Consider the following 72,089-nt stretch of genomic DNA (forward strand, 5'->3'; position numbering starts at 1 on the left):
GGGTTGTTGGTAGAGCTATTTTGGTCTAGACCCACTAAGATAAACAGACTCATTTTTAAGAATCAATTTTCTTTAGGGGCCTTCTTTCCACAGGGTTTGATATTTGGTTAATATTTGGTGTTAGGTACATTGTGCTTCTAGCAGTGAGAAATACTGATTTACTTACACTGCTGTACTTTGGAAAAGGAGAATGAAAATGCAGTGGTTTACTAGAAACAGCAAGCAGAATTTTACAGCACAAATTTAGTTGGGAGGCCTTAGTGTAAAGGAGTGGAGGCTCCAGAACAAAGGCTGGGCAAACCCCTGTTTGCTGCCAAGGAAGATGCCTCTTGCAATGCAAAGCACACACTTGAATTCTGTGCACTCAGAGCAATATAATCGGAGAAGACATACCTGCTCTTCTTGGGGATTAGGTAAGGCTTTAGGCTTTGCTGATAAACTTCACAAGCTCCTAAATGTGCTGTCTTTGCTACGTTATATGGTTTTAGAACTGAGACACTTGAACTTGCCACATTCTAAATAAAAGGAGCAGGGTGGAAGAAGAAGGGTAATTGACCATTTCATGACTCTCTACATAGGTACATAATTATTTCTGTTTGTGTCTGGTCATTTCAGATAAAACTACAAAATCTCTTGCTTTAGCAGGGATTTCCATTATTGAGCCATGCTTACAGAACACTTTAAATTGTATTGTTCTGCATAGATAAAGATTAAGAATGCTTGATCTTGTGCTCAACTCACGTGATTTCCATACAGGCATTACTACTCCTGCTCATCTGCCTCTAAAACATAGGGTCATTTCTTTGTGGAATTTCTGCCTGCAAAGCCAAAAAAAATGATGCTGTTTGGGGAAAAAAAGGGATAGAAAGGAACAGAGAAAAGTCTCAAATTTGCATTTCTGCATCTCTAGACAATTCTGTGGAGGTGCATGTTTAAGAAAGAAGGCTTGGGACAAGCAGCCAACAGTGGGTTCCTTACTTTAGCTTTTTGCATTCATGATGTAATGTAATACATTGGATGTGGAATCAAGAGAATTTCTGAACATTCAGTCAGGTCTTTACCCTGATGAATGTATGGAAAAGCAAATCTCCAGCACTGCTTAAAAGATTATTCCAGAAGGTGATATTTGAATTTTCAGATAAGTGACCAAGATACTCTTAAATTTATCATGGCATATCTCAGGCACCTTCAGTTGTTCTACCTGATTTGCCTTCCTTATTCACCAGTGGCATACTTTTTCATGCCTTGATTCATCCCCTTCCTTCACACCTTTTTAAAGTGCTAGTGGCTTATCTGTCCCAAACGATGATCCCAGGGAGTTAGGCTAAATGGTCCCAGTGATACCTTTCAATCCGCCAACTGGAAGGATACAGACAAGTTGAGATTTGGCCTAACTTCATAGTTCTCTTGTGTTGAAATTAAAATACATTGAAAAAAAGAAGATGCAGAAAAGGAAATGGAAAATCACTCATTCACTGAGTTCTCAATCATCTCTGGTGTATAAAAGTACCCATGAAGGAACTGGTTTTTATCAGTCTTGGTTAAATGAAGCACATAGTCTAATTACAATATTAAGCAAAGTTATAATGATGAAAGGTCAAAGTAATCAAGAACTATCATTACGCACAGTGTAAGCTACCCATCCTTGTGCAAAGAGGTGGCTCTGCCAGCCCTCCTCCCTCCCTGCCCATGATAAGGAAATTAAGCAATTGTTTTGAACGGAAGTAAAAGCAAGTGACATATTACAGCTAATGAAGACACTGATTTAACACTTGCCCACAGGGAGAAATGAATGGAATGCAAAGATTCATTTATTTTTAATTTTAGCTTTATTTCCCTCTAAAACTTCACGCTTATTCGTAGTGAGTAGACCTTGGCTTTGCCAACTGCAGCTGGCTGAGTTGGGCTGGCAGAGTCCAATCCTTGAAGAAAAAGGGATTTCACCACAGGATAAGAGTAAGGCACTGATGCAAAATTCTGCCTTAGGAATCCCAGTGCTGTCATCCCACCTGTGGCCTGTAGACTGCATAGTGGCAAGCACTGAAATATACTGGAGTCTCCATCCTTGGAGATATTTAAAGCCTGACTTGCTCTCCTGAGCAACCTGAGGTCCTTTCCCATGTCTGCCATGCTGTGATTCTTTGATATGTTTGGTGCCAAGTGGAGATGTTGATATAGCTGAGACCTTTCCTAGAGGCAGTGGGGAAAAGGAAGGTGTGTGAATTCTTACTCCTTGATTTGCTTTTGTCTTGAATGTGGTCTTTATTTATATCAAACCAATGTCACCATCTTTCAGGTCATAGAAGATTCCCGCTGACAAAAGGGGGTGCAACCAGCTCTCAGATGGTAGCCTACAGCTTCAGTAACCCATGTTCACTTTGTAGGTTTGCAACATCTCTGCGCCTCCTTGAGCAAAATGCATGCTTTTTCCTGAACTTTAGTTCCCTTCTATGACAGGAGGATTATAACCTTATTCTTCTTCCACCTGCTGTCAGCCTTTAGATGCTAGTTTTGCAGGTCAGATGGTGCTGTGTCTGAGCACAGCAGGGTTCCAGTTACTGGCCCCTGAGTAACACAAGTCGTGAGCTCATTAAAAATGGAAGGCTGTGCAGTTCTGCAAGTGTACAACACTTGCAGTAAGGCCTTGGCTAATCTGGAAGCAATGGGGATGCTTTCTCCTGTACGAAGGAACCAGGACTCCTCTGTTCCAATCTTTGTTTCTATCTGACTTTCATAAACTGCTTACTTCCCAGTGCCTTAGCTTTTGAAAGTGGATACAGTATTTCGTAGCTTTGCCTTTTCAGCACAATGCCATTACTGAGGAATAAATATGCAAGGTAGAGCAGAACAACTCTTGCTCCATAGCTATTAGGCAAAGAGCTACGACAGAGTGAAGCTTATACAGAGTGAGCTTATACGAGAAAAGATCTTTAATATACGTACCTAAGGGAATGAAGGTTATTTCTTCATAGTTTGCTACCTGATTTGACCACTGCAGGAAATGCCTGCTGTGCATTTGCAGTCAGATTTTCAAAGTTCAAGGCTGGAATTTCCAGAAACACCTCCTCAACTTGCTTCAGCTGCAGGAAGGGGAGTTTTCCACTGGCTGTAGGCCCCCTTCAGGTACTGGAAGGCTGCTATGAGGTCTCCACGCAGCCTTCTCTTCTCCAGGCTCAACAGCCCCAACTTTCTCAGCCTATCTTCATACGGGATGTGCTCCAGTCCCCTGATCATCCTCATGGCCTCCTCTGGACTTGTTCCAACAGTTCCATGTCCTTTTTATGTTGAGGACACCAGAGCTGCACACAGTGCTCCAAGTGGGATCTCACAAGAGCAGAGTAGAATCTCTTATGTTCACCTGCTTCTGCAGTCTATTACCCTCAGGCAGTGGTGCCTGGTTGGAGGACATGTTGCCACCAAGCCCAAGCGTTCCAGTCTGCCTGGAAGGCACCTGGAAGGATATTGATTCTTTCTGCTGCAATCCCAAACTCCAGTTCTCCTTCTTCAAGTTCTTACTCCTGAAGAAAAAGGCTAAAATCTTGTGTGATTTAAAACCGCATTAGTTGCCTATATACAAAGAATCTCCCATGTTGTCTGCCATCAGAGGTCACATGTGTGAGACCTTTGTAGAGCCTCATTCTTCATTGAGCTACTGATTCTGACTCTGAATCTTTGATCTGCCAGCATAAATGCTCGTGGAACTGCTGTCTAATCCAATTAGACATGATCTACCTTCTCATTAACAGTTGAAAGTAGATCTTTTGTAGTCCTAATTTTATTGAATGAATTCTGCTAGGAAGGAATTACCTGGACAGTTATGCCAATGGATGTAAAGAGAAATGATCAGCCATTGGGTATAGAAGAGAAGGACTCTCCCTGCAGAGAAGGACTCTATGAGAAAATGAACATGAGCCGGCTTCAATGTGTGCTTGCAGCCCAGAAAGCCAACCCTATCCTGGGCTGCATCAAAAGGAACGTGACCAGCAGGTCGAAGGAGGTGATCCTGCCCCTCTACTCTGCTCTTGTGAGACCTCACCTGGAGTATTGCGTGCAGTTCTGGTGTCCTCAACATAAAAAGTACATGGAACTGTTGGAACAAGTCCAGAGGAAGCCACAAGGACAATCAGGGGACTGGAGCACCTCCTGTATGAAGACAGGCTGAGGAAGTTGGGGCTGTTGAGCCTGGAGAAGAGAAGGCTGCGTGGAGACCTCATAGCAGCCTTCCAGTATCTGAAGGGGGCCTATAGGGATGCTGGGGAGGGACTCTTCATCAGGGACTGCAGTGACAGGACAAGGGGTAACAGGTTCAAACTTAACCAGGGGAAGTTTAGGTTGGATATAAGAAGGAAATTCTTTCCTGTTAGGGTGGTGAGGCACTGGAATGGGTTGCCCAGGGAGGCTGTGAATGTTCCATCCCTGGCAGTGCTCAAGACCAGGTTGGATGAGGCCTTGGGTGACATGGTTTAGTGTGAGGTGTCCCTGCCCATGGCAGGGGTGTTGGAACTTGATGATCTTAAGGTCCTTTCCAACCCTAACTATCCTATGATTCTATGATTCTATAGGCCACAGACAGAAACATTTTCATCAGTCAGCCACAGACAGAATGTGTGACACTAATCTTATGGTATTTTTTATGCACATAATATATATACCTTTTGGGGAAAGAATCTACTATTGAATGTACAGCAAGGTTTCAAATTAACTTTGATCTATAAATAACTGAAAAGTCAGAACTGAGTCACTGATGGGATTTAATCTAACCCAACAGGTAATTTAAATGGAGAACATGAGCGATATAAACCTCACGTCTACCTTTAAGATAATTCCCTTTTTGATAAGAGTGGAGGTATTTCCCTTGTTTATTTTGGGAACCGTTCTGTCTTCTTCCTTGGAGAGCTGACATTTTATTGAATTATGTGTCAAGTCCTCCCCAGTTCAGCTTTATCCACCACTGACACCTGAGTTGAATTTATTGAGTTTTTAGACTGTGTTATGTTTCTCAGTCTTGGGAATTGTATCTCTTTCGGATGTGATTTTTCAGCCTGAGGTCTCTGTGTCACTGGAGACTACAGACTTCTACATGGTCTGCAAAAGCAAGTCAGGTCCCCATTAGCTTAGTTGGTTTTCTAGGGGTCCATGATTTTGTTGGAAAACATTTTAGAGATTTGAGGGGGTTTTGTAAGAAAAGACCCGCTTTAAATGACATTCGATATTATTATTGTCAATTTTTTTCCATTTTTTTAAATTTGAATAAATTTGAATTAATTTTTTTAATCACTTCAAGTCATTCACTCATTAAAGGTAGTTGCTGTACTGATAGGTGTTTGTACTAAAGATGCTTGTGTGAAATGAAGCCGACAAAGTACTCATTATTTTAACTGCTTTATCCAAGGAAAATGGTGATGTAGGAATATGAAGAAATCTTTAAACACCAGTTCAAACAGACCCTTAGCTTTGAGGGATGAGAAACCACATTCAAAACTAGTTATTACATGGCCTATAGAGTTACCCATCACTTTCCAAATCTCCACAGCCCATTACAATACAGCAATGTAAATGTGAGGTTTTCTTTGGTGTCAGTTATTTATTATTGATGTTGCAAAGCTACATTAATGTTTCTAATTATTGAAAAGCATTATTCATATTGCAAAGCTTTAAAATCCTGAACATTTCCATTGATTTTTGCATGTCATCTGCCTACATGATTTAGCTTGCTTTCTTGCTAGGTTCCCTGCAGAAAATCCTCCCCATTCTGCGGTCAAGGAGAGGCAACAAGGAGAGCTGTCCAACTCTTCGCACGCAGTGTGATTCAGGTCTGTGTAGGAGTGTCTCTAAATGCTGTGTAGAAGGCTCTAGCCCCCATCCTGATGACATAATACAGGGTTTTAACTTACCTACTGTGGTTGTGCTGTATTTGTTTCCAAACGAATGATGAACAGACTTCAGATGCTATAAATAGCCTATGTAGTTAGTTAAGCCCAAATGGCTGTAAATAAAAAGGACCTTTCTGAATTAGTGAATAAATAATAACTGCTCAAAGACTTTTTACCCCAGCAGACCTCAATTACAACTGTGCGGTGTGTCAGAAAACATTTAATTACCTTCCACAGGGTTCTGTAATCCTGCTTATAATGACTACACCTCCTTCTTACTCCTGTGGGAAAACCACCCCTTTGATGAGTCTTTGTTTTGGTTTTGTTGCTGGTTTTGATTAAAGGAAACAAACAACTCTTGCTGCCTGTCCATCAGTCCTTCTTGCTCATCAGGAAATATGCTGTTAACGCCTTGTTTTCCAATTCACCAACCTATGCAAAGGCATTTTAAATGATCTGAAATGCCCTAGGGTTTGTTCAGAGGTCTACACATTTCCCACAGGTTATTTGTCATATGTGTCTTAGAATACATCCTCATTGTCTCCCGTATATAGTACCTCAATCTGAAAGGAAACCTGGTCACCTTCGTGAAATTGATATATTATTTAGCCTGTGAAGCACCCTCAATATAGGATTAAAAATTAGTATATGTGTCCATGACCTGAAAACCTGAAAATAAGGATGAAAAAAGGAGCAGGTATGATCTTGTTACTGTTTGCTTATTGTGGATTTATCTTAACATGATTCTAGAATTATTTCCCTGGAATTTTACTCATCTGTGGAGGAAAACTGTAGCAAATATCACATATGGAGTACTCTAAGAACCTGCTAAAAGGAAGGAGCATTGGTGAAATCAAGCTAAAACCAGTGAAACTACTCTCTGTATCTTGAGAACTTGAGTCTAGAAAATTATTGTGCAACTTACAAATGTGTTGCCCTTTGGCAACTAAGCGGTGCCATTAGCAAATCTGTAGGACCCCATATACTCAGATGTTGTTGGTGGTTTAATATACCTAATACATGGCTTAATCCACTAACAAAAAGACATTAACATGACTGCCTTATGCACAGGAAACAGGCAAATCTAAAACTATATTGTTTCAACTCATGGATGCCCCAGAATCTTGGATGAAGTACATGTAGTAAGCATAACCACTGTGTCCTTCTAGCTGATCCCTGAATACAGGGAGAAATGCAGCTTATAGGTGGATATTCTACACATCTCCTGTTGCTTCTTTCTGCTTCAGGAAAAAAAAAGAATTGAACCTTTGTGGATGCACTGAATGAAGGAAATAAAGAGTAAATAATGGACAGAATTGGCAGCTGATCCTTTTTTTGTATTGTCTTTCAGCTCCTGAAGACTTTTACTTGATTCCAGTCTGGTCAAGAGACTTCCTGTTTTACCGTGACATGAACTCGGGATGGTTTTTGTTGCCTTTTATGTACTTAGAACATATACTTGTGGCAGAAGGGATACCCTTTTGTAACCATGTATGTTTATTGCTACAGTACTGAAAAATGAAATCTGTCTTGTGGAGGCTTCTACATCAAAAGGCAGCAATCGCTATTACCATTGGTAGTTTGGTCGTGAGTCTACAAACTGTACATGTATGTCTTCTGTAAATACATCAATTGTAGCTATAGGTCGCTGCTATCTATGCAGCATGGGATGAGGCTTCGAGTTTGTTTTGTGGCTACATGGGGCATTTAAATGCTCTTTTCCAAGTGCCTTTCTTTACTTCATTGTAGCTAATCAGTGAACAACTCAGCTGTGACCACAGGTGTATTTTCATCTGCTGAAACCCTTGACTTTCTCTTTTCTCTATGTAACTACAGAGAATCCTTTCTGTATAATCTAGAGGAAATGTCATTTTAACGTTAAAACCTTCACTGTGAAGTCTGGAAACCACGCAGCAGTTTAGAAGTCTGAAATATAGAAAATAACACATTAACATTTAAATGAAGTTTTAAAATCACAGACTGCTGCTAAAGTTCAAAGCTGAGGATGTGATTTGTTTACAAAGTTCAGTTGCAGCTTCAAAGAGAGAATCCTGGGCTTTTGAAACTCATAAAGTAAATCTTACCACCTATGCCAATCCAGTAAATAAAAATGAAAAGGGCTGTGATGGAGAATCACAGGGGCTTCATAACAAGCTGTGCAATGATTACCTGGAATGAGGGCATCTGAAAAATGTCTCTTAGGTTTAGTTTACTCCTTCTTTCAAAATAACCTAATGTAACGCTCAGGTGACCAGAGTAACCTCAGTCAAATCTGAAACACTTGTCTTTGCATGAAGAAATAGCCATTATCCTTCCAACAGCTAATGTCTCTGAAGAACCGTAGGAAATGATTCAGCCCTCATTGATGTCATATAGCAGGGAAGAAAGATGAACATTACAAACAGTATTTTATCATGCTTTCCTAAAGATCACTTGGGTGCCTGCTTCTTTTCCTGGCCCTTCACACTGCAGGTGAGATCTATCAGCATGCCTAAAAGCGAAACAAGACATGCAATAAGTATGAGATGATAAAATCCCTGCTTTTCATAGAATCATAGAATAGTTAGGGTTGGAAAGGACCTTAAGATCATTTGGTTCCAACCCCCTTGCCATGGGCAGGGACACCTCACACTAAACCATGTCATCCAAGGCTCCTTCCAGCCTGGCACTGAGCACAGCCAAGGATGGAGCATTCACAGCTTCCTTGGGCAACCCATTCCAGTGCCTCACCATCCTTACAATAAAGAACTTCTCCCTTATATCCAATCTGAACTTCCCCTGTTTAAGTTTTAACCCATTACCCCTTGTCATATCACTACAGTCCCTGATGAAGAGTCCCTCCCCAGCATCCCTATAGGCCCCCTTCAGATACTGGAAGGCTGCTATGAGGTCTCCACGCAGCCTTCTCTTCTCCAGGCTGAACAGCCCCAACTTTCTCAGCCTGTCTTCATACAGGAGGTGCTCCAGTCCCCTGATTGTCCTCGTGGCCTCCTCTGGACTTGTTCCAACAGTTCCATGTCCTTTTTATGTTGAGGACACCAGAACTGCTCACAATACTCCAGGTGAGGTCTCAAGAGCAGAGTAAAGGGGCAGGATCACCTCCTTCGACCTGTTGGTCATGCTCCTTTTGATGCAGCCCAGGATACGGTTGGCTTTCTTGACTGCGAGGGCACACTGAAGCCAGCTCATGTTCATTTTCTCATCAACCATCACCCCCAGGTCCTTCTCTGCAGGGCTGCTCTGAATCTCTTCTCTGCCCAACCTGTAGCTGTGTTTTCTTTTAAGAGAATTTAAAAAGTAGGTTTTCTTCCTTTAAAAACTGTGTTACAATTTGTCCAATTAATGCTATGAAGACACTGCTTAAATGCAACAAAGTGAGCTGTCAGCCACTTAAAAAGAAAGAATGCAGTAACTACTTACGGCCAAATGAGAGAAGATTGTGCTTACCCTCCAAAAATACATACACCTTTTATGATACAGAACTCCTAAAGGAATGATACATTTCTTAATACAAAAAGCCCTATAGAGTTTAAGACACATATTATTAATACCTATCATTTTATCCTAAATTTTGGAAAATAGGTTTAAAGGGTGGACTAGGAAATTTCAAGTAAGACTTTCCCTTTATGGGACAAATTGAAGACCTAAGATCAGACTTTCCAATGCCGCTGCTATGTCTCAATTTCTTGAATGCATCCCTCCTAAAGGCTCACAGTGGTTTTGCAAATGGATAAATAACAGTTTAATCCCACCCTCCTGAGTCTTTATGACATAACTCTAAGGAGCTTGTATGCTCATGTATGGTATTATTTGTCCACATATACGTGTAGCTGATATTTATTAGCTATCCTTATGTGTATGCTGCCACCATATCAAACTCCACAGCAGCTCTGCAAGCTGGGTCTTCCTTCACTCACACATATGGGCCATACAGGACCAGTGGGAATCACAGATCTCAAGAAGATTCAGGTTCTTTTGAATCATGAGGAACAAGGAACCATACATTATGGAGCTGCCATTCTCTCTTCAGCTGCTTCAGCATGACCCATGCTGAGGGTATGGAATGCTCTTGGGGTTTTAGTGCGAGCACAGCCCAGGACCTCAGTGGGGCAAATCTAGGAAGCCAGAATTGAAAGCCATCAGAAGTGCTGGCTTCTTGTCCTTCCCTTGGTCATGAGGAGGCCTTGTCTAAGCTAGGAATACTAATACTTGTAAGACACCACACTCTCTACTTTGAGTTTTCCATGGAGTCAAGAACAGTACTTCATGTTTTAGCTTTGTGTTATTAAACTATAAGGCATCCCATTCAAACTACTTATGAAAAATATCATCTAGGGAAAAAAAAGGAAACAAAATACTCCCATTTTATTCCAATTGTTTCTAACACGTGTCACATTAAAATTTACTGTAAAATCCTTTTCTGATTCCATGAAAATGAGCGCATGAGGGAGAATCCTCAGGCTGCAAAGAATATGGGATGAGCGCCCTCTTGTAACAAAGCCTTGGGCCTCTGGGGTGGAGTAGGGATGACACAGAACTAAATACATCAGTAGCACAACAAATTCTTTCAAAGAGCACCGGGTTTGATTGAAAGGTTTCAGTTCAATCCATGCAATTTCTTTTTTTTTTTTCCATAGGAAAAGTTAAGAATGATGGCATGGGCTGTTCAGCAGGCAAGGGTATCTTCTGGAACAATAGATGGAGAATGAAATGGAGCAGAAAATTCCAGGATCTGTATACTTTTCCCCAAAGAAATGGTACTTGAGGCCTTCTAATCCCTTGCATGTAATGAATTTGAAAGATGGTCTCGATATACGGGACACTGTCACGTTGGGTTTTGGTTTTGTTTTCCTTTTTAATTGCTCTTCACACAAACAAAACTGGAAAAAAAAAATCTCCATATGCAGAATGTGCTTTAATACACATGAGTTGAGTGCCATAAAAATATATGATATACAGCAGAAAGGCCTGTTAGAGCCATTGCATTCACTTTTTACATTTCCGGCTGAAAACTGAGCATTGTAACCAGTGGCCCAAGTGTATCCAGAACAATTACCGCAGTAACTTTCTTATAGCTCATGTATGCCAATTATAAAATATACACTTAAATACTAAATATCTGCTTGAAATTTAGCAGCAGAACAGGCTTTTGTGGTGTTGCAATGACACCCAATTTAAGACTAGTGCCACTTCAAGGCAAAGGGAAATAAAGCCCATAAAATCTTTTGATGCACTATGTTTAATGATGTAATGTTGCTTGATATTCCTATTTCCTGCTGTGCTATTGGCTAAAACACTAGACTAAGACTAATTAACCCTTGCAAGAATCTAGCGCAAAACCACTGTATTTGCATTGATTCCAATGACAGCAATTAAAGCATGACAAAAAGGCTGCAGTTTGTTAAAGCCTGAATTAGGGTTTGCTATTTGAAAAGCATTGGGAAAACCAGTGCTTACACTCTTAAACTGTTATATTTACAATAAATACATGCAAACAAGTGGTTTGCCATGAGGTTTTTCTCCTAAGGACAAAACCTCACTGTTTGCAATTAAAAAACACAGCTGGCATCAACAGACCTCACTTATCACTGCTTATAATATCAGTTGTTATGATTTAGCTGGTTTTAATGCATGACTGTAGGTAAAAGGAAACCTCAGTAAACTGACAGATGAGTAAAATTATTTGGCTTGTATTTCAGACATGAAATATGATTTTAAAAAATGCTATTACTGTCAACAACTCTTCTTTGTTCTCCTAAAGAATGATTCTTTATATAGCACTTTCAAGGCTTTATTCTGAAGCCATTGAACTATTTGGAGTTTTGCCTGCTTAATGACATGAGATTAACTTGTTCTGTGAGAAGACACCAACAGTATTCCATAGGTTGTTCCCAACTATCCTCAAGGACTAAAGCAGTCAGGGTGAGCACAGAAATCTCTACAGCTAATGAATGTGACAATTCTACCTCTGTGACCGGGTCTGGTGGACCACACAGCAGGTCATATTCCTTGTGGTTTCCACCTCTAACTCCAGATGTTAAATTCAGAGTAGACACTTGTTGACAATGCATTTAGTGCAGTTCTTACCCCAGAGTAAAATTATGCCACAAAAATATTTATAAAAACAGAGTTTTAAAAAGTGCTTTTAGTCATTTTGTTTCTCACTACAGCTGGAGGTGTTACTAACAAGATGATGAACAGGAATCAGTTAAGTGTTCTGCAACCGACATCCACAGCAGTCTCATTGTATGCTTATTATATCTTGAGTCAAAATATTGATTATTATCATTATACATCAGTTAAAATAGCAGCGTATCAATAGATGACTGAAAGTAGTCGTCCACATTTTCCATTAAAATTTGCAAATACCTTTAAATGCAAGAAATTCTTCAGATAACCAAAATCTTTTTACATATGCATTAAGAATTATATACAATTTTCCGCAGCTGTTTATTCATTGGAAAATTCCCAGGCTTGTGAGGTTCTTTAAAAATACAATTGGGAAATAATAGTAATAATTTTTATCTAAATGTGTTCTTAAGTTTTGGGTTTTTTTCAATCAGGGCTCTACTGTAAGAACAATTCTAGAATAGATTTATTTCTTATAATAAACACAAAATACAACACTTTTTAATCAAGATAACTTTACATGCTTGAAAATGCTCCATATTTTCTGGAAACAGATTTTGTCCCAAGGCCCTAGATTTTTCTTTCTTCCTCATATTCTTAAAGTGTCTGTATTTGATATGCTGGTATAATTACTTTTCTATAATAGAAATAATAGTTATCTCCTCAAAGATGCATAAATCTACACAGAGCTGATATGTTGTTCCTGAATATACTTTAAACTCATGTTATAACCATATTACCTATTAATATGTAGGTTACATATTAATGTTGCTACTTTTAGCTACAATGCTTTTACTACCTACCATGAGCTTAAATTTGTCTCATGTCTTTCTTATCCCCATTCACAAAGTTTTCAGTTTTCCTCAGGCTAATACTCTATAAGTCCTAGGGTACTGAACTTCAGAGTTTATCAGAAATTATCTGAAGAGCAAGAAAGAAGCTTAGAAGAATTATCACGTTTGTTACTTTGCTGTGCTTTACACAGACTTTTGTCAAGCAAATAAAGCATTAAAAATACTGCGGTTCTTCATTTTTCTGTACGTGTAGCAACATAAGGGTGATGTTTCATGCATCTTTATGACTTCAGGAGCAGTATATTGGCTAACAAATAAACACTACTACAGAAATACTTTCCACAATAACCAGGTCAGGAAACCTAAACTGGAATGTAATATCGACCTGAATTTCTCCATTTCCTATTTTAGTACCTGACATGGATTTACCAGAAGCCCATCTCCTTTCCCATGAACAGCACTAGTAGGAATAATGTGCATTTCAGGTATAATTCTAAAATAACTTCACTGACTGTGTGTTTACACACAGATCCCTAATCTGATTTAGAGATAACACAAACTACACTGTGTAGACTACTATGATGCTGTGGAGTATAGCCCAGATTGGAATCTGCTCTATATGCTTACTATTACAATGTGTTACCAGAAAAAGAAGAAATTTGCTTTGAATTTGAACTGAGTTTGAAAAGAAAATGGGAAGTCATTGCTGTGGTTTAAGCCCATCCAGCAACCAAGTGCTGACTTCCCCTCAACCCTGCCCCATTGGGACGGGAAGGAGAATTTGCCTGTGTCAGATTCAAATTAACCATTTCCTAGAACGCCATGGATTAGAGTGGGAATTTAGAAAATACTTTGTGTGCAAACACCTACGCTGCAGACATTCCTAATCAGGCAAGGTAAATCCCTGTCCAGCTACCCAAAGTGAGATATTTGAACTCGAAATCAAAGCTCCTTCTAAAGCCAATGAAAGGAGACCAGCACCTCCACAAAGCAATTCATTTAATCCCTGGATGTGTGTTTATCATCACAGATGGAAGGAAACATATGTCCATTCTAAGGAACCTTGAAGGTTATCTTAGATTAGACACCAACTGTGGATTTTATTCAAGATTAGATGTAGACATGTAAAGTGAGTATCTCATCTACCATTATAGTCAAAAGGCCTTCTTTTTTTGGTTTAGCATAATGTCAGATGATCTAGGATATCCTGCCTGGTGACTAGTCGCTACTCCAGATAATTACAGGTCGTGCCATAATTTCTAGCCAGTTGCAAATGTGTAAAGTGTGCATCAGATGACATTGGATGTATACATTAAGGTAAATAAACGGAGCACAATGAAAATTCAATCCTCTCTAAAGGAAGAACACTGTGTAAAGTAAATATGTAAGAAATCAACCATTTGTACTATATTATCTACCATAAAATTGACCACAAAAGGTGAACAATGTAAATACACTGTATTCCCAATCTCAGGGTATGCAAATATGAAAAATCTGTGAGAAAAGGATCTAATGCTAATTGCTTTTACACAAATATTCTCTCCAATTTACAAGTTTGATTCAGAGATACTGCTACTGCCACCAGTACATGCACAGAAATGTGATGTTTGGTTTATGTGTGGAGAACAGACTGTATTTATCTGCTTCATCCTCTTTGTTCAGATACAGGAGGGTGGAAAATATCACTCCACAGCCTTGATGAGCTGCTGTGCCATAGACAAGTATCTGATGTTGTATAAAGAATGTAAAAGTCCCACTGAAGTAAAAAAATGACTCATTCATATGTCTGGGAGTAGGATACAGCTCCCAGAAGTCAAACAGCTTGTGTTCACCTGCTCCTTTAATTCTGAAGTGCATTTTAAGTTGATATCTTATATAAATCATGAGTTCAGAGCAATGTGCTTTATCAAGAAGGCAGTATTCCAGCCACAAAATGCCATCCAAATGGAAAGCCCCCAAAAGTTACCAAGAATGAACAGAACATAACAACTATATTCTTGGGTTTCTCCATAATCAACTCTTGCATTGACTATTACACGTTTACAAGGTTTCAGTTTTCACATGGTCATTGTTGTTTAAAGCAGGAGAAGGTTTGCTCTTCTGACCATCAGTTCCTCCTTTGGACGTGTCCTGGAAGAAAAGCCTTGGCATCCACAGTGACATTAAAATTCTTTTGTATTCATTCCGAAAATTCTGGTTAAGAAGTCCGTATATTATTGCATTAAGGCAACTGTTAAAATAGGCCATGAAGTAGCTTATAATGAATAACCATTCGGGAACTTTTGGTGCCATTTTCATAGGGTCAATGGCTACAGCCAGTCCAATGAAGTTTAGAGGTGCCCAGCAAAAGGCAAAAATCACAAAAACCACAAACATGGTAAGAAAGTTTCTGAAGTCACTTGGCTTCAGTCCTGGCTTTGTTTCTGACTTGACTCGTCTTCTAACTTGAAGCACTAAAACCCAGATTCGAAGGTAGCAGAAGCTCACAATGGTGATAGGGACGATGAAGTGTATTACCACAACAGCTATGGTGTAGTAGGAGCTTGCAGTCTGAACAAATGTGCATGAATAGATGCGTGGGTCATACTTTAAAGAGCCAAGAAAAAAATTTGGCACAGTTGCAATTACTGTTAATACCCAGATTAAGGAGACGTACAGCATCGTGTTCCAACAGCTGTACACTTTGTCATAGGCAAAACTATGACATATATAGCAATATCTGTTTATTGCAATTGCAGTGATGTTGAAAATAGAGCCTATTACACTCAGTCCCATCACAAAGCCACTCACTTTACAGTGAATTTCACCCAATGTCCATCCATTGTGGAAAATAGCAAAGAGCACCAGGGGGTATGGATACAAGGCCACCACCAGATCAGCCAGAGCTAGGCTCACCACAAATGCATTACCTGGGGGAGAGAAAAATGCAGAGATGTAAGTCTGAAAGCAAGCATAGCTTTGAATGAGAAGAAAATGTGATATTTTATTTCAGGTAGCTGTAATGCTAAATTATTGATAATGTCGGCAAGCAACAGGTATATAGAACTAATAGGTCTCTATGGAAAGTAATTTTACAGTTCAGCTTAGAACACCCCTCAGATGTCTGCAGCAACATGATGTTTCAAATCTGTTGGTGACCTAATTACAGCCTTCCTTCCTATTTTAATCTTTAATAAACATAACCATCAGCAAGCCATTGTATAGGCACGTGTTGATATGCTTCAGTGTAGCTAACTCCACAGCTGGATTGAATAAGGGGGAAAAGAAAACAAGTCTAAATTGTACCAGGTAGGCAAGCCATTATGCCTTTATAACCTGTAATGCTATCAGGCTTGACACGGGAAGGCTATACAAAGATTAGGTCTATAGGGATTGCAAGGATGTGTTGTTTCATGTATGTTCCAAATTGCTACACAATAGTCTATATTACAGATATTTTCTGGGTGAATGGCCTACCCATATTGCAGTTATTTTCCCACTGGATTGACTAAAGAAGGGTGAATTGTCTTCACCACCCTCTGTAGAAAGGCATATTTAATTATACAAAGGAAAAATGCATTCATGCAAGAAGAAGTATTTGAATTCATGGAAGGAGCCTTTAGATCCTTTGCAGTTGACGACATTTAAAGAAACTTTAGTGGTATGGTGGAGACTTATTGTCTCTCTTTAAACAGCATCCTTTTCATCAGTCTGCAATTTCTGGGTATTGTTCCTATGGATAATTTACTAAAATAGTAGGATTGTCAACTATATTCCTGAAACATTAAATGTGAAATCACGCTTTAGGAACTTCCCAAGAGACAGAAAATAGAGGTACAAACTCTAGATTCTTAGAATTTAGTTAGCGTAAAACACACTTCTGGTTTGCTTATGAATTTTTTTTTTGCTTGAAATCCTTCACAGCATCAATAGATGTGCAAAATACCCAAGTAGCATTTAAAATCATGTGTGGAACATTGTTATTTTCTTAAAAGAGCAGTTAGAACCTCAATTCTACAAATTTTGAGCTTTCACATAGTATCACAGTATGCTAGAGATTGGAAGGGAACTCGAAAGATCATCTAGTCCAATCCCCCTGCCGGAGCAGGAACACCTAGATAATGTTACACAGGAATGTGTCCAGGCGGGTTTTGAATGTCTCCAGGGAAGGAGACTCCACAACCTCCCTGGGCAGCCTGTTCCAGTGTTCCGTCACCCTCACTGAGAAGAAGTTTCTTCTCAAGTTTAAGTGGAACCTCTTGTGTTCCAGTTTGTACCCATTACCCCTTGTCCTATCATTGTTTGCCACTGAGTAGAGCCTGGCTCCATCCTCGTGACACTCCCCCTTTATATATTTATATACACTAATAAGGTCACCCCTCAGTCTTCTCTTCTCCAAACTATAGAGACCCAGCTCCCTCAGTCTTTCCTCATAAGGGAGATGCTCCACTCCCTTAATCATCTTAGCTCATGCCCTGCGCTGGACTCTCTCCAGCAGCTCCCTGTCCTTCTTGAACTGAGGGGCCCAGAACTGGACACAATATTCCAGATGGGGTCTCACCAGGGCAGAGTAGAGGGGAAGGAGGACCTCTCTCGACCTACTAACCACCCCCCTTCTAATACGCCCCAGGATGCCATTGGCCTTCTTGGCCACAGTCCTCATCTAGGAAAGCAGTTCCCATTTAAGTACAGATATAGTGCTGTGGATAAAGACATCATTAGCTGGGAGCCATAAAACAAATGACCATGTATGATTTAACTCCTCAAAAAAATGACCTAAGTTCACCAGTGTACTGATGGCCCCTTCTGCTCTGCACCTGTAACTTGGTTAACCTGAATTAAGGAATGGGGAGCTCATCATCTCCCATTCACTTTAGGGGAAGACCTAAGTGTTTGCACAGCAGCTAGTGAACCTCAGGAACCTCACCAGGAAGTGTGATTGTCCATCTGTAGGTACAGAAACGTGGCTTATCTCAAGAGCTGTGTACAACTTATTTTAGACAGTTCCTTGTAATATACTTGTCAGCCTGTTTCACTTTTGTGCTACTTTAAAGGTCATACAAGTATTTTCATAGCTACAGTTTACTGACATGGTACTGAATGTAAGTCAATTCCATGTTATTTGTCTTAGAAGCAGGATGTAAGCCAATAGTACTATGCTGGGTTTTGTGCCCTCGCAGGCCACAGTCACTCCCTGTTTTAGGGTTGAAGGGGTCTATTTGAGTATGTTGTTAGAGCTACACAAAGAGATATTTCCTTCTGGCCTTATATGCCCTGTACTGAATACAGTTCAGGAATGCCATGATGTTGTGAAAAAAGTAAACGTAATTTCCAGTTGCAAAACCGCGTATTTTCTACTCAGGATTTCTAAGGCATTAGAAAAGTGTCTCCAGTTTGGGGCTTTGCACTTAAAGACAGCAGTGAACTTTGGTTAAACGTAATCTAGAGCAAAGCAAATATCTACCAGTTTCACGTTCTGTGAGGAAAGATTGAACAAATTAGGAAGACAATTGAGAGGAACATTCAGCTTTTTCAATCATATTTGAAAATTTACTGTAAATGCATTTGGCAAAAGGATTCCAAAATTTTGAGTGTAATTTAGTACTTCTTGAAAATTCCAGCTGCAGTGAATAAAGACAGTTAGCAATGAACTTGTCAAAACCATAAAATACCATTTTGCAACAGAAGAAGAATGGTGCAATATCTATAAAAGCCTCAAGCGATTTGTAACTTTTATGGCTTTTTCCAGAGTTGCATGCTCATATTGTGCACTGCAAAGTAAGGTCAAATGTTTTCTCCTTTCTACGTGGCTGACTGCAAAATGAAGTTTAATATTATATTAATGCAATGAATAATGTACAAAAGTAGAGAGAAACTTTTCTAATTCATATAAAATACATAAATACCATTTGAAGAAATAAAAGGTCTTTGATGTCAAGTGCTTGGAGAAAGGGAGTGTTCCTAGATACACCTGAGACATGGCATTTGGAGTGGTTATAATTACATCCATAAGATAACCAAAGAGGTAATTTTTTGTTGTCTGTGACAAAATAGAAACTACAGAACACTCATCTAGTTGGAATTATCATCATTATTTCCATAATTTACCTGATGGAATTTGTTCCTTGATTTTGGTTTCATCAGACCAAGATTATATTCATTTATAGGAAACAAATTTTCCAATTGGAATGAAAAGACCCCTTAATTACAAGTAGTAGCTACTAAAAGCAAGACATCTAGCCAGGAACTCAAAAGGATGCACAACTACTCTGTTTTAAACATTGATAGTTGGATGCTTGAAAGTCATGATATTGACTTTGGATGCAACAGAACTAGATCATTATTTCACGAAGCATTCTTGCACATTGGTTTGGTTACCCCAGTTAATAGAAAAAAGGGAACTTTCACACATTTTACGTGTCATGTAATTTTGATATGACTTAATATTGTACAATTTTAATCACAGAACAATCTTTTTGGTAAGTTCAGGACTTTTAAGGGCTAAGCGTCTGCCTTCTGAAAAGACAATTGACTTCTAGTATCTCTACCAAACCCAGAATTGCAATCACCAACCATTTTTCAAAGGTTTTGCTTCTTTCTTTGGTTTGCTAAAATGATTCATTATATATAATGGTGTTTTATTTGTTATTAGGTAGTGTTTTGGTTAGTACACATTAGTTTAACAAGTTATTATACATTGAATATAGGCACCACTCTCTTAGCTCTATTTCCTCCTGGCTAAAGTCATGTTTATCCTTGTGTACTCTTCTGCATACATTACTCTTGCTTTCTTTAGCATACAAAGGCCTAGCTTCACGACAGGAAAATTATTTCTACTCAGCCTATTTTGCAGACTGTTGCATTTTTATCTGCCCCCTCTTCTACTATAATGTGTTGGTAGATATTTCTAAATAGCAAGGCCTGATGACTCAGAATAGTTATTTTATTCTTCCATTTCCATATCCTAACCTTAAAGGAAACCATAAGGAGTTACGCTTGCAGATTTCTTAGTTCTTTATGTCTTCAGTTGGAATATAAATGGTAAAGATTTTTCTTTAGGCTTAAGGCTTAAAACTCCTCTAAAAATCAGTACTGTTTATGATTAAATACCCTTTTATACTGACTCAGAATTATAAGAACTAGAGTTTTCTATGGTACCATTATGACAACTACCTGTAGATATCTGTATGAAAGGAAGAGGAGCAAGATCTTGACTTTAATGAAGTAAGTGCCCTGAGAGTCTGTAAAATGAAGACAATAATTCCTCAGCACAGTTCACAGTAACAGACATCCTCAAGATGTGAGACTGACAGACTGCCCGTACGCACTAGGCGTTTCTCTAGTGCTAACTCACACTTCAGTCCTCTGCCAGACTCCTGTAGACCCTGTATTCAAAAGGAATTTAAAAAAGAGAGTTCTAGAAGGCTTCTGATAGCTTTCTTATTGTGTTTGATGTACAAAGACAAAATCTGGGCTTAGCTTTAAACAGCCTTATAGTCAAAGACACAAGATATCTCTTCAGGGATGCATGGTATCACCCATTCTGTAAGGTACTTTTAGGTAAATACTAAACATACAAAATACTTTTTTTTCTCTAGTTTTTCAAATGTTCACAAAATACACAAGGAGGGTCTAATCTTTTAGCTCTTTCCTGCAAATCATTAAAGGAAGGAAAAAAAAGGTTTACAGCCTCAATCATAAAGGAAAAGAAAGAGGTTTACAGCCTCAATCATAATTCCAGATTTCTGTAAGTGATATGCAGCTTGCGTCCAAAATGCTCCCTCAGGTATGACATCACTTCTCTGTAATAAAGATAATCTTGATCCTGACACTAGGCTTGGTATGGAAGTTGCTGGAACCAGGCAGGCAGGGAGAACTAAAGACTGGTCAGGTTTTTGTTTCTCTTTCTAGAGTAGGTCAGTGAATATGGCTCAAATGGCACGCAGGAAGATGTTAGCTGCTCCTGGAGAAAGGCTGATGCTTCCTATTTCCTCAATACTAATTTTCATCTCAGTTTTGACTTCTTTGGTAAGTATTTTTTTATGGCATTTAAGCTCTTGTGCTTCTTGATTTTTTGCTGTAACAGGTAACTTTAAAAACAGTTTGAAATCACCTATATCAACTCTTTCCCCTCACAATCCATCAGAAAAACTAAAACCTGCTAGCTCAACTCAGATGAAACTCCATTCATTTCAGCAGGAATGAAACCATCAGAAATAGACACCAGTAGCAGGTGGAGCAGAGAATTGAGTCTTTCACACACTGACATTTGAATTCCCTGTGATACAAGCCAAGACCTAGGGTAATCTGGTTTACCGAGACACGATAATCTACTATAATGTTCAACAATGTGTTACTAACAGAAGGTTTAACATAACGCCTCAAACAAGTGCCAGATGGGTTTGTGTTTTCTTTGAATATGACAATTTGAAAGTGGTGATATGCTCTTTTGTAGTTATGTTTCATGATTTCAGATATTAGTAGGATATACTGCAGATGCTGATGTAATGGAAAGAGACAGGCAATATGTTTTCATTACAACTGCAGTATTTTAGGTACTCCAGTAAAAATAAAACAGACAATGAGCCAGGCTTCAATCTATAGAATGTTTAGGTTATTTCTTTTTAGGAAATGCATGTTCTGTGAAACTCTTTAAATATTAGTGAGTGTAATTATCCTATGGTATGTATAAGGAAAATTCTCTATCATCACTGAGAATAGAATCATAGAATCATTTATGCTAGAAAGGGCCTTCAAGATTGAGTACAACCATTAACTTAACACTGCCAAGCCCACCCCTAAACCATGTCCCTAAGCACTACACCTACACATCTTTTAAATACCTCCAGGAACAGTGATTTCACCACTTCCCTGGGCAGCCTGTTCCAGTGCCTGACCACCCTTTCAGGGGAGGAATTTTTCCTAACCTCCAATCTAAACTTCCCCTGGTGCATTTTCTCTTGTCCTTTCACTTGGTAAGTGGGAGAATACACCAGCACTTACCTCACTACAACGTCCTTTCAGGCAGCAGTACAGAGTGATAGGGTCTCCCCTGAGCCTCTTTTTCTCCAGCCTAAACAACCGCAGTTCCCTCAAACAGATCTGGTTTCCTCTGTCTCCAGATCCCTCTGCAGAGCCTTCCTACCCTCCCACCCAACTTGGTGTCATCTGCAAACTTACTGAGTGAGAGTGCACTCGATCACCTCATTCAGATCATTGATAAAGATATTAAATGAAAATGGCCCCAGTACTGAGCGTTTGGGAACACCACTTGTGACCGACCACCAGCTGGATTTAACTCCATTCACCACCACACTTTGGGCGCAGCCATCCAGCCAGTTTTTTACCCAGTGAAGAGTGCACCCATCTAAGCCACCAGCAGCCAGTTTCTCCTGGAGAATGCTGTCAGAAACGGTGTCAAAGGCCTTACTAAAGTCTGGGTAAACAGTATCCGCAGCCTTTTCCTCATCCACTAAGTGGGTCACCTTGTCATATAAGGAGATGTATTAGTCAAGCAGCACCTGCCTTTCATAAACCCATGTTGACTAGACTTGATCACCTGGTTGTCCTGTACGGGCCAGGTAATGGCACTCAAGATGATCTGCTCCATAGTGTTCCCCAGCTCTGAGGTCAGAACGACATGTCTGTAGCTCCCCAGATCCTCCTTCCAGCTCTTTCTGTAGGTGGGCATCACATTTGCCAACCTCCAGTCAAGTGGGACCTCCCTGGCTAGCCAGGACTGATGATCAATAATGGAAAGTGGCTTGGTGAGCACTTCTGCCAGCTCCCTCAGCACCCTTGCATGGATCCCATCTGGTCCCATCGTTTTATCTGAGTTTAAGTTATGTAGGAAGTCACTGACCATTTCCCTTTGGACTATGAGAGTCTCATTCCACTCCCAGAATCCTTGGATTCTACCTTCCAGCTCAGGGACTGGGTACTTGGAGAACAACTGGTCTTACTATTAAGGACTGAGGCAAAGAAGGCATTAAGTACCTCAGCCTTTTCCTTATCCTTTATTACTATGTTTTCCCTGCATCCAGTAAAGGATGGAGATTCTCCTTAACCCTCCTTTTGTTGTAATGTATTTATAGAAACCTTTTTTATTGTCTTTTACAGCAGTAGCCAGATTAATTTCTAGTTGGTCCTCGGCCCTTGTACTTTTCTCCCTGCATATCCTAAAGACATCCTTGTAGTCCTGCGTGGCCTGCCCCTTCTTCCAAAGGGCCTTTTTCTTTCCTGTGTTCCAGCCAAATTTCTCTGTTCAGCCAGGCCTGTCTTCTTCCCCACTGGCTTTTTTTGGCTCATGGGGACAGCCTGCTCCTGCACCTTCAAGAGTTCCTTCTTGAAGTAAGTCCAGCCTTCCTGGAATCATTTGCCTATCAGGACTGTTCTATATGCAGAGCAGAAGGGCAGTATCTACTGTTGCAGTTATTCTTGTATTGTGCAGCTTTGGGAGAGCTTTCTGTTGAGAAATAATCCAGGCCTAGGTACCGTGAAAGTTAGATTCCAGTGTTTTCACAGAATAGTCTGGAACCCAGACTAAATACGGGTTAAACCTTAGTCATCCACCTTCTGGATGAAAGCATTATGCTTTTATGTAGAAGATGACAATGGGAAGAGGAACTTTTCACTTTAAGACAAAACAAAGCGAACACCCCACTATGGGGTAGCTTATTGGAAGATGCTGTGTACACCCTTTTTTCAAGATGTGCTACAAAGCAAAGAATGCAGGGCTCACAGGAATAGAACTCAACATGCAAAAAGTAGCTTGAGTTTGTGGCTTAGTGACTTGCAGACTGCTAAGACTGGGACTGAGTTGCTGCTGAATTGGTTGCAGGAGCTGCGTAGCTCACAGATGTCAATATAGTCTTGCTGAAAAGAGGTGCCTAGGATGCACTTATTACTATTATTATGTTTTTGAGATCATGCTTGGCAGCTAGGTATGAATATAACCCAGTAAACAAAGCCTCCGGGTTTAGTATATGCTCAGGCATCTCTGGTTAAATGTGGGATCTTTGGTGCTTGCTGTGAGTTTGCTGCCGTGAGTTTTATGCTAGACTGGAGGAGCAAAAAAGTAGTTTTAGTGCTGTACTGTTAAAAACTTGGTAAAGGCTTGAGGTTTGTAACCCCTTGGTCTATGACTGCTCTCCTGTGGCTACTTCTGCCGCGAGTACGGACAGTGGTGACTCTCTATTGCCACCTAGTGCTCCAGCCACAACTGAGACAATACACCACACCGACTCGCAGGGCAGGAGGCAGAAAGCAAGGGGTTGGTTCTTCCCGAGCAAAAGCCTGATCACTAATCGGATAGTACGTTTGTGGTGTTCTTAATACTTTTCTAAACTTCTAATACTTTCTGAGATTAAAGGAACATTCCTGGTACTGGGTGTTTTCAGAGAAAAAGGGAAGTAGAAGAGGCGAGACAGGCTCTTCTGGAGGATTCACCACCACCTAGTGATTTGGACACTTCCAGGATAGAAGAGCCTTTCCTGGGTAAAGGACTTGATCTTCTGTCTCCCATGGTCCCAAGAGAATGCCCTACTCACCAGCCCTGCTGCTCTTCTGGGGCTAGCATGCTTGTGTCTTTCTAGGTTATGTTCAAGCATTTCACCCTAGAACCAGACCACACAGGTTATCACTTCTATTGTGGAGTGTTCTTCATCAGTTTGTTTCAAAATAAAAACAAACAAAAAAAAAATCCTTCTCATGATTTAATAGGTGGGAAACTGAGATAGATGGGTGCAGGGACTCACCCAAGACACAGAGTAGGAAGAACACTCCAGGTTCATGAATCTTTCTCTTCTCTATTAGATAATACAACCTCTGTTAGGCACACTGGAGAAAATGATAATGCCTGTCCAGCTCACTGCTCCAAAATGACACCATAGTGTCATTCTAGTAGTGAGGGATGGAGCCAATAAAAGAGATAGAGCTATTAAGTGAAGCCAGTCAAATTCAAAGCAAACAAAAGGGGGTAGTTGCTGCAATAGGTAGTAAACAGATCTTACAGGTACAAGAAATTTTACCTGTAATTCAAGGGAAGGCTGGAAAAGTACTTGAAAGAGACATCAGTTGAAGGTTACCAGAGAGACATACTAATTTTAGGGAATAATCTGAGCTGGAAGGAATCACAAATTGAGAGGATGTAGAAATGTCATACAGGGTTGCTCTGTTCTCTTTTTTTCCCTGAGTGCCTGCTTACATCTACAGTTAAAGACAGAGTATGAGGCTATCTAAGTCCTTGGTCCCTACCAATATGACTGCTTTTGTGATGAGGACAGTTGGCTTCAGTGACACCATTCAGAAGCACAGCTCCTTCCTGGGCTCCGCCGTTGTGGTAATCTGAGTGGAACGATGTGACATTCTCCTTGCCAACACCTCCTCTACACAGCCAGCCCAATTTTGCTGATAAAATGTTCGAGTGGACAATAACCTTGTTCCGTATGTCCAGCTGAGCTGCGTTTTGCAGCAGGCACGCGGGTGAAGTTCCATTATGCCAGTGTCTTCACACTGAAATCAGGGTAGCCTAGGATGGCAAAAAGCCCCTCATGATGAGAGAATGTCTCTACTAAGACTGCTATTGCTTTTTGTGTACGGAATGAAGCCAAGACATATACTCTGAGCTCCTACCACTCTGGGCATTAGTGATGGCCCAGCTACAAACCTCCAGTTGCTGAGCACTATCACTAAATAACAAAAAAAAGACTCCTTTTTTTCACTAATTCAAGAAAGAAGTTGTATTTCCTGTATCTGTCAGTATATATCAGCTTAATTTTCTTCACTTGAAGTAATCACAGCTGTCGATTGCTTCAACCAAGAAAGAAAAGGAAACCTACATGAACAACTGCAACTGTGAAAACTCATTTACTTCAGATAAAGGGGCTAATATGAAAAGCTGCAAAACAGAACAGGCTCAATCTAGTCAGATCTTATAAATAGCTAGGCAACCTATTATTGCCAATAACATATTTCTTTTTCAATCTGCCAACACTATATTACATTTCATAGAAAAAAAAGAGTAAAATATGTGGCATTTTGTAGGATGTTATTTTGTTAAAAAAAACAACAAACCCCCAACAACAACAGCAACAAAAACACCCAACAACATAAAACTTGGTTCAGAGCGACTATAAAAGACCGGAGTGTGGAAAGAAACAAAGTAAGTTAAAATCGCTGGACAAAACTTTATTGTGTCCTGACAGATATTAACTTCTGTTGTGTGCAAAGCTAGCTCATCTTCTATTACCATCACTATTACTTTCTATTACCTTCATCTTTACTACTCTCTTTAGCCTGAATTTGTTTCAAAGGAAATTATGTTGGTTTTTTTCTCTTTTAGAGCAACAAAACAACATTTGGGTCCTTAGAATAACTGATCTTCTGCCTTCTTTGAGAAAGCAAGACAGGAAATTGAAGAATGAAAATAAATTAATGCAAACAAAGAAACATGTTTTGTTTTGTTAAGCTTTTTTGTTTGTTTTGGTTTTGTTTCATATTCACCAGGAGATCAGTTGAATTAAAACTAATAAAACCCCCTAAAACACAAAGAAATGAACTGAAAAAAAACCAACCCAACCAAAATACCCAAGAGCAAACAACAAGGCACAGAACAGAAAAAAGCTCTATTTTGAAATGTAAGGCTCAAGATATTACAGAAGATACTAAAAATATCCAGCAGATATACCAAGTGAATAAAACTGGGACTGTTGCAGACTATGGGACATACTCAATGCCAGTTAGCCAGGAGATCTGATTAGCTACGACAAGATGCATCTTGTAGCTTTGCCCTGTACAGAATAAGGCATTTAAACAGAGCAGAACATTTTGAGCAGTACAAATGTTGAGATCTCCTCTTATGGAAATGCAGACACATAGGTCATAATTTCCACAGCGATTTACTCAACTGCTCTGTGGGGCTCCCGATGAAGGACTCAGCATGTGACAGCTACACAACCAGAAACAAGTACATGTAAAGCATGTAAACGCAAACTAGTTACAGATGCAAAACCAAATAAAATCTAAGCCCTTTATTGCTGCTATGTACACTTAGGGGTTCCTGTGTTCGATTCTGAAATATAGCAGGAGATCCTAAGACAGTCTTGGAGTTCTATAAAACTGGATCTGATGCACTGCAGTAAACACAGTATATGGGAACATCTAATATGGGGAACACTTATGTTGACAAGTTCCCAATGCTTCTAATGTTCTCTGGAGTCCCTTCATTAGGATGTTCGTTTTCCTTCTCTTGTTTTCTGTTTCACCAAGGCAGAAAACAGATGATACTTGATGAAAATAGCCATTATAACCTCTCAGTGAGGAAGAGTCTTACCCCTTTTTTTCTGAGATTTTGGAAGGCCTCATCACTGTACATGCATAAGGAGATGAATGTCTTTAGAAGCTCTTGTCAGTCTGTGCCATCTGCTTCTTTTGGAAACAAGGTCTTAATGCAAAGCACACTGACATGATTCATCTTATAATGAAACTCACAGGTTTGTAAACAGCATGTAAACAGATAAGTAAATAAAATGCTTTTATAGGAAGCAATTGTGTATTTTCTTCTGAACTATTGGCTGGTTTGTGTTTCAGCTCACTACAGACAGTGTATAATGATCATTTCCTGGATTAAGGTATTTGCTGAGAGCCAGTAAAAGCCTTGCAAAATGACTAGACAAAAATCCTCTTTTCCGTCTGGGCCTGTGAGTCCAGCATTGTGATGTCCTGTGATGTCCAGCACTGAAAGTAGATTCTGAATTGTATAGTTAATGTTTCATGCCTGGGACCATAATCATGGTGAGATAATCAAAGGAAGGGTGGTAGGCATAGACATAACCAGTATAATCACAGGATCATTTATGTTGGAATTCATCTCTAGAGATCATCTAGTCCAACCCTCCTGTTTTTTCAAAGAGGGATCAACTACAGAAGGTTTTCAGGGCCATGTCCAGACAAGTTTTGACTGTCTCCAGCCCTGGAGACTCAACAGCCTCTCTGGGTGACCTGTTCTAATAAGAAATGAGTATACAAGATATTTATTAGGGAATAGGGGGAAGATGCTGATTTTACAACAGATGAGGGCTTTACTTGATCTAGTAAACAGCAGAAGGTATCTAAGATTGTACCTGCTACTATGTAGGTAGAGAAAAGACGTGCCCATTGACAGTAAGACAGAGGGTTTTTTTTGGTCAGAAGAGAAGGTCCCAGTGCAGATTAGAGTATGTGGGTCTTTGTTTTATTTATGTTTGTGTCTTCAGATTCCTTGTGGCAGCAGAATCTGAACAGTCATTGACTGGACATGATGGTCTGAGTCAAAGACAGAAACTGGACCAACAAACATTTACAGACCTGGGGGGCAGAGGCTGGAGTGTGGTGAGGGCTGCACAAAAAGAGGGAAGAGGCACTACATCCTAGCAAAAACAATGTTGGAAACTAACTGGCTTTAGCAAGGCCAGAATTTTTCTCCTTATCCACATACTCAAATACTAGCTTCAGCTTGCCCTTACCCAGGTTGCAGAATCCTTTTCCACATGCTGCTTTGATGATCTTTGAGAACTGTGATCTGCAACCAGCCATTCAGAATAACTCCTTGTGGAAGTACTAGCTGCAGCCCAAAGGAGCAATCTGGTAGTCCGTGATCCAGAAAGAGCAGTGGGTGACTTCCATCTGCATGAAGTACCGAGTCACATCTCTTCTACTGCATAAATAGACCAGCAAACTGGGTCAAACCAATGTCAGTTTTACTAAATCAGGATCAAATGGAAATCAGTTTTGTATATATTACATGAGAATGCTCTGTCTGAAGGTCATGTACTTCAATATCTTGTTTGTTCTCCATAAGCAGCCAGGTATTCTTGTTTTATATTTAACCAGGAAGCTGACCACGTAGCATGTTTTACAGTCTCTATGGTCCTAGCCTACCAGGTGTTTCATAAGAGTGACAAAGAGGATTACATTGTTTTGAGATTATCAAAATAAAGGTGTAATTACAGGATCTCAAATTAGCTCATTTTTGACGAGGTTGCAAGCTTTCTTCACTGCAAGGTCGCACTGGTAGCGCATGATCAGCTGCTTGTCTGCCAGGACTCATAAATCTTTTTCTGCCTAGCTGTTTTCCAGCTGCATGTACCCCAGCATATATCGGTGCCTGGAGTTGTCCCTCCCCAGGTACAAGACATAGAATCATAGAGTCGTAGATTAGTTAGGGTTGGAAAGGACCTTTAAGATCATCTAGTTCCAACTCCCCGCACTTCCCTTTATTGAACTTCATGAGGTTCCCATCAGACCATTTCTCCAGCCTGGCCACATCCTTCTGAATGGCAACACGATCTGAGGCATTAGCTACTCAGTTTGTATCTTCTGTGAACTTGCTGAGGGTACACTCTGCTGCACCATCTGTGCAGTGAAACAGTACTGGTCCCGGTATTGACCTCCGAGGCACACTAGTAGTAGCTTGCCCTCCTACTGGACTTTGCACTACTGGTCACAAGTCCCCAGTCCCAGTCATTCAGCCAGTTTTCAGTCTACCTCACTCTCCACTTATCTAACCCCTACTTTGTCATGCGGATGTTAGAGGAGGTAGTGTCAAAAGCTTTACTAAAGTCAAAGTAAACAACATCCAGTGCTCTTCCGTCATGCTAATCATGTCATTGTAGAAGGCTATCGTGTTGGGTCGGCATGATTTTCCATCCACGCTGACTACTACCACTCACCTTCCTGTCTTCCATGTTTTTGAAAATGGTTTCCAGGATTAGTTACTCCATCAACTATTCACTACCTTATTAATGAATCAGAAGTAGTACCTTCTTATAACAGCCTGCAATTTTTTTGACTGCTTGTCTTCCAACCATTAATTAAGTTAAACTTTGCTTAGATTATGATATAATTAATCCAAAAGGCAATAGCCAAGAATAAGACACTAATTGGAAATCTGTCACATATTCTCATAGGCTGAGGCTATCCACAGACTTGTGATCCTGACTTGAAAATAATTTATACATGAAATTTCTGGAAATATTGTGGAAGGCATTTCAACTCTTCAGATAAGTTCATTTGGCCTCAGTGGCACTGGAAGCATGTGGGGTAAAAGAAGGAATACATAGCTGAATCTCTTATGGTACATATCTCCCAGTCCTTCCTTTGAAGACGATTTTTATTTATATTTCATGAGTGAAGCACTGACGATCTGAAAGACCATAACATTTTACTCAGAAAAGAATGCAAGATCAGCTCTGGTGAAGCTTTGAATAATGTAATTAGCTGATTCAGTGCAGTTACCATTTAGTTACCTGGTTAGTTACCTGGTTTAGTGTAGCTACCAATGAAGTTACCAATTTTATATGGCAGTTAGCTACATTTTAATAGTGTAGCTAGCTGGTTCCTGTAGGAAAGCTCCAGGAAAGTTCATCTCTGCTTTGGAACGTATACAAACACTCTTTGTGTAAAGCAATTCACATCTGTTTTTTGCGAATTCTAACTCTGTAGAAAATGGAATTCAGCAATTTTGCACATAGGTGTAAAGTGGGGGCTGTTTCTGAACAGCTTGATGCCCAGAAGATCCTTGGTGTGTGAACACTTTGGGAAATCTGTTATTTTCATTCCATGCTTATGTAGAAGTAATGGTGTGCTGACTCTTCCTGCATATCTCTGTATTCGGTATGGTGGGTAACACCCACTGCTCTTGGCAGATCTTGGATACGTGAAGGATGCAGTCCTTAAGCCTGAATTCAGAATTGTCAACAGTTTCAATGAATGAGAGCTAAAAATGCCCTCAGCAATGAATGGCTTCCCTTCAGAGCAGAGTAGTAGCATTTACTGTGTAGTTTAATAACCTAATAAGGAAACAGAAGAATTTTATGTGAGAGGCTAAAAGGAGTGACAATCTATTTTAAAGGACAACATGGAAAGAAATACAAAGGTGTGTTAAAGTTGCATGTTGTTTCACATTTGCAAAATTTGGTTTGGCTGAGTGAAGATGGAAATTCCACCTGAGGTGCTTTGTGAAACTTCCTCTGTAACAATCCAGAAATTACACCCTGTGCATTCCAGTGAGTAACGCCTGATGTCAAACGAGTTGGCTTGAATGCATGGTCTTTTGAACATAGATTCCCAGGAGTCTTAAGAACCATAAGCTGTACTTCACAGAAAGGAAGGATGGGATAGCTCCCAGTTGGCATGTAGTCACTATGCCACCTGCGTGTCTTTGCTTGCCTTAAAGCAGTTTTAATATAACATCGTTCAACTTGTCAGTAGAAAAGCTGAATAGAGTTGTCAACTTCTAAGTATATCTTTAAAAAGTCCAAAAGACAATAACACTGATGCACTTCACCATGGGTAGATCTGCACAGCATGACTACCTTGAACAGACATTTTTTTAAAAGATATTTATTTAAATATATTTTAAATAATATTCAGTAAAAAGATTATTTTTACTTGAATAAAAAGTAGGAAGTAAAAATACTTTGATTGATTGGCTTACACATATTCATCAGTGATAGCCATCTGACATAAGGTCCTTTACCCTGTTTGAACTCAAATGAAATGCAGTGAGGTACTTAGAGAAATTGCACTGGCTTTAGAATGAGAGGACATTGAGAATTTCAGGCAGGACTTGAACAAATCTTAGAGTTGTGAGGGTACCATTTATAGATCCCTGTCTTTTTTGAGTGATGTATTTTACAATCCAATGATAGTTCCAACTTACAATTAGTTAACATAATTATGTTTACAAGGTTGATGTACTGAGCAGATATTTTTCCTGTTAGTCAGATTGCTAGCTCTAGTGGCTCTTGGTGGTATTTTCTGACTACAATTATTGCCCTCATTGGGCAAATATGGCAAGCTAAACCAACAGATGAACACATGTTGATCTACAGCAGAAAGATGATAATGTTTGTGGAAATGTCATGTTATATTATAATCTTCATAGAGGTAATCAACCATTGAAAATGAGCCAAGTCCATAAAAAAACACTGAATAATTGGTAACTGTGTAAGAAGGGTTGTTTTATCTTCAGATATAATTTAAGCAGCATTTATTAAAGAGTGTAACCAAATACCTCTGTAATTAATATGTAACTTTAAAAGAATCATAGCAATCAAGATCCTAGTCATATGATGAATGTGTTTAGGCTGTTGTTATCTGTTGTTATGTCAATACATGACTGTCCCACATGCAGCTGAAATGTCAGGAAAACGCTGTCTCTGTGATATAGCTCAGTCCTTATCAGTATTGAGACTGAAAATAAACCAGAACATTCCAAAGCACTTACTGTTGTTAAGGATGGCAATAAAGTTGCACCCAGAGCAATTAGACACATTTCTGTTGGCTTTTGCTGTCAGGAAATCTGTTTCTTGCCCATATCAAGGTGGGAGTTTAAAAACTAGAACAGCCACTCGGATTGATTTCTGGGTAGAAGAGAACTACCAGAGCATTTCTTCCTTTCAGCAAGGGAAAAAAAATGGTTTTGTTTTATCAGCTCAGGATAACATAGCTGTTCTCATGCATATTCTTGGGAAAAGGGCAATGTACTTGACAGTCTATATCAAGGTACCAATATGTGCTTATAAAGGATAACTTCTGAGAAGCTAAAATCTGGAGCATAAGTGAAGATACTGGCACTCAGAATAGATCCGAATTGGAGTAGGAGTAGAATTTACTCCTAGAGGCAAAGAACAGATTATCACTGATTCAATGAGATGAATGTAGTCTCCTATAACATCCTCAATAGAATGGTTCAAGCCATCTGGTGAATCTACATCTGCTAAAATAGTTTTTAAAAATAATCTTTTAAAACGAGCAGTCCTGTGAGTAGATCCAGTCTCTCTTAGCTCTTTGCCTGATTGTGAATCCTTGAATCAAGAATAGAACTCAAGAATAGGTCCACTCAAGAATAGAACTTTCCTGCAGAGAGGTTAGGCCTCATGCAGTCAGTGTGTCTTGCAAAATAAATTCCAGTCCAGAATCCAGGACAGAGCTGGCAGCAAAGGGAATGCTGCTAAGAAACATTAGAATTGCCATGCTACAGCTGCTAAAAGGTCCTTCTAATTTCCTGTATCAGGGGGTATGTTTTCTTTGGTTATTTGAGGGAGATGAAAGGAAACTTATTCATACTCTAAGCTGGGAAAAAAAAGAAAAGCTATTTGACTGTGTTAGTCTTGGACCTATGAAGAGCCTGGGTATGGTGGTGCAGGCAAAGCATCACACTAACATCATGCCTTGGTTTTCCTTTTGGATAGAGAGGACTTGTGCCAAATAAAACACACAATGTAAATATACCCTTGAATTCTTCCATTACAGGTTCAAGGAAACCTTTATACTTCTCCAGTCCTACTAAATGCTTATCATTTCATTTTCTGTCAAGATAAGCACAACCTGTGTAACTTGTCTGTTTAACAACATTATACTTTAAAATAAAAGGTTCTTGGAGTTGATCTTGGTGACATACTTCCTGTTTGCTTGTCAATATACTGATCACTTCTTCTACAGGATAAAATAAAATTAAAATTTAGAGCTATTATTCAATATGATATTGCCAGGTGCTTCAAAGGAGGAACTTTATAGGTACCCTATAGCTGTAGAATAACCGGCTTCAGGTTACCATTTTACCCTAATCCTTAGTTACTAGAGTTTGTTTTACATCTGCCACTAATACATTCCATACTTTCTCCAGTTTTGGTAGCATTAACTATTATGACTGTGAACACTCTAAATATTTGCGGAAGAGCCAGTAATTCTTTAACTTTAGCAAATTCCTGGCTTCCACAGGTTATTTAGTGTTTGAGACAAAGTGACCTCCATTTTAGCATGCTCCATCTCCAGATTATGCTCAACATCTCCTTGGTCTCATGTCATGATTCTTTAGATGATGAGAAAATGGGTAATTCTAGTCTACATTCTCTAACACTATCCATTATCCTATATACAGTGTCATATAAAGCCATTTCTTATTGCTTTTGAAGAAACTATCTCCTCAGGATGCCGTGTGATACAGATTGATACAGAAGTTATTTTATTTTCCTTTATGATGTTTCTGTACTCCTAAATTCTTCTTTAAATTCCATTAGGCTGGTAATTTCCTTACAAACTTTCTGCTTCCAAAATGTTTCAAAATCCGGTATTCTTTTCAATTTAGAACATTTTTAGGTCTCTGATTTTCACTTTTTCCAAACTTGCTTGTAAGGTTTACTTCCTTTTGCTGAGGGAGACTTTTTTTGGTCATTTTCCTGATTTGCAAATGAATAATGGTGGCTTTTCACTTTACTCTTTTACATTGGGAATTATTGAGAAGTTAACAAATTTTAACATTATTATTCTGTAAGTAACTTTGAAGATTTATTTTCTTGGCCGGTTACTTGGTTTGAACCAAGTCACACAGCAGAAGATGGAATTAGTGATGAACTTATTCTGTCTTCTCTCCAAGAAGAGAAGTGTAATTAGAAGTATGAGATGAGTCATGGGCACATGACTGAATAATTCTGGAAGTTATATAGAAAGACTTTGAGTATTGATCATTCGGAGATATTCTCTGAGAAGAGGTTTCATATGCTTCATGGACAGATTTCACCTAAGCATATGGGATACCAGCTTGCAATCCAAGCTGGCAGAATGAATAAAAAGAACTTGAAATTGAGAGATGGGAAAAGAGTCTGTGGAACAATCATTACATTTCTTCATTTAACACCAAGGCCAGGGGGAATTTTGGCTTCAGGAAGGTGGTGGCAACAAATATAGAAAAAAGGAGCTCAATGACAGAGGAGTTCAACTGGAGTAGTAATAAAAAATAGCAGTAGTTAGAAAAAGAACACCAGGAACCTATGCAACAAAATAGGGGATCTGAAATCAGTGAGAAATTAAAACCAAACTTCATGGAAATAATAATTATTAGAGTGGGATTGCACCAATAATCAAAGATGACAAATATGAGCTGAAAGATCATAGAGTCATAGAATCAAGAAGTATAATCTTCATTAAAAAATACTATAATATCCTCATATCCTGGTAAAAGCCAAAATTACTTTGGGAGAAGAATTTTCATAGAATCATAGCATAGTAGAATAGTTAGGATTGGAAAGGAATTTAAAATCATCTCGTTCCAACCCCACCACCTCACAGGGACACCTCACACTAAACCATGTCACCCAAGGCTCTGTCCAACCTGGCCTTGAACACTGTAGCTGTGCCAAAGGCACATAGTTTAAAGACAATGCTATGTTCAGGGATGTATGCAGAAATCTGTAGTAAGATATTACCTCTGTTTTAACAGGGAAATACTAATGGAAACAATTTAACTATGGGACATTACAGCTCTTTACATGCAAAGGAGATAATAAACACACTAATGGCTGTTGAGTTCTGGACATGTACCCTGTAGATTTCTCAATATAGACTCTATTTGTCAACATACCCTGGTCTTTGTTTTGATAAAGAACAGAGACATTCCTGAAGAGACTGTCATAGAAAATAAGGTTGTATTGAAAGCAGATGATACTATTTAGTTTAAATTAAATGGAAGAATAAACAAACCAGACATAACTTAGAAGAGGTTTTGAACACTTTGATAAATAGAAGAAGCTAATTAGGAAAGTTAAATCAACTGTATTGAGGAGCTTAGGGACTTAAATGAGGAATAAGCTTGGCATTTCTTCATATTAAAGATAGAAAAATATTCTCTGGAACTTGCTCCAAAGAGTGGGACAAAAAGCACTCAAAACAACAAAGTTCCTGATCTAACCAGAGAAAAAGTTGTCTTGGCAAGGATACCAGTGGCAAGAAATGAGGCTATGAGGAACCAGGAGAGATATGTCCACAAAAGAACACTGCTAGAGAAACCAAAACTGAATAAAGGGGGAACTGACAAAACCCCTAAACTTCATTGGCTTTGCAAAGACTTCTAAAATTAATCAAATGCCCTTTAACCACATTAACAAAATTAAAAAGGAATGAGGAGCTACAGGGGAAGGAGCCCTCTGAAAACAACTTAAAATGGCTGCTGGCCTGAAGAAAGATTTTGCTACAGTTTTTAATAAGGACGGTAATGCTGGGGACAAAGCAGGCTGGCAAGTGAGAAATTGACGTATCTGCAATAACTCATAAGGACCGGTAAAAAGGTCCCTGGTTCTGTGGTCCTCACTGCCAGTAGGGATGCGCTAATTTCTCTTAGGCTGTGTGGCACAGTGCTTGGCTTCCACATGCACAGTTTTGCCATGACTCACCTGCAGTTTTGGTGCTCTCACACTTTACTACTCATTCCTTCACTCTTGCTATGGCGCTGGCACAACTGCTGTTTCTTTTCGCATGAAAGGTGCTAGCAATAAATCAGAAAAATAATTAGTCAGGGAGTAATGACAAAACTAAAACAGTGTTGCCACCTCTGGAAGATTAATTTGCCTACCATAGAGTATGTGCTTTGGGTTGTATTTAAGGTGGCAAATCAGCTGCAAAGGAAGAATGTATTGAGAAATCTTCTGGCTTCTTAATTGTAGGCAAGGCCACAGGAAAAAAAATGGAAGAAAAGAAAAATTAAAGATGCAGGTAAAAACAAATGGAATAAAATTCACTGTAAGCTTATACAAAGTGCCTGTACCAAGTAATCTGATCAGCTTTACTAAATAAAAGCTGGACTTGGACGTTCTGTACTTGGGAGGTTGCTCTAAACTGATCTAGCCTTGGAAGCACATATGCTAGGATACCACACACGGTCTGTTGCCACCACTGTCTGGATGGTGATGACAGAAAATTTTTGGACCAAAGGGAGATAACCTACATTGAATTAATTCTGTCTGGTTCAGAAGTATTATGTCACAAAACACAAAGAGAACTAATGAAATTTTGGGATAATGCAAAGTTGAGAGCCCACACTGATATGGGGAAATGTCAAGATCTATTTTTCCTTAAGGACTAAAAGAGCAGAAGGTGGACAGCATATAACAGCATGAGGGGTGAGGTCAGGTACTGAAGGAATAATAATTGTGTGGACTGAAAAGACAAGAAAAAAAAGAGCTGCATTAGCAAGTGACTGCACCAAGAGAAGTCATCTACATGATTCTATCTCACTAAAGGAAAATGTAGCTTCAACGTATAACAAGTCTATTTTGTCCATCCAGGGAAGGAATGAACAGAATTGAATATTATTTTTCTTGAAGTTATTGGTGTTACTTCACCTGTATTACTATGAACAGTTCAGTTTTCTCTTGTCCAAGACAGATTAATTCAGCTGGGATTTAACTGAAAGGCATAAAACAATCAGGAAAATTAAGAGCCTTGTTAGTTACAGGGAACTAAAAGCGTTTGGCTTGTTCACCATGGAAAAAAAAGGTTGAGAGATAAATATGTGTTGATTCTTCATTAATATATCACAAGAGTTCTTACCAGATAGATAAATGATCCATCCAAGTTAAATGACAATTATAGGTCTACAAACAAAAATATCCACTATACATTAGCAACAAAGAAGTATGAAGTTCAAATAAAAAAAATGTTTGAACCACATTATTATTACAAAAGTATAGGAGAGCTTTATTTTAAGTGAAGTTCAATGAACTTCGTGAATGCTGAAGTAATGTTCGCATGTTCCATTTCTTAATACTAAGCAGCTTCAAGGCTCAATCCTGAACATGAGAGAGAACATGAAGGCCAAACCCACACAGTCCCAGGGTTGAGAATTCCACAGATCCAGGGTTCAAGAAGTCAGGAGTACAAAAGCTGAAACCATAACAGTGGGATCTCATGCTCTGCTCCTCAAAATATATTCTTGTCAGCACCACTACTGATATTAAAAGACAATTACATTGAGTGGTTTCCAGACCCAGGAAGCATATTGAACATTTAAGTTGTATCAGTAATGATTTTTCTTTTTCTCTCAATCTTATTTGAATCAATATGATCAGTTGGAGGACAGGCTGTGAGGAGGAGGAAAATATATACACTTAAAAATGCAAACTGACACGTTACTAGAAGAATGACATAATTCTGACTTCATATGTTGACTTCTTCTCACCCAAACATAGGTGATTATGTTGAGGTAGTCCCTCTTGATTCTCTTTGTTTTTAATGAAGAGGAATAAACACTTTCATGGGTTGAATCATGTCATCCTAATGTAGATGTCAAAAGTAAGTTAGATTAACTACTCCCTGAAAATGCTTATTTTTTTCAATTGATTAGAAAAAAAGCCCAGGGGAAGAAGCTCAGAAACAGGTATCTCCACTGTAGTGTTCTGAGAGAAGAATTCCACCCCAGGAGACAGCTGTCCTCTACCCCAGAGGACAGGAATAATAGGGGAGGAATAAAGGAGAAAAAGAGAATTGATGCGGCCAAGGAGATGAAGAATAAGTGAAACCAGAGTATAGCAACGGAGGAAACATACCATTAGCTATATCACAGAGATGTGGAGTAAAGGTTATGGGAAGGGACATAGCATGGAAAAAGACTACTAGACTTGGTTATATTGCCCAACATGTTTATTTAGGAGACAGACAAGTACTTTGTTACAATTCTATGTGCAGGAATGTTTTATGTTGTACAGATGTACATACGAGGAGTATTGTCCATCTCTGTAGCCATGCTCAAATTAGGTAGAAGCAAACATTAAACACAGTCATGTTCTTACAGGTAAAACAGAAAAAAAAACCAAACCCCAAATGATGAATTTTGACATATTTTGTGTTGCAACAACACATTGCCAAGGGAAATCAGGGTCTCATCCTGCTGTGTTAGCTGTTAGACATAGAAAGGAAAATAGTGAATAGAGTGAAAAGTCTTGATGCAATGCACTAAAAAGATCAGTTTCTGCATTCTTTGGCAGTGCACAAAGGTTAACATTAAGCCTTCTGATTAATGTTAAAGGATCTCAAGTCCTCACTGGTCTTTAAAATTATATTGAGTTAACGTGACTAATTTTCACCTCTCACCTGATTTTATCCTAGCTTTAAGGCAAATGAAATACAAAGAGTTTCCTTTATCTCCCACTTGTGGGAGATGCCCCACTTTCTGAAAAGCGTCCTACCTAGCTCTTACCCCAGCCCTTAATGTTATGCTTATAGGTATGGCTATACAAATGTATCCTAAAAAAATCTTAAAAGCATCTACTGGTTTTGATTGACTTGATGCACCTTCAGGATACTTGATCATCCAGCACTGGTTGTTGAGTACATGTAAACTTCAGCACTTCAAAAGTTTAGCGCTTTAAAAGCTGTCTTCAACTGGGCATACTCATTTGAAGACACCCAAAATCAATAGTTGCTTTCGAAAATTCATACCACATTTGACATTTCAAATAGAAAGACGGGCAAATTTATTTTATCATTTAGATATATAAAGTTTTATTTAATTTTATAGTGCTGGACAAAGTTACTCACCTCCCAGAATAGAAATTATGAAATCATTAATTTCTGTAAATTGAATCATTTTTAGAGATCAGAAAATTGCTCAGCCTCTCACAGAAAGACTGGGTGCAGTTGTGCAAGAGGACAAGCATGTTGATTCATACCAATTAGGCTATGCATTACTTGGAAGAACCTTCACAAATCTTCCCCTCCCCCTCCAAAAACAAATTTAGACGTGGGAAAGAAGATTCTGTATGCTATGAAACAATCCTTCCATTGGAAGGCTGGCAAAATTCCCACTGTTTGAGGAGTGAATGAGCAATCTTTAAAAGCACTAATCCTACCAATTCTGTTCTGCTGGGTTTAATACTTACCAGCATAAAGGCTAATGGGATATTTTATTTCACTCCATTCTTGTGCCTCTCATTATATAACAGCATTAAAATAGATTTACTTCTGATCGGGCTTTAATATTAAGGAGAGTGATGCATAATTACATTGTTTGCAATTATCAGATTTCTCTGTAAAGCTTACCTCAGAATAGTGTCGATAAATCCTGGAAACATCCAAAGAAAGCCCTGTTTTGCTTTCTTAAGGGAAAATTACTGCTTGTACTAGAGAAGTGGGCAGAGCTGCTTAATTTATTCCTTGTACACCTGTGGCTTACTTGAAGTCCCAAACTCTCATCCAAGAAAATCTCTCACTAGCTTCTTCAAGGAGAACTGAGTGTTTGTGGTGCTACAGCTCTACAGCTCTTCCTTTTTTCTTTAGTCATCTGGACCTTGTCACAATCATTCCACTAGCTTCATCTTGTTCCTCTCTGACCCCCCTTATTACAAGTCTCCCTCCTTTCATGCCATAGTTCCTCATTATTTCACTTTCTACCACATCCACTCCTCCTATGAGTACAAACATGTTGTTTCTGGTTTGCTCAGAAAAGAGTCTCTGTAAGTCTACCGCCCTGTCCATCCTCTTTATCCTTATCAGAGGCTAAAGGCTCCCAAATGCTACCTTGGCTCCCCACCACCTCCCTATTCCCTCCTTCACTCTACCCACATCAGTTTACATTCCTCTCCCACTCTGATCCCTTCTTATGAAATTTTCTTATGAAAAATACTTCTGTGGACATTTACCAAACTGTCCTTTCAAGCTTCATCCCCAAGAGCCATCTCGCCCTGATGCAAAACTAAGAACTGGCAATTTAAATAGCATTTAAGTTTAGGAAGATTATTCAGAAGGACCTCCTGCTATCCTTCACAGTCCTTATCAAAGATGAAGAGATCCTAGGGTCAGTGACAGCACATTAAGGATGTTCCTAGCAGGAGATCAATTAATAGATATTTCAATTAGGCAAGACCACCACGTGTTATTTCAACAGCTTTTAGGACGCCACAGAGCACTTTGATCGGCATCCTGAAACATACACTTTGAGGCATTACTCCTCCAGTCCAAATTCTCCCCTCTGCTGCCGTTTGAACCAAGGAAACGGCTCAGATAAGAGCCCCACTCCGCCTCCCTTTTCTCCTGGGCAGAATTTGCTTCCTCAGGCTGATCGCGCTCTCCAGCGAGAGCCGGTTCCCTTGGCGATCGCCTCCGAAGCCCAGGAGCGAATCCCTCCGGGAACCCGCCTTCCCCCTGCCGGGAGGTGGGAGGCCCTGGTAACCCACATGGGTCCCGAAAGACGGAGGTTCCCCCCATCCCGCTGTGGCCGGCGGAGCTGAAGGCTCCGGCTCCCGCGTGTGCCGCTTTCCCCAGCTCGAACCTAGGAAGGCTTTACCGGCCCTTGTAGGGATGTCCTGCTCTCGTTAGCGCCTTGGTCCCTGGAATGTGCAGCCCAGGCACAAGCCAGAGGACTGTGCCCCTCACCGCTCCTTCCCCGTTTCTCCCCGGATTCCACTCGTAGCTCCCTCAAGCTGGTAGTTGCTCCGTGGGGTGCGATCGCTCACCCCCACGGATTTGTGACCCCCCGGCATCCCTGGCGTGCAGCGAGGCTTCTAATGACTAGGGGGAAGAAGTTCCATCCCTCTATAGACTGCTTCTGTTCCTAAGTATGATTTAATTTAAAACAAGGGCGAAAGAGTGCCTTCTGCTAACTGCCAGTTAGCTGGAGCTAGTCACTGCGCGGGAAACACGAAAGCATTCGGGAAGCGACACACGCACACACACACACACACACACACACACACACACACACACACAAAACCCCAACCCAAAATAAACAGACAAACAAGAATGACCAGGGAAAGCCAAGTTCTACTCCCTCCCCTCCTGGGAGGAAGCAGCCCGCTGCCTTCGGGTGCGGAGCTGTGCCGGTACTGCTCGGAGCCCACTGGCTTCAAGCTCAGGGGACATTGCATGAGATTACTCTCATCTCTCAGCAAAGTTTGTTACCCCGACCTGCATGCGTGTCGCAAAACAGTGGCGTTCAGGATAGGAAGCAGCAGCAGCAGCTTCGGGAACTGCTTGGTGCTATGAGGACCTTAGTAGATACACCACTATTTCGAGAATAGCACATTACACCGAAGCGGTACCCAGCACCAGCCGAGCTCGGGGACGCGGGCAGTACCCGCCGAGCTGCGTGCATCAGATAAGAGCCAGCGGCATCAGCGGGACGGGGCGAGAGGTGAAAGCATCCCATGCAGCGGGACAGCCGGGAAGCGGAGCATAGGCTGACAGGGAGGCAGATCCGAGAAGATGGTGCTGACTACAGAGTTTTGTAGCTTGACGCACTTGTAACCAGCCCAGCAAAGACGAGAAGGGAAAGCAAATAAGTTTAGCAACTAAAAAACGCAGAGCCACATTGCAGCACACAAATAAAAACTAAAGACACGGTTCAAGGGAAACACCCCCTTTATTTGCTGCTTTCTGGTTGAAGGATATTCGGTGAGGAATAAGGACAATTTTGTCAAAGACTATCGTAAACTCCGATGAAGAGCGGGCTGCGCCACTTTCCCACACAATCACAGCATCTTCAGAAGTACCTTAAGTTTTAAGTTCCTTCTTTCTTCCTCCGACCGTTCTCTTTGTCTCCGGGACTCTTACCGGATTGCACAGATTCCCCTCATCAGTAGCTCCACGGATACTCCCGGTGGCTCGTTAAGAGCCATTAGCAACCTGCACTCCCCATTCAAGAGCTGGGGCAGGGCAGAGGAGCAGCGTGCTAGGAAGTACCCTAAGTGCTGAGCGCTCGGAGCGTCCGCACACACAGCGGGGCACACTCCGACGGGGCCAGCCTCCTGAAGCGGGGCTCAGGACGCTCTTTACCGCTCAGGTGCGGGGCTCGGGCCCTTCCTTACCTGCGTTCCGGAGCTTGCGGTTCTTGAAGACAGAGACGATGACCAGCAGGTTGCCCAGGATGTCCACCACGGTGGTGAAGATCAGCACGCTGGAGAGCGCCGTCACCACCCAGGCCGGCCGCGGGGCTCCCCCCGCCGCCTCCTCCCCCCGCTCCGCCAAGCCGAAGCGGGCTCTCCCGCCCGGGTCGCAGCAGTTCCTCAGGGACCCATTCTCCAGCATCGCCGGTTCCCGCTCCCGGCGCGGCCGCCCCACTGACTGGGCGCGCGGTGAGGCGGGAACGCTTTTAACGGCCGCGCCGAGAGCGCTGCCCCTCCCGCTCCCCCGCGGGGCTGTGGGCGGGGCTAGCACCGCGGCGCCCCCCCCCCCCTTCCCCGAGGCGGTATGGGAGAGCCCAGGGGCGGGCACTGCACTTCGCCTTGGCCCCGCCTCCTCGGTGGCCGGTGTCGGTTGGCGGGAGCGGTGCCCCTCACGGTGAAGGGGGTCCTGGCCGGCGGGAGGTGCTGGGGCCCGGACCAGGGGTGACGGCGGCCGCGGTGCTGGGTGATCCCCGGTGGCGGCGGGAGAGCCGCGGAGAGCGGCGAAAGGCCGGGCGGGGGCAGCGGCGGCGGCGTCCTCCTCCTTCAGTGCGGCTCCTCGTAGCTTCCCGCCTCCCTTCCCGCCTTCAGACGATCTGGGCGTCCAGAAGGGTTCTTCTGATTCGTTTCTGCCTTTAGTCCGTGCGATAGACAGGAAAAGGTTTGAAGGTCTCACGCTCACATTGCCGTGGTCTTGTGCTTGGCGATTGAGCAAAACGTTCTGTCAGATCCAGACTAAGGACAGCCCCTGCAGGGAGGTAACTGGAAAAGTCACGGGCAGGGCACGCTCCGAATGGATGTCAGCTTTGAAAACGTGTTTCAGAGGTTTCTCCTTTCCAGCTGCAGGAACATCGATAGACTTCTCTCTGGGATTAGGTTTGAAACACACAGCTTCATTTGGGATCACGAAGTGACAGATCCCATGTGCTCATTTGCATTAAATATATCAGATGCACACAACAAAGGACAGACCCTGCACGTCTCCATGCCTGGCTCCCAGCCTGGCTCCCATAGTTTCAGGTGCTGCTGGCAGCGTACCGGTGGGTTCACATAGCATGTGCTGACAATTAGGGCTGCTCATAGCAGACACAACTGAAAGGGTTTGTGTCCTACTCCACATTGTTTCCAGGCCAGCCAGGCCACACTGGATCATTATCCTGCTTCCAGGTTTTGCCCCCACTTCTGAGAGTGATGCAGGAGCCACATCCTACAGAAGAGGTTGCTGTGTACCTGTATTCTTTGTCTTTGTGGCTGTTCAACACAGAGAAAAGTATGCCTCATGGTTATCCAAGAATTAAATCTTGGAATAGGCTGCCTCGTTGAGTTAATTTATAAGAATGGGAAAGTTTCTGTGCTCTCTAGCAGTAAATAGTTTGCTATAGCACACTGATTCTTTGAGACTTTCCAACACACAATTGTGCACTGATGTAATGAAAATGCTGCATATTATTGTGTGTACTTCTTTTTCCAAATTAGAAATAGTTTATTGGTTTTCAATTTAAATGTATTCCTAATCAATTTTAGATACACTGAAGTAGTCCTGGTTGGAACTAACATAAAAGTGTGTATGTGGTTTTTTGCACCAGTCTTATTTACACTCATTAAAAAAAAAATCATACCTCAGATGCTTCTGATTAATGTAGGCAATATGTAAGGCATCATGATCCTTTTCAAGCTACAGATGGAGTTCTCATGGCTTCATGACTTGAACAAAAGAAGGACTTCTGAGAATTGTCACTCCTGAATACTTAATATACACAGTTAATATAATAGTAAATAAACTCCTGCCAATATTATGGCAGTTCTGCCGTAGGAAAGTAATAATTGCACACTTGACAGAATGGGCTTATTCTTTATGGAAGCAAAAGTTACTTGATTTTTCTTCTTTCTCCAGAAATTTGAAAGGGACTTTATCCAAGGAAATGCCGATCTTCTGTATTCATCAGTACAAAAAAAGGATTTTTCTCCAGTGAATAATAATCTACCTTTAAGAAGAGTGCGTTACAGTGTTGCCCTTTATCTACCCTGATCCAGTTTTCCTTTTCAGAAAGTTGGTATCCCCACTGCCCATTATCTATGTACTACTCTTGTCCTATCGCCTTATTATGGAAAGCTTATAGATATTATCATTTATTTTCATGCCTCAGGCTCTCTGGGCATCTTTCTAGTGTCTATATAAGTGCTTTTAGGAGAAATGTACCATTTTGCTGTCTGTTATTACTACAGGATTTATTATCTTTAACTGTTATTATCTTTAACTGTTTGTCAAAAGCTTAAACTGTCCCTGAGCACGAATTTGACTTTTTAAGTTAGGCTTTGCTCTTGGCATTCTCCAAGTTTGCAGTTCATCCATGCAAGAGGAACTCCATATATTTTCCCTGCCACACACAATTGTTATGTACCATCACTCATTTTGTTTTATAGCTCCCAAAAGTGTGCCAAGTGATTTAGGGAAAAATTAGAAAGCTATGGCCTGAATTTGGCCTGAAGTGTGAGCCTGCTACAAAATGTGCAATACAGTAAGTGTTGCTGGCTTTGGAGGACTGTCTTTGGAAGCAGACTGTCTTTTGTGGCTGCACTGGCACTTCTCAGTGGGAAAACAAGTAGGTAGGGATCAGAATGGTAGTGTTATGCCTCAGCAACCTGTAAAGAGCAGGGTCTTCAACTGATCTGAATTCCCACTCTTCATCCATGTATCAGTAACATATGTCTGAATTTCTATTTAGTGTTATCTATTTAAGGATAAGTTATCAATGTTAAACTTTAAATAATCTGTAGATGTTCTTATTCAGGTTTTTAATAGCGTTATTTCAAATTAAGTGAATTCTCTTTGGACATAAAATGCATATTTAAACCTATTGCTTGTGACAGTTAATATGAAATAACTCATTGTTGCAGAAAACACTCCGCCTCAAAGAAAGGGTATATTAGAATCATAGAATCATAGAACCATAGAATAGTTAGGGTTGGAAAGGACCTTAAGATCATCTCATTCCTACCCCCCTGCCATGGGCAGGGACACCTCACACTAAACCGTGTCACCCAAGGCCTCATCCAACCTGGTCTTGAGCACTGCCAGGGATGGAGCATTCACAACCTCCCTGGGCAACCCATTCCAGTGCCTCACCACCCTAACAGGAAAGAATTTCCTCCTTATATCCAATCTAAACTTCCCCTGTTTAAGTTTGAACCCGTTACCCCTTGTCCTGTCACTACAGTCCCTAATGAAGAGTCCCTCTCCAGCATCCCTATAGGCCCCCTTCAGATACTGGAAGGCTGCTATGAGGTCTCCATGCAGCCTTCTCTTCTCCAGGCTGAACAGCCCCAACTTTCTCAGCCTATCTTCATATGGGAGGTGCTCCAGTCCCCTGATCGTCCTTGTGGCCCTTCTCTGGACTTGTTCCAACAGTTCCATGTCCTTTTTATGTTGAGGACACGACAACTGCACACAGTACTCCAGGTACATACTTCACAATACTCCAGGTATATACCTCACACTTGGATTGCTAAGACCTTTATATATTTAAGTTTGGGGAAATTTTATTCTGTTTCTAGGAAAAGTAACTGTTCTGTGTTTCTTTTTGAAAGCAATCTAAGTTTTCTATATTTGTATTGCAGGATAAGACCAGGAATTCCTGGATGGTGGAACAATCAAATATTCCATTCATCGCCCTGTTGCCGATGGCTGTACTCTCTTGTTTGCCTTTCTTTTTCTTTTATTTAATTTTCATTCTGAAGACAAATGGCTGCTTCCTACAGATACATTAATGTGCTTTGTTTTCTGTGTTTCACTGATTTGATTTTCTGAAGGGACTCATCTTTAATCAGTCACAGGTAAAAAATTTTCATGAGCTTGAATGACATTTCAGGACAGAAGCTCGTATTGGTGAAATCTCTTGAATTTGGGATATTACAGTAGATCAAAAGAAGAAATTCTGTCTCTTCTCTTTTTGTTATGGCAGCACACATTGCTACAAGGACCACATATTTCTGCAAGACCAAAGAGCAATTTGGTGACTAAGAGCTAAAATATAGAGTCTCCAAATCATGTTCCTAATTTTAACTGTCAGTGTTAGGTGCCTGTTTTCACAGTGTGCACCATGGCAGAGGCTGGAGTTTGGACTTCCATACCACTTCATTTCCTACCCAATTTTGATTTTAGTTTTTAAATAGCTCTCTATATTTTTGAGTCAACTTGAGCCCAACCACTGCTCAAACCTGTTTGGCTGTCCAATGCTGTCATGAGCCTGTACGGAAAAGTGTATCTCCTCTAATCAAGAAGAGTATCTTATCTATAGGAACAGAAGATTAATTTAGCAGCTTTTTCTGATCTGGTTTTCATTCTTTCCCATGCACTGTTAATATTTTTAAGTAAACACCAAAGCCTTAGTGTGGGAAGGGTTATTTTGCCCATAATTTTCCAACCATTTTTTCCTGCTGGTAATTGCCCATAAAATGAGATCTGTCATTCTATTCTCAATAATTTTTTGGTATTTCAGTAACATTGAATTTTCATGGTACATAACAGGATCCTTTTGCTGAGAACTGTCAATAAAAAAAGTCACCTGGTTTTCAATTTCAATAGATTGGGAAAAACAAAGATGGAGAGCAGGAAGGGATTTAGGTTGGGTATGTCTCAACCTCAGAGAGAGATATCTACTTCCAAAGGAAGGACTGTCATCACTGGATAGTTGTGAAAGGCAGGTGGAGTAGATAACCTTGTGCATGTCTTTCTGCTGAAACTGAAGAGGATCTTTGATGACTATCTTAAAGCAGATACTCCAATGTTAGTAATTAAAGGGGACCCTCGGTGGAAATTACTCTAAGGGGTTAAAACTAGACCTTAATCTCCTGATTTGGATTCAGTGTCAACATTTCAAAGCCAACCTATCTTTAAACATGCTCAGCTATTCCACCTTTCCTATTCTTTACAGTAGGTAGATATATGTATATATGTACTTTGTTTACTATATATATACACACACATTTTCTATGTATACTTTTATACAAGCTACTCTTGCTATTTTGCTTCTGGGACTGTTCTGCCTATTTGAATCATGGTTTTCTAACATATAAGTGCTAGGCTGGAGTGGAAGAAACAGGTTTTCATCCATGACCCAAACTAACATTTGAACGTACATTTTTCAGGGGTGAAAGGCTAATTCCATAATCATCATTTTTAAGGTGGAAATCAGAGCCAGCAGAAAACTGGTTTATACTATTGTCATGATTTAAGTCCAATCAGTAGCTCTCTCACTCCCCCCCCTCTTCCTCCCCCCACTTCTGGAGGGATGGGGAGGAGAATTGAAAGAATGTAACTCCCACAGGTTGAGATAAGAACAGTCCAGTAACTAAGGTATAACACAAACCACTGCTGCTACCACCAATAATAATACTGATAAGGGAAATAACAAGGGAAGAGAATACAACCTCTCACCACCTGCCGACCGATATCCAGTCCGACCGAGCAGTGATCTAGCCCTTCCGGGTAACTGCCCCCCAGTTCTGCATCCTGGGCATGACGTGCTGTGGTATGGAATGCCTCTTTGGCTAGTTTGGGTCAGGTGTCCTGTTTCTGCTTCCTCCCGGCTTCCCCTCCTCCCTGGCAGAGCATGAGACTCAGAAAGTCCTTGGTCAGGGTAAACATTACTGAGCAGCAACTAAAAGCATCAGTGTTATCAGTGCTGCTCCCAGGCTGAAAAGTCAAAACTACAGCACTGCACCAGCTACTAAGAAGGAGAAAAATGGCTGCTACTGCTGAACCCAGGACAACTATTAAAGGGAGCTGCCACAATCCCTTGTTCATGTAGCATTAATATAGCTGTTACCTCTGTTCTTCAGCTTGTTTTCTCAAGCAGCTGCTAGTTTTGTCACAGCCAGAAAGCCAAGATGGGCTGGGGAGGGAGCGTTGAACTGACAATATAGTGGTGTCTGTCCCATGGATTTGCCACCACACTGGGGCTAACTAACTTAATTTCTTTGTCTCCTTTGTCACATTAAAGTGAGATAAAGGAAACTTATGCACTTCTTGGGAGAGAATTGAGAGTTAGTTAATAATTTAAAATATATTGAATTTTGCTGTGGAGCTTGTTGTCTTTTGTTTAAATTAATGCAAAGCTGTCCTGGATGGCCTGCATGGAAAACAGCCTGTAGTTCTCTGCCAATACCAGCCATAACAGATGGTCTGCTTCACAGGGTTAACCATGAGTTCAATGTGAGCTGAAATTTGGAATCAAGGTATAATTGGCTTTAGTGAGTCAAATGACTTCACATATTAAATGCAGCTTTTTTTTTTATAAAAGAGGGGGTCAAGTTTCTTTCTTCACTACCAGTTTCCACCAGTGTTATCCCAAACAGTATGAACTGCACTGTCTTGAGCTCTGTCACAGTGTCAAAGTATCAGCTGAGATATATCACTTGAGATCAGTCAGGTGGCAGTCACAACATGCACAAGACACAGAGTTACAGCTGCCTTTTTCCCAGAGGAGCAGAAGTCTGGTTCTGTCTCTTCTAGCCAGCTCCTGATTTTCACAAAGCTTCTAGAGTAACCTCAAAGCTTGAGGCCAGGCCATGACTCAAATTTGGTGGAATTTAACAGAAGTTTAAAATTGTTGGGAGAAACTAACAGAAGGACAGATGTGTTAATAGAAGGCCTGGTTATCTTCAGTCCCATTTCCATAGGAACCTTAGGTTACAGTGGCCCATTTCCTAGGGCGCTTCAATCTAAAACTACATGGTGTTGTACCCACTTGGTTCTTGTATGCCAAGGAAATAAGGACTGGGACTGGAGCTGGAAAGCAATGGACTCATGGGACTAAAAAGCTAGGTAGACTTGGTGATTGCTTGATTAGAATAGGTAATTTTCTGATAACCATCATCATGTGAACCACATCATGTTCTTAGCTGGATTTGTTTTTCCACTGTTACCTGTGATTTAGAGGCAGCAGTCTGGCCTTTTCACTTGGATAACTAGCAGGAGTACCAGTGAGTCAACAATGGTTGAGGGTGTGGTGCCATTTGGTGGCAATGTAAGGTGGATTATGTCTCTCAGGGGTGAGGAACAGCACAGTAGATCATGGTGTAAATTGGAACTTCTTGTCTGGATCCATTGCCTTGCCTGAATACACAAGTTGATCCACTGAATTATCAACCACCCTGAGTATAGCTGCTGTTTGGGGGTAATGCATTTAGAGCGACGTATCTCTTTTCAGTGATAGTCAACATGAATTCTAAACACCACTTCAATTAGTGTAAGAGTGTTTAAGAGAGAAACATCATTGTAGTACCTGAATGTGATGGTCTTCATTCCATGTGAGTTTCATCTATTAAACTCTTTGAAGTGAGGTGTGTTTTATGGGTATTAAATCAACCACTGCACTAGACTTTTCTACTTAATGTTGAAATTATGCATCTAGTTTAGGATTTTAGTTTAGTGTCAGTTTCAGAAAGGGTTCAAAAGAATCTTCAACTACTTTGTTGTGCAGTAATAATCATGCTTTTCTTCTGGCACTCTCCTAGCACAAAGGACAAAATCATATCAGAGGACAAAGTTATATTTATGGTAAATGTTAACCATTCATGCATAGACTAGAATTCATTAACTGGACAAAATGCCTGGAGGTATACTTGTGGAAATGGTTCAGAATTGTTTTTTTAACTCAGTATGATTATTAACTCAAACATTAAGAAATTAAATACTGCCAGACTTTGTTTTGCTGACATGAGGAAGTGACTGGAAGCAGAATGTCAAATGAAGAATTCAGGAAGCAATTTGGAACACGCTGTGGTTGCCCTATGTTTAAACCTGACATAGAGGAAAGAAGTAAGCTTATCTAGTTACATGCTGTTACATGCACTTGCTCTTTCAGTCTTCCACTTGGACTTTAGTTTTGCCTTGAAAAATACATCCCAACAGCGATGACCAGGCTAAGTGGCAGAAAGTGAGCAAAGAGGAATTACCATTTGATCTCAGAGAAGTGATGTAAATGTAAGCAAAGTGCTGTTTCTGTCTTCAGCAGGTTTCTGACCTGCTTCTTCCCTGTCAGTGAGGTCAGCAGTGAGCTGCCAGAGGGGATGTGTGTTGGGGAGTGCAACTGATGATAAATGGAATGTTTTCATGCATAAATATTTATGTGGCATTCCCACAAATTGCAAAGGAAGGTTCATTTTAGATTAAATTGTATTTCAGTGGAATACAAATCTGAAAAGGTGTTGTGAGACTTCAGTGGAATAACTGATATAAAAAAGTGAAGTTTTTGTCTGATCATGAGGCAAGGGAGTTTTATCACATTAAATCTATATGTTTTCATGAATGGCTGAAGACACATTTATTCCTCCATCAGTTTCAAAGCCTACTGCAGACGGGCACTGGTTACTGTGCTATTAATTATTAAATGATACTATAGTATCCCTAATGGGCTCGAACCATCACCAGAAATGTTTTAGCTTCATTTTTGCCCATGCTAATAAGTCTCACCTGCCTTATAGCATGCTAAAACTTTAATGTTTTACTTTCTGATGACTCTAGAAGCAGCAAAACTTATTTTGGTAACATAATGGTAGATATATATATACAGTTTTGATCTGTATTACCTTTTCAAGTGCCATTATACCAAATCCATTAAGTGCTTACAATAGATGAGCTGAAAACATGACTATCAGAATAATAAAGAGGTGCCATATTTCTGTCTCTCAGTGACTCAGCAGCAGCCTCTGCTGAGTTCACAAACAAATTTGAATTTTTAGTCCTGCCAACTCAGTTTCATCTCTGATGGTCAACTGGGCTCTTGACTGCTCAATGGTCACCATCCCTAATAAAGAAAACCCTTTGAAATGAACACCACCATGTTGCATTCTTTTTATTGCCTATAGAATTGCTCTGAGAGCCTCCTATCTGTCTTCTCTGCGAAGATATTTCTGAATGGATTGTGAGACTTTGGCCACCAAGGACAAATCTCACCTTGATTTTCAGAACCCCTGTTGGAAAAATAGGATTTGCAGTTAAAAAACCCCATAGTTTTAAAATTCACAACTAAGCAAGTTGATACTGCAGCCAGTGAAAGAGTAAATTCAGAACTCCAATCACCGGGCAGGTTTCTGTAATACTTCAGTTGGTTTAGCACTGGTTCTAATCCAGAAAATCAGTGTTTACATTTGAATATGCTTTACTTTGACCATGTGGCTGAATACCTCAGCAAGAGGTAAGTGGAAATCTTGGTAGTGATGTGAATCCTTCAGAGCAGAGACATGAGCTCCAATGAGCAATTTTTTCCTCTAAATGAGCAAATTCATGAGGCTGTTTAATGGCACACTCCAAATTACATGTTCTGGATTGCTCTTTTGTATGCATTTTAGTATGCTAAAACGGTGATTTGTTTTAAATAAGCAAATTACCTTTAGGCAGGAGATCAGTATTGTTAATAGCAGAATTTATGCAATTCCTCTACATAATCACACATTTTTTCCCAGACTGATGCACTTACATGCAGTCTGTATAATAAAGCACATCCCCTATCTCCTAGCTGCAGAGGTTATACAGTAGCTGGTTCAGAAGAAAAATGTTTCTTCTAAAGCTTCTTTTCCTTTCAACAAAATGGTTAGGAGGATGGACACTGAAGGCTTTTAGTCAACCATAAGGTTAGGTTCATCATTACCAGAGTTACTGGACTTGTTAAGCTTTTTGAAGATAGTGTACAGATTCCATTAGAATGACAGCAACAATATCCTACAATTGCAATTGACAGATCTTTAGCTCAGAGGACACGTCAGACTTTGTGAGCTCCCAGCATTGTAGCATACTGCAGGTCCATAAACTACTGTTTAATATAGTTTTGCAGACTTCCTTAGACTACACACTACAGCTTCAAGTGTTTCAAAAAATTGCACTGCAATGTGTTGTCCAGAGAGGTTGTGGAGTCCAAGCATGGGGTTTCATAGAAGTTTTCAAGAGTCAAAGGTATAAAGGTCTGAATAACCAGGTCTGATCTTGTACCTGACCCTGCTGTGAGCAGGAGGTTGGAGTAGAAACTCAGTGAGGTCCCTGAATTATACTGTGATTCTATGAAGCTCTCATATATTTATTTTTAAGCCTCTCAGACATAATTCTTGGCTTTGTTGTTCTAACCCATGGCTACTTTCCCTGCGATGAAAATTTTTCAAGTACGAAAATGCACCCACGAGTAGTGCATTGCAGAACCAGGACAGCAACAAGCGTAAAACCCCAAACATATAATATGATAGTTACATGCTGTTCCACATTTGTCTTAGGCTTTCCAGATTTCAAAGATGTATCTGACAGCCAGAAACAAACTCAAAATCTTCAAAAAGAAGAAAAATGTTTCATTAGAATTTTGCTTTTAATCCATGAGAGCTGAGTGTGGGTCTCTCTTCATCAGCACACCAGAAACAATGCAGCTTAATTAGGAAAGGAAGATCTTTTGCCCAGTAAGTATTCTGCCATCTCAAAACCATGGGGGGAAGAACTCTGCAGTTGCAAAGTGATTTATTAGATATTTTCTTGTCTGACCTTGGTTACATTTTAAACATGCTAGAGATGCGTTTTAGATGGCTGATGTCCCGTTGTGATAACAAAGCTAGATTTAATTTTAAAAGGGAAGGTCAATCTGAGCCTTTGCTTGTTACCTGTATTGTGCATTTTCACCATAGAAGCAGTGAAAAAAAAAAAGGAACAGTGGAGAGATACTGATACTGCAGGAATGACTGAGGTATACAGTGTTTCATTTGAGTCAATGCAGAAAAGGTGGTGTCAACTATCATCGGGTACTTTATTTTAATGACAATGTAGAGGTGCGGAGCAAGATAGAGCAAGAAAGCATTAAAGACTTTTAGGTAAGTTAGATTCAATTTGTTCATAACTACTGAAATTCACTCTGAAGTCATTAAAGAGCTTAACCATTAAAAGTTGCGTGCAAGAATTTCTGTAGGTGAGGAGATACCAGCAGACTGCATGGAGCAAAATTTAAAATCAACAAGATTAAATTCAATAGAGGCGGTTGTGGAGAAAGAACATTAGGAAGGGGAGATCAAACACACAAGTATAAAAATAGTAACTCAGCTGAAGAGCTACAGAAGAAGGATTTAGGAGTGCAATAGGTCAGAAACAAACATATGAAAGAAATTGAGACAGTGCAATGCTTTTTTTTTCCTAAAATGCAAGAAATTCTGCATTAATAGAAAAGGAAATGATCAGATGGATATTTTTTCAGTCTATTAAGCATTTAGCTAAGCTAAGCCTTACTGAAATACTGTGTATAGGCTAAGCATCATAAATAAAATGCAGACAAGTTCTGATTGCTGTCAGAGTTCTGTCCAAGAATAATCAAGGATTAGATAGCATGACATAAGAGGAAGGTCTAAAAAAATTGAATATGTTAAGAAAAGAAACCATGAGAGAAAATATGAAGACAGAATTCTATTTGTGACAAGTTGCTATAAAATAGACAATGAGCAGCTGTTCTCCACGTTCACAATGATCAGGAGAGACAGGAAGCAGAAATCTGTTGTATTACAATGAAGAAAATTCAGTTCATATTCCAAGAAATGCTTTTAATTGGAGGTTAGACACAGATATTTGTGTCAAGATAATAAAAAATCTAGATTAGGAGAGGCAAACCAAGCTCAGGAAGAGGCTTACGGTTTTCTACCAGAGATCCAGGTTCTATGAACAAGTCAAGTTTGCACCCTAAAGCAGAATTTGTGGAGGCTCTTGAGTATAAATCGAAGAAAGTCTTAACTCATTCATGTCCTCCCACAGGCCTGCAAAATATGCAATTACTTATTCATGTGCCTGTCAGTGCTGATGTTAAAGAGAGTAACTATGATACTGTGTGACATGTGGGGTCTGATATGGAGCAGAATGAGCATTAAACCTTGAATGCACAATGAATGGAAATGCAGAATGCAGGATGGCACATCACTTCCAGCTGAAAATGGAAATATTTTAACATCTCTAATACTCTCTTCTGCATTGTAATTGTGTTCTCTTTTTGTTCCATTTGCAGTTTACATGATAAGTCAGCCTGAGTAGGAAGGGATAAAGGCGGAAAAACAGGAAAGGAAACTGTTGAAGTTGACATTATATTTAGGGTTGCACTTGATGGCAATGTGTGTGCCTGTCAAGGCAGGAAGGACTACGAAGCCATTACAGGGTCCTTTAATTTGAAATTATACTTTCTGTCAAATTGTCACCCATCCTCACCCCTTATGCCTGCCTATGATTGCATTTGGTATGAAATATTGCTATCAGGGAGGTTTACGTGACAAAAGATGCCCAGATTTATTGAGGAAAGAAGGGATCTAAGAGCAAAGGAAGGGACAGGCTCTCTATTTGCCCGAGTTAGCTGGTTTTGGTAATATCAGAACAGCAAGTGTTGGAAAAGATAATTAAGGCATGAAGTTTACAGTGTAGTGAAATACTGAAAACTGTGTTAGCAAAACACCTCTGATGTTCAGTGGGGAGCAACTCCATGCCAGAAAAATCTTCAGAAGTGTGAAATATGATGTATAAGTAAATCTAATGGATAAAATACCAATTAGCTCAAACTTTGCTTACATGAGGAAGACTGACATCCCTGTGAGAAAGGTATGCGGATCTCATATGCAGAAAGGATGCAGTTATGTTTGAAGAATTGCCAAGGTTTATGGAATCTTGTGTCTGATATAGTCAAAGGAAAATTTCCTCCAGAGTTGAAGCTGGTTTCTGTGTCTGTAAGTGTGCGTATGCGTATGTGTATGAGTACATTTTATTTCGTGAGTAGACTGCATTAAGAACAGTTGTAAAGAGCAGAGGAGTCTATCATTTAAAATCTCTTTGCATTAAAAAAAAGTCCAAGTTACTCATTTAAAGAAAAGGTAGTAGTGTATCTTTATGCACCACAGAACTCAATTCTTCCATCAACCAAATAATTTTTTCATATCAGTAAATTCATGAAATAATTTATGCTGCTAAAGGAAATCATGTGTTTAAAACAAAGGGTGTTTTTTTTTTATTCCATTTTGCTCTTAAAACAGATGTATCAACACAATTTTTCTTGGATTATTTCTTTAGTAATAGGTTGAGAAATGCTAAGAAGGGGTCTTTATTATCTTGTGAAGATGAGGCCTTGTGATTTCGGTGGAAGTTTACAATAGACTAGCGAGTCTGTATGTCCCAAAGTCTATCTACCACTGTCAACATGCCTGAATGCCCATGCATCCAGAATGGATGACCAGAAAATCTGAGGTCAGCATGATTAATCTCTTTCCTGAAGGATGAGTTTATGGACTCATAGTTAAGATGAGGAGCAGAATGATTCTTCAGTTTCATTTCATTCTTCTTTATTTTCCATCTGCTTTAACCTAAGTAGAGGTAACTGGTGCCAGGCTGTACACAGAGACCAAGCCAGGAGGGATTTCTGTTAATTCAATTTTGCTCATGCTAATTCTTTGATGCTTTGATTAGTTGTCCTTTCAGAATATCTGCAAGTTGATATGGAGTATTTATGAATACTTGCAGAAGTTATCTTGCTCATTGTAATTATGCTGATGCTAAAAGGCTGAAAGCAGCAGGTTCATTTGACATATCATTACTATGCTGATCAGTCAGTCTAGTACTATTCCAAAGGAGACTGCAACTTCTTTGCTGTCCCATTGTCTTGAAAAGGCTGTCAGTATTACACTGGGTCCTTTGAGCACTGACAGTGTTTAGTGTTAAGACATGAAATGTAGTTCCTCCTTCTAGAAATGAAAATTCTAACGGAAACTGGTATGCAATGAGCAAATCACTATGAAACACCAAAATAAAAATGATCACTATTTTCTATTATGCATTTCCATAGCTTTTATTGACCCTTTTCTTGAGGGCAATATGGATAAATATAATGAAACTAGGATAAAGCTTAAGGTAACTGTGTAATTGCACCTATCTACAGTTGTATAAGTTCATTCTTTAGCATAACAGGTGTCTTTTGCATTGAAAACAATGTGTCAGAGAAACCTAGGGCTGATTCATCTGATTAGAGTGATATTTTCAGCTATTGAACTGCATGTTCACATTCCCATTTACTGTAAATGACTGGAGTAGGCATTTCTTTGGTGAAATTCCTCTTTTTGCTAAAACAGATATTTAACATAACGCAAATGAACCACATATCAAGAGAGGCTTTCACCATAGACATCAGCAGTTGTGGTGGTCATTGATGGCCTGTTTATGATCCCTGGTGGCTTGCTCCAGTTGGGTGCAAGAAGAGGTATCCTGACATAGGATACCTTCAAAAAATAGAAGCACAAACCTTCAAAGAACAGATAAATGGGAAAACTGTGAAGTAGACTGGCTTTTATAATAATGATTTCATACCAGATTTTGCTAACATTGATGATACATAATTAACTGCTTTCAAACTGTTGTGCAGGTACTAGAAATGAAGCCCAGAATAGCAGGTTTCTGATAGGACAGAAATACAGGGTGAAGAGTATTTTGCCTAGTTTGACATCTACACCTGAAAAATCAGTTTCTCTCTTTAAAAGAAGCCTAATCCCACTAGCTGTAAAATTAGGCGAGATGAATATGGCTCAGAGAGTGCTAAGAGATTATTGCAAACTTGTAAAACCTGTGTGACTGCGAAGATTAAATTCCAGTTAGATAAGGCATGAAGCAGAATAGGTGAGAAAGGCAGCATCTGGCCGAGCTGAGCAAGGAAGCAAACGTGCTGTATGTGAAAAAATTGCATCTACCTTTGCTAGCTCTGCCCAGTGCTCTAGCTGCAGCTCTTCTGTGATCAAAGGGCACAACAGCCACCACCAAGGAGGCTTTTTTTCACTTCGCTCTTATTGCTGTTTCTTTCTGGAAAGGTATTACACATATCTTGCTTCCATATAAACACCACTTCTCCCCCCCCCCCAATACAGCATGTGACAAATATCACTCTTCACATATTTTTTTTTTTCTATAAAAGAAAGCAGCAACACAACTCTGCATGGTTCAGCTCTTTCCCATTTTAAAGACCTGTTCTGGTTTTTGCTGGGAAAGACTTAATTTTCTTCCTGGTAGCTGGTACAGTGCTGGATTTTGGCTTTAGTCTGGGGACAATGATGATAATACACCAATGTTTTAGTTGTTGCTCAGTATCACTTACCCCAGTCAAGGACTTTTCAGTCTCTCATGCTCTGCCAGTGAGGAGGGGCACAAGAAGCTGGGAGAGAGCAGAGACAGGACACCTGATCCAAACTAGCCAAAGGGGTATTCCATACCACAGCACAACATCACGTCCAGGATATAAACTGGGGGAAGTCACCCTGAAGTGGGTGATCACTGCTTGGGTTGGGCTGGGTATCGGTCACCAGGTGGTAAGCAGTTGTATTAGGCATCACTTATGTGTTTCCTTTCTTGGGTTTTACTCCTCTTACTCTTTTCCCTATTACTATTATTACTATTATTATTGTTACTATTATATTTCCTTCATTTCAATTATTAAACTGTTCTTATCTCAGCCCGTGGGTTTCACCTGTTTCTGGTTCTCCTCCCCATCCCACTGGAGCAAAGGCAAGGGTAGAGTGAGCAGCTGCTTGGTACTTAGTTGCTGACTGGGGTTAAATCCTGACAAGACCACAGCCACAGTCTCAACCTTAGAGTATCTTTGTCAGACTGATGGCACATTGTCTTGCATTCAGGCATGCTCATACATGGAGCCTGTTTGTAGTTCTCAGGTCTCTCCAGAGCTTATTAGGGGTTTTGCTGGTATACCCTGTGAACTTAGGATAGAAGTTTTACAAAAGATTATGGCCAGTGTCCAGACATTGCTCAGTACACATGCATGGGTCCCTATACATATAGGAGCACAGGACTGGGGTTATCGAACTAAATTCCATCCTCTGTAACTGAGGTCAACCATGTAACATGTATTGAACACACAAGATCCCACATGCCCTCTGGTCCATACTATTCCTCTCCCACAGTGCAAAAGTCCTTTAGTAGGCCAAATGCCCAGAAATAATGCAGTATGTCCAGGCTGATTCACCAGAGCAGGAATGGTTTGTCAGTACGTACCTGGCACAAATCAGTAAGCTTTTACACCACAGTCCATGTGATTTTGGCAGCTAGAGCCCCAGTAACATTTGTTCCTTGAAATGATGATGAGAAACATCTTCACATGACATACTGGGTTTATCACAAATAGAACTGAACTGAAGTCCATCCTGTCAAATTATAGTTATAATTCAAGCTATGTGGAAGGTGAAAAACCATTTTCTTTGATGACTTGCTAATTAACTTAGCTGACAGATATGCACTGCAGTGAAGAGGGTGTCTGACTGGCAGTTTATTCTTGAAAACCAGAAATGTTTCTCACTGTCATTTTTCTTTTCTATTTTTCTTTTCATAGCTTTTAGTAGAAATGAGTTTTATAGTCAGAACAGCAACTAAACAATGCAGCTTGCAGCAGCTAGTGAATAAAAGTTAATGTAATGTCTTCTCCATTGTATAATGACTCATAGAAGTGTTAATGATGAGTGAGACACAACTCAAGATCTCTAGCTCACTGCGTTCATGTATTTCCCATTCTCTTCTTCAGAGTGTCACCAAGAGTGTGAGCGTGTAACGCAGCCACCACTGCTCATTACACTGTTTCTTATTATATCATATAATGGGCCTGAGTGTAATCTCATTGTCTCCTCTAAACACCTACTAGTTTTCCTTTCTTTTGCTTTAAGCATCATTGACTGTTCTAGGCCATCCTACGGTTTTCTGAAGTTGGCTGATCTTGTCCATGGCATGTGGGTACACCAAGCTTGGTAAAGTACACACCAGAGTTAAGACAAAACTGTGAAGGTTTCAGTTTGAAATTAAGTTCTTTAAATTAGGATATCTGCACAGAGATGTCTGTATGTGAACTATGTGAATTACTTAAAAATATTACCTTAGGTCTCCCTTAGGATATTTTAAAATACCCTAATGTTATTTGCGTTAATGTATTGCTTAATATCAATGAAATTGACTGGGTATTTACGAGGCTTAGTCACTGGAGTTGTTTTTAACGTTGATTTAATTAGGCTTTCTAAGTGCTTCAAGGTTTTAGTAACATTTTTGTTACTATATCCCAGCAAAAAAAAAATATATATTCAAGCTCCAGAAACTGCAATAAAGCCATAAATAAAGAACAGCAGTAAACCAAATGGAATCCTCAGAGACTGGTACATATTTTAATGCCATTTGAAAATCACTGTTTCTTAAATTATAATTAATCACAATTAGCATTTTTCTCCAAAAAAGTGAGGATTTGCCAATGAGATATGAGAGGAGATTACTTTTAGCATTTAATCCACCAACATAATTTAAAACAACGATTATCATCTAGCATACAAATAACACTTATCTGATGAACCGTGTGTTGGTACTTAGTGTGCTTTTCTAGACTCTTCAGCGTTATGAAAATCTATAGTGTTGCAGAGGTTTTAAAGGCATTTAGCACTCAGCATTCAAAACAGCAGAAGCTTCTGTTAGCACATAATAACACTCAGAGCTATGAGATGATTCCACTTGTTTAATTTTTATTATCTCAGGAGGAATGCTAGATCATCTGCTGGCAAACTATTGGAGCTTAATTGACTTGTAATATATACCAGCTGGTGGTCTGCCCACTATTTTGGGTTTGTAGTGTTTAGGATTAGAGTATTCATATCTCAGTCCTAGACAACTTGAATAAACAAAAATTATGGCGTAGCTTTACAGTCTAGAATCATAGAATCATAGAATGGTTTCAGTTGGAAAGGACCTTAAGATCATCCAGTTCCAGCCCCCTGCCATGAACAAGGACACTTTGCACTGAACCATGTCACCCAAAGCTTTGTCCAGCCTGGCCTTTAACACGGCCGGGCTGGAGCATTCACAACCTTCCTGGGCAACCCATTCCAGTGCCTCACCACACCCTTACAGTAAAGAACTTCATCCTTATATCTGATCTAAACTTCTCCTGTTTGAGTTTGAACCCATTACTCCTTGTCCTATCACTACAGTCCCTAATGAAGAGTCCTCTGTTTTTAATAAGACTTAGCTCTTGGACTCATCAAGATTGATTCTGAAATGAAATTAAGGTGACTCTTAAAGTGTTCAGATTCAAGCTCTTTTTAATTCTAGGTCTCTTTTCCATGCTAAATTGTGCCAAAATCTTTCATTTAACTAAAGAATTTTTTGAGGAAGTTGAGCGTATCTATGTGTTGAGGGCCTCACTAAGTTCACTAGCATACTTAAGCACCAAAAGGCAATCAGCAGTTGTGTTCTCTGGACTCTAATAAGGGGAGCTGCAAGGTGCTTCTCAGGCGCAGCATTTAATCAGTTATGAGATCATTAAAGAAACAGAAATGTTCTATGTTGAGTCATGCAGTCAGCTGAGAGTAGGATGCATAAGAAGGGGGGGTTGGAACTATATGATCTTAAGGTCCTTTCCAACCCTAACTATTCTATGATTCTATATATTCTTTAGCAATCTCCATAGGAGAAAATTAGCAATGTAGTAATGACAAAATTTAAAATAAAGACTGAAAGGAGCTTTGGAAAATAATCACCTCGTGCAGAACTTTTATAAACTTGTGGTGTGCTAAGGCACAGATGTTTCATATGAGCTCACTAAACTGAAATATAGCTGTTGCCTCTTTTTGAACCTGCAGATCTGTAGAAAATTATATTAACCAGCTTTCATAATTGACAAGTGAACATCTTTTTCATAAACTGTCTTTCAAATTAAATATAAAAGGAATTGGCCTGGCTTATAAAAAAAATAAATTCAATAAGCGTTTTTTCCCATCGGTTGCTTTTAAGCAGACCTCAAGTTATGAGTAATACTGCTAGGCTGATTCTTTACTTCTGTGATCCTATCAGTGTCAGGCATTATCAACTTACACAAGTGCAGCTCAGACTGACAGATGTTTCAAAAATGGTTTTTAAATGGTGGGTCTTTTATTTATGTGTGTGTCCTTTCCCTTTATATGACACAGGTACTGGATTTGCTGCACTCTATTTCATAGGAAAAATTTGTTCAGAGAAAACAGGCTTGGTATAATTTCTGTTGTGAGCTCCATCAGGCCTTGCCCACTCAAATTCATTATTTAATGTATTCTTTCTGCATTCTAGCCCACATTCTTCTCCCTTTGTTGAAGTTCATATGAATCATTAGTAAGCATTTTTCCCCAAACAAAAATGTAAGAAACTTCTGAATACTTCAGCCTTCTCTGCATCATATGTTATTTTCCCTGCAAATAATAATAGGTTTTACTAGGCTTATGGTCTCCTTTATTTTTGGTATTTCACACATTTGTAAGAGCCTTTTGTTATTACTTTTATATAACCCACTAAGTGAAGCTGATTTTTTCTGATTTTTTGAGGGGGTTTGTTTTGGCTTTTTTTGATTTATAATTTTATATAAGCTTATGGCATTCTTCATCCCTTGCCATAGTCATGCTCGCTAGTCACCATTTGGTGTGATTCTGTATTGATTTTCAAGTCCTTAAAGACCTCTAATGCACTCACAACAATCTCTATATTTTTCGTCTTCAGTACAATGTTTTTCTGTGGTATATCTATTTCAGTAACTTTCAGAACTTCTGCTGTCAGAAGTGGATTATCCCACCCAATTGTACCTCATAGCTCTATGAGTTTGACACAGACTGAAGTTGTTTGTTGACTGCAAGAAAACATGACAGCAGCAAAAGAAGCACAAAATCATTCTGGTTGTGAGGAACCTCAGGTGATCACTGGTCTACCCCTTGCCTAGAACGGTCAGCTAATGTATCAAACAAAGTTATTTAAGTTTTTCAGGTTTTTTTCCAGTTGGATCTTGAAAAACCATCAAGGATAGATATTCCTTTAACCTTTATTGACCACCATTTCCAGTACCTGACTGCCCAATAGTTGAAGATCTTATTGCATCCAGTTGGAATCTTTCCTCTTACAGTTTATGACCACTGTTTCTTGTCCTCACTCCATACACAGCTGTGAAAAGCCTGGCTCCATCTTAAAATCCTACTCACAGGTACTGGAAGGCTGCTGCTAGGCTGCCATGAAGCTGTTTCTTGTCCATCTGGAACAAGCCCAGCTTCCTCAGCCTCCCCTCACAGGTCAAGTGCTCTGTCTCCTCCTGACCATTTAGTGACTCTATGCTGGAGTTCATCCAGTTTATCTACATTTCTATTTAGAGACCTGACAGCTTCCCTGAGTGTCTTTTCCCCTCAGTGCTGTCTCCCATGGGATCTCACTTCCCACCTTTCTGGACAAACTGAAGTCTGCTTGTCCAAAGTCCAGGATCTGTATTCAGCTCTTTGCCTTCCTCAGTCCCCTCAAGCCCTTGAAGCCCACTGGTTCATAGAATCATAGAATAGTTAGGGTTGGAAAGGACCTTAAGATCCCCCAGTTCCAGCCCCCCTGCCATGGGCAAGGCCGCCTCACCCTAGGCCATGTCGCCCAAGGCTCTGTCCAACCTGGCCTTGAACACTGCCAGGGATGGAGCATTTACCACTTATTTGGGCAACCTGTTCCCGTGCCTCGCCAAAACTGTTCCAGTGCCTCACTGTCACTATAGCCAGGATTGCCAATGAGTGTCACATCCCCAGCCAGTTCTTCCTTGATAGTGAATAGCAGATCCAGTTACTCATCCTAGTAGGCTCATCCAGAGACCTGGCACCCTCCAGAAATCTGGATTTCTTGCATCACATTTCATTGCTTTTCCAGCAGATGTCAAGGAGATGAATGTTCCCATTAAGAAAAATGGGATCTCTGATCCAGAGACTTCTTCAGTTAGTTTCATAGTTCTTCCATAGGTGTAATGGTACTGATACAAAAATATATCTCTGTCATATTAATGACAAGTATCACTAAAAAGCTACAACCCTTCACTTACAAAAAGGTATATTACAGTTTAGATACTCTTTATATATCAGCATTGTTGGCCTAAGTATATAAAAACAATGTTAACAGATTCTAGCTTATCTACATGCTCATATAATTTTGTTATGCTTAAATAAAGGCATGCATTTACATCTTCATCATCTTACTACAACTGGAAAATACATCAATGTGTGAAAGATACATGATATTACCTGAGCAATATTTATAATATTTATAGTTTTGGGGAAATTTAAACAAATGTATGTGTTAAGAAAAATACACAACAACCTGATAAAACTGCATCTGTTCAATTTGTTAAATAACTTAAATGAGCCACATTTCAAAGGCTAAAAATGTATTTGGTAATAGCAAGATTAAAAGAGACCTGGGTTACTTAAACAAGATCTTGTTCAGCATCCATTTCTGAACATTCCCCTCACTGTTTCTCTTCTCTCTGTGGGTAACAGCATTACCATTTCTGACAGGGTAACATATGGCCATTCTGCAGAATTCCTGGAAGGAGATATCCAGAAAGATGCCTAAGTATGGGCTTTCCCAGCTGCTCGTGTTTGAAACTGTAAAAAGGGACAGCACCATACAGTACCATTTGTCAGTGCAAATGTACAAGTGCATGAGCCAATGCAGCTAAATTGGAGACCTCACACAAAGCTGTCCTTCTCTAGTTACTTGTCCTCTATAAATACCCCATGTCAAGTTAATCTTACCACAGGCAGTCTTTTGCTTGATGACAGTCAAAGTCATTATGCAATCACAGGATTGTGGGATAATTCAGGACTGAAGGGAGCTCGGGAACACTATTTTGTGCACTGATGCCCCATGGGAGCAAATGACCTTTGGGAACACTGCTGACCCTTCTGCTGTCAGTGCAAGGGGCATTTCTGTGACCAGGCATTCTCCAAGAGAGCAGACACCAACACGCAGCACTGAATGACACATTACAAAGCAACTAAGCCTGCACACCTCAGCTGATAGAATTGCCTCAGATGGGAAGGCACTAAGAAATTACACTGATGAACACAGACTAAAAATTTGTCAGGAACCGGAAGAACTGAAATAGGACTTGTGTTTCTGCATTTATTTTGTCAGCATAGTAACTGTGTACTCAAAATCAAAAGAAATAAAACGTTCTTTTGCTGCTTTGTTTCAAAGTTCTGGCGTATCTTCTAGGAGATTGCTGATGTGGGGTGACGATATGCTATTTGTTACTGTGTTAGCTTTTAAAGTTCTATTTGGATAATTAAATTGACAACAGTTTAAGTGTTGCCACATTAAATCTCACCTGGTCAAAACAGCCATTAGATTGCTACAGCTCTTTTCTGTTACCTCATCTTAACACGCTTAAAAACACAGCCACCAACTAACCCCATTTCAACAGTGCGCCTCAGGAACTGGCTGGTGTACGGACCATATATCCTCTGGGTGCTGAAACCACGAAAATGGGACCTCAGTGTGGTAGTGAATTCTCTGGATTTCTCCTGAAGCTAAGAAGAAATACCAGTGACCTACAATTGGGCTTATGAAACCTAGGAAATAGAGCCAAACCACACAAGTTTGGGTCCACCACAGATAATTTACATGTTTGCGTGGTATCACATGTTCAGAATCTCTGCTAGTTAACCTTGCCTTAAGAAGGTATCCAGGTGATTTTTACTTTGCTTTGTATTTCTGTTCATACTTCTGAATTATGTACTTATCACATAAGACTGCGTGATGGTCCTCTTCTTTTTCTTCTTTTACTAAGTCATAAAGCATTGCTGGTGTCTTTTTCTGCACCTTTTTATTAGCATACCTTTTTACAATGGGAATAGTAAAACATGGATTACACCTCCCCACTGTAGTGACAAACTGTACTGGTTTGGTATTCACACTTGTACTCACAAAACAATATGGGGTGAAGTCTGAGAAATGGCTGTACTTTAGAGCTTGGGTGATCTTTAGTCTAAAATTGTCTCTTAAAGAAGATGAGATAAATTACACTTTAGAAACACCAATTTTTCCCAGAAAATGGAAAATTTGTTCGCTGAGAGTTTAGCTCCTCTGTAGACTGGAAGCATGAGCAGTGAACTTGATCTCAGTGCTTCAAAATGAGCTAGTCAGCCAAAAGCTTGATGTCATGACACACAGAGCAATAGAGTGTTTTAGGTTGTAGAAGACCTCGGGAGATCACCTAGTCTGACCCAGCAGTCACTGCAGGGCTGAGTTCACAGTTAAATGAGGTTGTTAAAAGCCTTGTCCATAATTCAGTTTTTCTCATCTTCCCTTGCTTTTCCAGATTTTCTTGTGAGGAAAGACATGGAAGCAAAGTCCCAGCAACTGCAGACACCAAACCTGCTTCCACTTCTCTCAGCACAGGCTGCAGAAGGGTAACGTCAGTGCTCAGTCAGGATGAATGAATCACAGCTTGTAAGATCACTTATTGGGGATTATCTTCTTCCTTTCTCCATAATATTTGCATCAACTAAAATGCAAAGGTTTGGAGAGGTCAGAGCATTGATGTCTCATATCCAACTGCAGGCAGAAAGATTTTGGAAGAACAAAGGGTAATGATCACTTTCATGTACAAACCTGAAGAGGAAAAATATATGTACAGGCCCCATCAGAAGCTGAAAAAAGGAATTTTACAAAGGAGAAAGTACAACTGCAGAATGGCAGCAAATAAAGGAGTAGCCCCAAAGCAGTTCTGAGAAGCACAGGCTTCACAGGAGCAGTTACTACAAACAGTAGGAAAAGAATATAGGAGCAGTAAAACAGACTCACAAAGGCAGCAGCATACCCAGCTACAGCTCCAAAAAAACATTTAGCTGAAGACACACACAGGCTGGCCTGCGAAATTATATCATTTCCAGATAACATTATGTTTCAACATGAAAACATGAAGTACCCCTTCCTCAATGAGAGTATTTGAGCACTTCACTGCCTGGCAGGAAAGCAGCACTGCAGAACTGCTGAGGATGAGGGTGTCATGCTGTCTTAAGCAGTTACATCCACACCATAGGTACCACTTTGAGGGAACTTCCCCAAACAGTAAGTATGAGAGCTACATTATTGCAATTCAAATGCATCCAGGATTGGAGGGAGAGGAACTGGAAAGGCATTTTATGCAATCTCTGATCTTCCTTCACAGCTGCTCCAAATGTAGGGGTTGGGAACACCCAAAGATGGAGCCATGACTTCTAGCAAAGTTTAATTGATGCAAATGCCATTAATGACTGAAGAAACAAGGAGAAGCAATGAGAAACTGCAGCAAAACTCATCCAGAAAAGCAACCTGAGGTGAGCCATGTCCTTTGCTACCTAGTAAAAATTAGGTTAAGAATACATCAAATATGTCTGCATGTAAGGTATTTTAAGCAATAACAGATTGCACATTAATATCGAGGTTATGGAGCCACTCATTTGTGTGAACCCTCTTCTCTTTTGCATAAGCATGCACTCTGCAGCCATTCAGATTATATATAATAGACCAGAGTTCACCTCAGTTAAGATACAGCTAATTGCTGTATCTCTTTTCTGTGACTTGTTCAGAAGCAGTGGAACGAGGCCTTGTGTCACTTCTTTCATGCGCTATGGCACATTGCCCACTGCTCTGCAAGGTCATTGAGTTCTGCCAAAAGATTGAAGGCCTCAAATCAAAAGCACATTGCCAGACTTCCGCAGCAGACGATTAATTTATCTCAGCAGAGACACTTGATATTCAGTATTTGTTGACGGAATGGTTAGTACCACAGGGGGAAATACCTGTAGCATGTTTAACGTGCTCAAAGTCTTTCTCAAAATAGAGTTTGAACATAAAAGTGATAAGAAATAACCTATTGCTGAGTGGACTGGTGCGCTTAGCAAAATGCTGAGGCACATGTATTTGCTGCTTAAAATAGCATCTGAATGACATCCACCCTGGATTCCTGCCTTGTTTCCCTCCAGTTTCCCTTTTCTCCAGTTATTGTAGGTAATTCAGAGTTGTCTTTACAACTTCAAGGTATTGTGGAAGGGCAGCAAATGCATGAAGAACATTACCAGAGATTTGCACATCATCTTACCTTTACTTTGCATAATAGGAAATAATGACAGTCCAAAGAAAGCTCATTTAACACTTTCATGAAATTTTCAGTAAAATAGAAATAAAAGTAAGAATAACTAAGTCTCAGGATAGAGACCATTGTCCAGTTGACTATAAGCATTCATTTACATAGAGCTTTATAAGCTATATAAGCTACCTATGTATGTATATTCTACATACGAAATTCGGTATATTCTTTGAGTTGGATCTGCGTACACCATTCTCCCAAAGTTTACTATTTGGAGAAGTAAAGAAGAGTAGAAGACTGAGTTTTAGAAAGCTTATCGTGTCCTTGACTCTTGCTCTACTCATTCCTCCCTTATTATTTTGGGACATCTTGCCCTCCTTGTTCCTCCACTTGTTTTTGGGCAAGCAACTTCTTTTATGACACTGTGGAGGGGTATGACATAAATGGAGGTCCGTGAGCTACCCTGTTACAAAGAAATAGAGTGAAAACAAGTCTGACTAATCCAAGCCAAATAACAATTAAATAGACATTCTACAATACAAAAATACTTCCTGAGCACTAAGACACATCCAGGAGATGAGATTGTATAAGAAAAATCATATATAGCACTGGAAAAGTCACCTGGTGCTGTTTGCAATCATTTTTTATTTGTTCTAACATGGCAAGGTACCAGATCCAAATGTCACTGTGAAATTCCAGATTGTGGAATAGAGGCAGTTTGTATATACCACCTCCAAGAATGTCCAGGACATTTATAAGGCTCAGTGAAAGAAGAGCAGAGATATAGTATACACCAAAAAGAGTAATATATGTTCCTAAAAAAATAGATATAGCTTTAATATATGCAGGTATTAACTCCAGGACTAAAGAGGAGCTTAGTCATGTTTCATCTTCCTATGAGCAAAATAACAATTTCTCCTAAAATCTGGGATTCTTGTATATAATACATGTATTAGTTTTACATGTAAAGCTAATACATGTTCCAGAAGAGTAGCTAAAACCAGTGATTATTTTGTCAGAAATAAAGGCTTAAGAGAAATAGGTGCCAGTACATATTCATTCTGATGGAAAATATCCAAAATCTACTGTTCAATTGCTGTAACAATAGCCAGTTTAAAAGCATGACGTCATCGGCTTATGATTCATCTGTGTCCTTTGAGAGGTCAAAGTGTGGGACAGAACTGTCTGTGGATTTCATTTCTTCTTGGCAGGAATGGAGCCACAGGACATGATCAGCTGATACAACATTACAAATAATCTCCCAGACTTCATTAACAATTACTTACTACAAAGAGATAATGTCAGAAGAGTTGAAAACCCACTGAAACCTGGAAGAGGCAGATCATCAATGCTGGCACAAAAATATCATTGTAACTTTTTTCTTTGGCTTGATTTGGTATATTTCATTAGTATCACAGCATTTTCAAAAGGGAGCATGCCAATGAATAGCTGGACTACAACACGGACTTTATGGCTCTGTTGATATGCCTATGTAGAAAAGATATGCCAACAAAGTCAAGAAGTGATGACGAGCATTTACCACTTGGTCTAGAAGTGTGTATGCAGCCGAAGTGTGGTCTAATTTAACTTAAATATAAGGCATAATTTACACATTTCTTTAGTAAGTGTGAGAACATGATTAATGCTGTCAGCTCTGTGATCAAACACCCCTCAAAACCTTTTGGTGTCAAAGAATGATTTTGTTAATGGTCACTTTACTGAGTTCACTAAGTCTGTCTGGAATCCCCCATGTGAACACGACACACTTATACTCCCTCCTGGTTGTTTTCTTGCCCTGTGCTTAGAGTGCAAACTCTTCTGGTCTGTCTAGGCAGGACTCATCTGACCAAGTGTTTGCATTGCAGACATTCATATCTGAGTTAGTCACCCTGCTTTACCTCTACAGTCAATATTGAGGCAATTCTAGGGCATGATTCAAATCCAGAATCGGGATGCCTAAGCTATTACACAGTATTAAATGTTAGTTGTCATGGTTATACCTTATTCCTAAGAAGTTTATTCTTATTTTAATACTTGAAGCACTGGGTCATTATTCCTTTCAGAAAAAGGCAGTATTGATTCATGTCTATGGTGTCTTGGGTTTCTGCTGACCACAGACAGCAAAACTTTCTGCTTATTACTATAAAGGTGTTAGGGAAAGATTGCAGCTCTCCCTATTTTCAGACCAGTTCATTCTTAATTTGACTGTGTTCTCTTCTTCCTTCCAAAGAGGATCTTTTTCCAATTAAAATTTCGGCTAATTGCGACATTATTACTACAAGCCAAATATTTCCCTTCAAGCTTAATCTAAAAATACCATACAGTCTGTATGAAACCATATGATTGCAGTCTGACTAGATAATGCACGGACCCATCTTTGTGTGTGTCTGGGTACTCAGACCTTGTAATGTGAGCATTGTAGGTCAAAGGAGGTGATTCTGCTCTGGTGACACCACACCTGAAGTACTGTGTCCAGCCCTGGGGCCCCCAACGTAAGGACCTGTTGAAGCAAGTTCAGAGGAGGCCACAAAGATGATCAGGGGGCCGGAGCACCTCTGCTCTGGAGACAGGCTGAAAGAGCTGGGGTTGCTTAGCCTGGAGAAGAGAAGGCTTTGAGGAGACCTAGGAGCAGCTTCCAGTACCTAAAGGGGGTTTATAAGAAAGATGGGGACAGACTTTTTAGCAGGGCTGGTAGTGATAGGACAAGGAACAACAATTTTAAACTACAAAAGGATAGATTCAGACTAGACATAAGGAAGAAATTCATCACGATGAGGGTGGTGCAACACTGGCATAAGTTGCCCAGAGAAGTGATGATGGCCCATCCCTGGAAACCTTCAAGGGCAGGCTGGACAGAGCTTTGAGCAACCTGGTCCAGTTGAAAATGTCCCAATGTGCTCATTGCAGGGGGTTGGTCTAGATGACTTTTAAGAGTTCCTACTAACCCAAATCATTTTATGACTACGAATGTGGAAAGTTTTGTCTCCGTTGAATGAATAAACAATTTTCAGGCTGTATGAGTCTTCCTGTGGTGATTTTTTATCTCTTTCTCTTTCTTGTCATACCCAGGCAGAAAAAGAGCTACAAGATATCAAAAGGAGATTGCCTGAGAACCAGGCTAGGAAAATTGTCATGTCATTTTAACAATATCAGGAAACAACAAGAGTCTTGCAGCAGAAGATGACGGAAGTGCAATTAGGAAGGAATTTAATCTTCCCATTATATCAAATTTTCATGTCCTATTTCCTCCTTTAATTTAAGGGACTGAACCATGATGTTGTGATAAATGTAGAGAATCTTTCAGCAAAGAAACTTACTGAATAGTGTTCTGAGTGAAGAAAACCCCCTGGTTATGCTTCACATCCACAAAAACCTCCATCTGTCTGCTGTGATTGCATGGGAAGTATTACCCAACTGATCACAAGTCACAGTAGTGGGTTAGGATAGGGGGGTGTGACTGTACACGCTTCCACAAGTTAGCTGGCCAAGGGCTGGTGATTTCAGGAAATGGGGAATTGGAAACAGAAGACTGGATCTGATCTATCCCTAGTCCCATTCAATCCCGAGAAATGGATTCCAGTGACTTTGGTACATTACAGATATTTGTAGGTATCTCATCCTATGATGACTCTTGAACAGTGAACTTACCAAATACAAGTTGCTTAGATTAATTGCATTCTTCAGCTGCTCATGGGGCTGCAGTCATGGTACCACTACAGCAATACTTCTGGTGTGCTAATGAATCATAGAACCATAGAATCATAGAACAGTTAGGGTTGGAAAGGACCTTAAGATAGTCTAGTTCCAACCCCCCTGTCATAGGCAGGGACACCTCACACTAAACCAGGTCACCCAAGGCCTCGTCCAACCTGGCCTTGAACACTGCCAGGGATGGAGCATTCACAACCTCCCTGGACAACCCATTCCAGTGCCTCACCACCCTAACAGGAAAGAATTTCCTCCTTATATCCAATCTAAACTTCCCCTGTTTAAGTTTGAACCCATTACCCATTGTCCTATCACTACAGTCCCTAATGAAGAGTCCCTCCCCAGCATCCCTATAGCCCCCCTTCAGATACTGGAAGGCTGCTATGAGGTCTCCACGCAGCCTTCTCTTCTCCAGGCTGAACAGCCCCAACTTCCTCAGCCTATCTTCATACAGGAGGTGCTCCAGTCCCCTGATTGTCCTTGTGGCTTCCTCTGGACTTGTTCCAACAGTTCCATGTCCTTTTTATGTTGAGGACACCAGAACTGCACACAATACTCCAAGTGAGGTTTCAAGAGTGTTTCCCACAGTGCCACTGATAAAGGGCAGCTATTACTATCTTCATTTGTATGTGGGGAAGTGCAACATAGAAATTAAGTAAGACACAGGGCCAGAGGCAGAGATCCAAATGTATGTGTCTAGAGACAAGTTATGAGTCTGAGCTCCCACAGCAGTCCAAGAAGCTCAGAAAGCAGAGAAGCTCACCCTACCGCAGGCATCACTATATTCTTCTATAGCTTACATTCACTGTACTGTTCATTCACTGATTATTATTATTAGTTCATTCATTGGTTATAATGGGAATTTAGATGATTAAAATCGTTCAGTTATTTCCAAGCAGGTTTCTAGGGAAACCTGGAATTATCTTTGACCTCCAGCTGCTTTGCCAGCAGTACATGGTCCTATATGCCAGTTCTGTGCGAAAGTGTCAAGACTGTGCTTGA

At 40.1% G+C, this 72,089-nt stretch overlaps 1 protein-coding gene and 1 long non-coding RNA gene across 4 annotated transcripts; one reads left to right on the plus strand and one right to left on the minus strand.

The window, feature by feature from the left end:
- Positions 1-12,421: 12,421 nt before the first annotated feature.
- MTNR1B (melatonin receptor 1B) lies at positions 12,422-42,729 on the minus strand. Of its 3 annotated transcripts, XR_009744202.1 has the most exons (3): positions 42,391-42,729; positions 24,325-24,390; positions 15,570-15,705 (listed from the first exon to the last, which is right to left on the minus strand). XR_009744202.1 is itself a non-coding variant. In XM_061457901.1 (2 exons), the coding sequence occupies exons 1-2, from the start codon at positions 42,608-42,610 to the stop codon at positions 14,837-14,839; spliced, it is 1,089 nt and encodes a 362-aa protein (XP_061313885.1). In that variant the 5' UTR covers positions 42,611-42,729; the 3' UTR covers positions 12,422-14,836. The 3 variants fall into 3 exon arrangements, 2 of the variants coding, with proteins under 2 accessions (XP_061313885.1, XP_061313886.1); XM_061457901.1 differs by lacking the exon at positions 24,325-24,390 and having other exon boundaries at positions 12,422-15,705; XM_061457902.1 differs by lacking the exons at positions 15,570-15,705; positions 24,325-24,390 and adding an exon at positions 34,958-36,077.
- A 24-nt stretch (positions 42,730-42,753) lies between these two features.
- On the plus strand, positions 42,754-47,238 carry LOC133271630 (uncharacterized). Its single transcript, XR_009744203.1, has 3 exons — positions 42,754-42,862; positions 44,890-44,984; positions 46,084-47,238. It is a non-coding gene; the product is annotated as an uncharacterized LOC133271630 (long non-coding RNA).
- Positions 47,239-72,089: the final 24,851 nt, after the last annotated feature.

This window comes from Pezoporus flaviventris, unplaced genomic scaffold, assembly GCF_033815535.1.
Source record: "Pezoporus flaviventris isolate CSIRO_AGI_PZ_B2104156 unplaced genomic scaffold, CSIRO_AGI_Pfla_v1 ptg000025l, whole genome shotgun sequence".
In the NCBI taxonomy this organism is placed as follows: domain Eukaryota; kingdom Metazoa; phylum Chordata; class Aves; order Psittaciformes; family Psittacidae; genus Pezoporus; species Pezoporus flaviventris.

Excerpts from the sequence above, each read along its gene's own strand:
- MTNR1B (XM_061457901.1), bottom strand. The coding sequence starts at position 42,610 with ATGCTGGAGAATGGGTCCCTGAGGAACTGCTGCGACCCGGGCGGGAGA. Across the intron at positions 15,706-42,390 it reads CCGCAAGCTCCGGAACGCAG|GTAATGCATTTGTGGTGAGC; the intron begins GTAAGGAAGGGC and ends TCTCTCCCCCAG.